Source organism: Camellia sinensis, chromosome 5 (genome assembly GCF_055761805.1).
Source record: "Camellia sinensis isolate YWXY chromosome 5, ASM5576180v1, whole genome shotgun sequence".
In the NCBI taxonomy this organism is placed as follows: Eukaryota; Viridiplantae; Streptophyta; class Magnoliopsida; order Ericales; family Theaceae; genus Camellia; species Camellia sinensis.
Genome location: NC_138965.1, coordinates 120177039 through 120249127, shown reverse-complemented (window position 1 = coordinate 120249127; position 72089 = coordinate 120177039). Strand labels below are relative to the sequence as shown.

Below are 72089 nucleotides of genomic sequence, written 5' to 3'. Positions count from 1 at the left end.
CTCCGCTCGAGCGCCAACTCCCCCGCTCGAGCGTCACACACAACACTCCCGCTCGAGCGATCAGTCCCACGCTCGAGCGTCCAACACTACACAGGAAATACTGGATTGGTGTATTCTCCGCTCGAGCGCCCAAACCCCCGCTCGAGCGGACAGGCCAAAATCTGGGCAACTAGTTTTGGTTTCTAAACTCAACCAACCTGAAACAAACCTGCCCAACACATCCTATAACTCACATACAAAGTAAGAACGGATGTAAACAAGATAATAAACAACTACCAACATCCACGGACACATGTCCGGATCATGGTATAACAAGGGTAAACCCGGGATCGCTATAACCTCCCCCCCTTAAAGAATTTCGTCCCCGAAATTAAGCACAAGTTTTCAAAACAAGTTTTTCCTCCGTTTTACATAATATTACACGTTAACATTCAACAATCCGACCCATTACCGGTCACCCCATCCCTTCAACAAGAGACATTTCACAATATGTAAACAACATATGTACTTTCAACATGCATCAGCATTATGCACTATCTTTCCAAGTTCAACAATATATTCAACATATACCATGTTACAATCAACTTCCATATGAGGCAAGTTCCCAAAATATACTTCCAATAACCCAAACATTTTCAATGTTTCACAACTTAAGACATATATAAAAGCTCTTAAGTTCAACAAAATGCAGAATTTAAACACAAGATCACATATCAACAAACAAGTCCGGATATTTCTCTCGGACTCCCAACTCACGTTCCCAAGTGGCTTCCTCCACTCCGTGATGTTTCCACAAGACTTTCACCAAAGGAATGGTCTTGCCACGCAGGACCTGATCCCGCCTATCCAAGACCCGTACCGGTCTCTCCTCATACGAGGCATCCTCATCTATCTCTAAATCAGTCCAATCCAGCACATGTGATGGATCTGGCTCATACTTCCGAAGCATACTCACATGAAACACGTCATGCACCCCGGACAATTGTGGCGGTAAGGCTAACCGATAAGCAACCTCACCAATCCTCTCAAGGATCTCAAAAGGACCAATAAACCGAGGGGATAACTTCCCACTCTTCCCAAACCTCATCAAGCCTCGCCTAGGTGATATCTTCAGAAAGACATGATCACCTACCTCAAACACTAAAGGCCTCCTCCTACGGTCAGCATAAGATTTCTGCCGACTCTGGGCTGTAACAAGCCTCCTACGGATAAGCTCAACTTTCTCCGTCGTCTCCCTAACCAACTCCGGACCCAACAAAGGTGCATCACCCACCTCGGCCCAACAAACTGGAGACCTACACGGTCGGCCATACAAGGCCTCAAACGGTGCCATACCGATGCTAGACTGAAAACTGTTGTTGTAGGCAAACTCTACCAATGGCAAGTGCCTCTCCCACGTCCCACTGAAATCCAGGACACAACCCCGAAGCATATCCTCGAGGATCTGAATAGTACGCTCGGACTGCCCGTCAGTCTGAGGATGATAAGCCGTACTAAAGGTCAACTTAGTGCCCAGTGCACTCTGCAAACTCTGCCACAACCTAGCAGTAAAACGAGGATCTCTATCTGAGACGATCGTCACTGGGACCCCGTGCAATCTCACTACGTCCCAAATATATAAATCGGCAAGATGATCTACCGAATCTCTCACGCGCATAGGAATAAAGTGCGCCGACTTAGTCAACCGGTCTACAACCACCCAAATAGCATCACTACCCCGCTGAGTCCTCGGAAGACCTACAACGAAGTCCATAGTGACATGCTCCCACTTCCACTCGGCAATAGGCAAGGGTTGCAACAAACCCGCTGGCCTCTGATGCTCGGCCTTCATTTGCTGGCAAGTAAGGCACTTCGATACGAAAACAGCCACATCTCTTTTCATACCCCGCCACCAAAATTGGCGACCCAAATCCTGATACATCTTAGTACCTCCCGGATGCACCGCAAGGCGCGAATGGTGAAATTCTCGGAGTACTTCCTCACGGCAAGCCTCCGGTACAAACAAACGGTCTCGGTATCTCACACTCAGGTCGGGATACACCGTCAAACCCTTCTCAACTTTCCCACTGGAGATCTTCTCTCGGAGGGATTCTACCTCAAGGTCACCTCTCTGTGCCTCTAACACTTTAGTCACAAGTGTAGGCTGCACCACAACAGAAAACAAGGCCGCAGCCTCAACAGATTCGCCCAGTAGCAAATCAAACTCGCCAAGTGCTCCCAACATCACCCATTCCCGGATGGCTATACAAGCTACATCACTAATGGTTTTCCTACTAAGGGCATCGGCCACAATATTGGCCTTTCCCGGATGATAATGCAACTCAAAATCATAATCCTCGATGAACTCCATCCATCTCCTCTGCCTCAGATTCAAGTCTCTCTGTGTAAACAGATACTTCAAACTCTTATGATCCGAGAATACCTCGAACCTCTCACCATAAAGGTAGTGCCTCCAGATTTTCAAGGCAAAGATCACAACTGCTAACTCTAGGTCGTGTGTGGGGTAATTCTTCTCGTGTATTTTCAACTGACGTGAGCCATAAGCTATCACTTTCCCCTCTTGCATCAACACACAACCCAAACCCTCTCGTGAGGCATCACAATAAACTGCGTAACCCAACCCTCTCTCCGGAATAATCAATACCGGAGCGGTGGTCAATCTAACTTTCAGCTCTTGGAACGACTTTTCACAAGTCTCACTCCACACAAACTTGACTCCCTTCCTAGTCAGTCTAGTCAACGGTGACGCTAACCTGGAGAAATCTTTCACAAACCGACGGTAATACCCAGCTAATCCCAGAAAACTGCGGATCTCGAACACACTCTTAGGCTGTGCCCAATCTTGCACTGCCTCAACCTTGGATGTATCAACAGACACCCCTTCCCCGGATACCACGTGGCCTAAGAATTTGACTTCCCTCAGCCAGAACTCACACTTCCCAAACTTGGCATACAGCCTATGGGCTCTAAGTAACTCAAGCACCACTCTCAAGTGTGCCTCGTGCTCCTCCTCAGAAGGCGAATAGATAAGGATGTCGTCCACAAAGACGACCACAAATCGATCTAAGAACTCCCGAAAAATCCGGTTCATCAAGTCCATAAAGACTGCCGGTGCATTGGTAAGCCCGAATGGCATCACCAGAAACTCATAATGGCCATACCGCGTACGGAATGCCGTCTTCGGAATATCCTCTTCCCTGACCCTCAACTGGTGGTAACCCGATCTCAAATCTATCTTAGAGAAACAACGGGAACCCTTCAACTGGTCAAACAAATCATCTATACGGGGCATAGGGTACTTATTCTTAACCGTAGCCCGATTCAACTTCCGGTAGTCTATACACAATCTCAAGGCACCATCTTTCTTTTTAACAAAGAGTGCCGGTGCTCCCCACGGTGAAACACTAGGGCGAACAAAACCCTTATCGAGTAATTCCTGGAGCTGAACTTTCAACTCAACCAACTCTGCTGGAGCAAAACGGTAAGGTGCCATAGAAATCGGCGCCGTGCCGGGCACTAAATCAATAGAGAACTCTATCTCTCGGTGAGGTGGCAAACTAACAAGATCTTCGGGAAAGACATCCGAATACTCACAAACCACCCTCGGTAATACATACTGGGTATCATCACGCTCACCACTCTCAAAGCTAGCAAGTAGACTACTAAGCTCACTTCGCCCTCGCGAATCATACCCCGGTGGCAAAACACTACCAGCCCGGTCTCCCAAGAAATGGAACCACTCCCCGCTCAAGGTACACAATGTAACCCTCTGGCGGTAGCAATCAATAACAGCCCGGTATGACGATAACCAGTCCATACCCAAAATAACATCAAAACCCTTCATGGGCATGACAACAAACGGAAAAGGAAGCCTATAGTCGGCGACCTCTATATCACATCCTCTAACACCCTGTTTCAGAATCAACTCACCACCCAAAGGCGATACCACACAAATAGGAGATGCTAACTGTGCTAACTCCAATTCCAAAACAGATGCAAATGCAGCAGATACAAAAGAATGAGATGCACCCGTGTCTATCAACACATTAGCAACTGAGTTGCAAAACAGAAAAGTACCTCTCACTACTGATGGAGCCGGTACTAAATCCTGCGCGGTAACAGCATACACGCGCCCCGTAGGCCCCTGGTCTACCTGCTCACCTCTCGGAGCAAAAGACTGCTGCACAGACTGGGATGACGAAGCTCCCGGATTGGCCCTCGAGGCCTGCACAGACTGAGCTGGCTGAAAACCCTGCGTCTGCCTAGAACCAGACGCTCCCGAAGTGGCACTCAACTGTGGGCAAAACCTCTTCATGTGCCCAGGTTGTCCACACTGATAACAAGTCAAGAGCTGCCCCCTGCCCAAACTCTGACTCTGCGGTCTAGCTGAAGAAGAAGCCGCTTTCTGACCCCCACCCTTCTGCGGGCAAACAGATACCTTGTGACCCAACTGGCCACACTTGTAACAGATGAAATCCCCCTGACCACCTCTCCCGGAGCCTGCACTCGGCACTGGAAAGGTCGATCTAGAGACTGCACCCTGAGACTGCTGAGGGTTATAACCCTTCTGTCTCCTGCCATCACCCTGACTATCCTGGCTCCTCTTGGAGCCTCTCTGACCCTCATCCTCCTCCTGCATCATAAGCTCCATATGAGCTGCAGCGTCCACTAGGTGTCTATACTCTCGAATATAAGACCCACCAATTCTCAACTTGAGGCCCCGCCTCAACTTCCGCTCAAACTCATAGCAACGGCGTTCCTCAGACGCCACCAGTTCAGGTGCAAACCTAGACAGACTGGTAAAAGTGGCCTCAAACTCGGCCACTGACAAGCCCTGCTGATTAAGCCGGCTAAACTGATCCCTCAGCTTCTCCCTAGCTGCTGCTGATAAAAACCTCTCCTGAAAAGCATTCACAAACGCCTCCCAAGTACCACCAACACGAGCTTTCTCGTACTTCCACCATTGACCCGCATCTCCCTTCAGCTGGAAGGATGCCAAGGTCACTTTCAGTGCTCCGTCCTCAATGCCAAGCATCTCAAACGTCTTCGTTGTCTGTTCGAGCCATTCATCTGCCTTAAGCGGCTCTTTAGGATCCCCGATAAACTCGTCCGGATTACACCGGAAGAACTCCCTCTTCAAGAAGGAAGGTCCTGTCTCAGCTGCCTGATTCCCAGCTCTAAGAATACCCAAAGCTCCTGCTATCTCTCTGGCCAAGGCACCCATAGCCTGCTGACCCACTGGCTCGGCCACATTGGCCTGCCCAACTCCCTCCTGCACTGCCGGAATCTCACCCGGTAACGGTACTTCCTGCCTCGCAGGTCTACCACGCCTAGCACCTCTTCCTCGTCCTGACATCCTAATAAAGGCACACAGAACGTTAGCACATTCATAGGTGTGCCGAAACTAAACACTCACGTCCTAATGCATGGACAAGTGTAATTCACTCCACATAAGCACATAAACACATAAGCACTTACGAATTTCATTTCCGGATAATGATAGTCCCAAGGCGTTACTAGAGTTCCGGTTAGAAACAGCATTGATCAAGTGCTTTTCCAACAAGACTCCCAGAAACTCAAGGATCCGATCAACATCCAAGAAATTAAATCCCATACCCACATAGTCACATAAGCATGTTATCACTTAAGCACATAACATATAATACCACATTTACGTCTCTATCAAGCGAGACAAACCCATTGTGATCCTAATCACTTCCCACGTACCCAAAGTATTCGAACCCGGTACGCTCTGATACCAAGTTGTAACGCCCTCAAAATAATAACAATAAACCCATCAGATAAGACATGCATTTACATTTAAACTAACCGCATCCCTTTCATTCATTAGAATTCCAAGACATAAGTATTACATGTTAACCTCATAACAAAATGCCCTACGGGCTTACAGCTTTCCAAGTTAACACTTGGTTACAACAAAGAGTTCTAACTCGTTTACACATTAAGCCCTTGGCTTGAAATTACATGTAATACATCAAAAGTAAAACGACAAAACTATGCCCGCCACTAGCCTCCCAGCTATGTCCTTGGAGGTGGCATGCTTCCTGTACCTGAAAATGATATTCCCATATAGGGTGAGCCACAGCCCAGTAGAAATACACTAAACCAACCATGGACAATGACTAAAACATTAGCAATTGATAGTTGGTCAACACTGATACAATCACATAAATTACATATTTATGTCAACGACTTACAAGTCCCAATTACTTTTCATTTTCCCTTTTTCAACAGATAAACATGCTAGCTCTATCATCATTTCCACAGATATGTATAAAAACTATATCTCACATTCAGATAAGCATAAAAGCTATATCTACATTCTCAACAGATATGTATATCAACAATATCCACAGATAAGCATATAAGCTGTATCCACATTCTACAACAGATATGTATATCAACAATATCCACAGATAAGCATATAAGCTGTATCCACACTTCACAAAGATAAGCATATGAGCTCTATCTTCACTTCTCTAGACAAGCATATGAGCTCTGTCTACGGAGTTCATCCCCTATCTCCTCCCAATACCTATCCGGTTTAGAGGTACATCCCCTATCTTCCCCTAAACCGCGGAGTACATCCCCTATCTCCTCCTCTACACATAACGTATATAAACACATTGGTTCTATATACAATCACAGAATACACACAATTAATGTATTCTATCAACCGTCAAGTTCCATGACACGTTCCATTGATTAGTTTCCGTTTACCTAATCATCATGCATTGTCTACAACAATCTCGACTATCCTTCACCGATAGCCCAAAGCAGTTATTTCTAAAACAGAAAATAAATGCACAAATGGATATTCAATCAACATTTCATTTCCTCATTTCTCATCAATTAATTATCCCAATTAATTAAACAATGTAATTAGGCCATTTTCCATAATTACCATTTCAACCCTTAGGTCCCATTTTCATCAATAATTCAACAATCATTCTATTTTTCTATGCCAAACATGCATCTAGGTTTATTATGAATAAAACCCCAACTTTTGTAAAATTACACAAAAGCCCCAAACTTTCACAAATTTACCAAACCAAGCCCAACATCTCAAAATACCAAAATTTAAAGACAAAACCCATAGAGAGGAGTAGGTTATCCCTACCTCAAACCCGGAGCCTCAAAGGAGATGAAGACCAAAACCAAAATGCTCCAAATCTAGAAATTTTCAGATCAAAAGGAAGCTCTCGACGATCAACACAACTTTTGTGAGGACAAAAGGTGAGTAAACGATCCTTACTAGATCAAATCTAAGAGAGAAGGGCCGGTTTAGAGTGAGAAGCTCTGAAAATGGCTTTTTGGAAAAGTAAGAGAGAGAAAAGATCTTGAAAAAGTGATCCAAAAGTCGGATCTCGAATTTATATAAAAGTCTCTCCGCTCGAGCGTCAAAACCCCCGCTCGAGCGTCACTCACAGACTTCCGCTCGAGCGACCAAACTCCAGCTCGAGCGCCGGATACACACTCCCAGCACTTTTACAGAATCAGGTCTCCGCTCGAGCGCCAACTCCCCCGCTCGAGCGTCACACACAACACTCCCGCTCGAGCGATCAGTCCCACGCTCGAGCGTCCAACACTACACAGGAAATACTGGATTGGTGTATTCTCCGCTCGAGCGCCCAAACCCCCGCTCGAGCGGACAGGCCAAAATCTGGGCAACTAGTTTTGGTTTCTAAACTCAACCAACCTGAAACAAACCTGCCCAACACATCCTATAACTCACATACAAAGTAAGAACGGATGTAAACAAGATAATAAACAACTACCAACATCCACGGACACATGTCCGGATCATGGTATAACAAGGGTAAACCCGAGATCGCTATATTTACACTCCTACGTACGGAATGTGATTGAAAGTGAAAATTACAATGTGACTCAAAAACAAAAACAATATGAAGAAAAACAATTATGTAGATTGGTTTTTGAGCTTTGTATCACTCTAATTTTTAATATATAGAAAAATATTTCGATTTGATCCCCATCCTATTTACATTTGTAGATGTTATAAAATAAAAAAAGGTATATATAAAAATTCAATTAAAAAGGTACTCTTCTTGTCTCCTAAGTATGAGATTTGTATCATTTCAATTTTTAATATTTAGATTATATCAATTTAGTTCTCAAAATATAAAAAGTGTTAAAATTTGGTCTTCGAGCCTATTTTTGTCTCTCTTCATCTAAATCAAAGTAAACATGGAAATAAAAAAAAATAAAAATAAAAAAATAGAAAAAGCCACACACACAAAAAAAAAAAAAATTCATTTTTGTGAAGTATTCCTAGTCATCCAAAATGTATATACATGTTACTTTTATTTTATTTACATATATACATAAATATTAGGTGATGTACTACATGACAAAACACTTTTGTAATGAAAAATTGTCACAAAAAAATTGTTGACGAAAAATATTGGGGATGGAATTTATTCATTGCAGAAAGTAAACTTTGGGAAACAATTTACTTTTTCCACATTGTGAGAAATATATTTTTTTTGTAATGGCAAAAATATTTTCCTCTAAAAATATTGCCCTACATTAATGTGGTGTTTATAAAAAGAAATTAAATGTGTATCTAAATGCTCCAACGATGGTGATTTATATAGTTCTATGAAATTTTTTCCCACCAACATTTACTAATAAATGAAACTCATTGGCCATTACAATGATATGTTAATTATTTTGGCATTTTCTTTCCTTTATTGACAATTCAATGGAGTGTTATTCATATGACTCATAAAGAAAATATGATCTAGATTTACACTCAATTATTTTTCTTTTTCCTTTTCATTGTAGAATTCTGCAATATGAACAACTTAAAGGAGCTGGATTTGAGTGAAAATTCAATAGAAGATATAAAAGGTATACAATCGTGATTAAAAAAAAAAAAGTATTTAGAGGTTGTACTCCCATTTTCCTAGCAAAAGATTTATAGACAATATTGTTCACTTATAATATTATTTTACACAACAGGTTACGTACAAAAATAATGTTTGTATATCATTATTATCCCAAACTCAAATGAAACTCTCCAAGTTTCTTAGTAAACAATCTAACTATTCTTTATATTTATATATATATATATATATATATAAAGGACTTCATAACAATTTTATGTTTCCTTTTAGTTTGTACGGATGGTGGTGACTTGAAAAGAAAATTGATTTTTACAGGTTTTGAACGACTATCTGTGTTAGGCAAGCTGGAGCTACTTAGATTGGATTGGAATTCATTCAATAATAACATCTTATCATCTCTTGGTGTACTCTCATCACTCAAAACTTTATCCCTATCTACAAACCACTTGACTGGATCAATTGATATAGGAGGTAAGTCCAATATTAAAACTCTTCACATATTCACAACCAAAGGCAATCTTTCAAACTTCAAAATTGAATCGGTAACCACATGATCAAGTGCACAATATTCATGTGTTCTACATTTACTGAGACTGGTAGACAATTCCTTAGAAGATTCCCTATGTTGTTTATATATGTTTTTTATCGTTTGTTTGTTATGATCAATATTAAGAAAATTTCTTAAATCCATTGTTTATGTGGTATTTTTAACAAATAAAAACTCACAATACACGCAAAACAAATCATTCTTTATCTTTCAATTACTTAAGAAAAGTTAGTCAACATGTTCAACTTGTAAAATTTGTTGCTACATAATTGGTTTGAAACACCATTTAAGCAATGCTGCATATCTTACACCAAATTTGTGAGGGAATTAAATAGTAAATTGGTGATAAATCCAAGTTAAGAAAGATATAAGGCATTAGATCCAATAAATATTTTTTTGTTGGTGAGAGATCTAGGTGAAAAGTCTTTTCGTTTATTTTGCAGGACATTTTGTTTTTAATTTTATCCTTTAATTTATCTGTTGACTTTTTTTTATCCGTTGACTTTCATTGACTATCTGTTCAAAAAAAATTCCATTCTGTTCAAAATTTTTCTGTGTTCAATTTTTTTCTTATCTGCTCAAAATTTTCCCTATCTATTCAATTTTACCCTATCTATTTGATTTTTTAATCTTTTCAATTCAAATTTCTCTTATCTGTTCAAAAATTTCTCTTATCTATCCAAATAAAATTATATCTGTCCAAATTTATTATATGTTCAAATCCTATCTGTTTAATTTTTTATCTTTATTTGTTCATCAACAACAACAATCGTCAAAAAAAAATTCAATCTCTTTAACAAAAATAAATGATCTGTTGAATTTAACAGATCTAGATCAGAGACCCATGGAAGAGGGGGATGAGCAAGATCTAAGCCTTTTTGAATAGATTTGTTCTATCTTCATCTTTACTAGCAGAAACCTAGAATCCCCTATCTCCGTCGTTCAACAGATGAACAAATCTGTCTGTGATGCCTCTTCACAGCCACTGTCTCTCCTCCAGCCATAACATTTTTCGAACAAACACAATCTGTAATCTCAAAAATCTAAAAATTTCCCTACTTCTTAAAAGAACTACCAGAGTATTTTTTACTTCATTCCATTTCAAGAAAAAATTCCAATAAATCAACTGACTTACACTTCTAGTTGTAATCGTACCAAAAAAATCTATTGACAGATACCTTCTAACTATTTTCATCAACAAAAGCCTTTATACCACACCAAGCTTCCAAAATTTTATCCCATTCAGCTTGTAATCATATATTCACTTAATATTAAGTGTAATTAAAAGCTTATTTGAACTTTAAACTTAAAAAATGATTTCATTGGCTATCAATTGGCAACTGAATGAGTACTTTAAATGCGTATCAAATGCAATTCCCAACCTTTAACGCGTAAATCTTCCAATTGAAGAAAGAAAAGTACATTTACCTCAAATGAGAGTGAGGTTCACTTCACGAACAGGAATCTAGATAACAGTATGGAATCGGCCCCGAGAGTGAGGATCGAAGAGCCGACATGGTGGTTGAAGGAGAGGAGGCGAGGCGAGATTCGAAGGGAACACTAGCGAGATCGTACTGAATGAGGCGGTAGACATAAGAGTGCAAGACGAGGAAGCCATGCGAAATGACCTCTGTTTTTCAATCTGAGCCTGATCTGAGGCTTTCGAACAGATCTAAGCCTACTTGGCCCTAAGATCTGATGGGTCATATACTCTACGAGGTCGCGAGTTGTCGACGACAGTAACTACGACGGTGACATAGAAGGGTGGTGCGGCGGGGGCTTTGGTTTAGGAACAAAACTGAGAGAGAGAGAGAGAGAGAGAGAGAGAGAGAGAGAGAGGGAATGAGGATGAGGAGATGAGGGTTTCTTAACCAAACACAGTCGATGGCGGCAGACGGGAGTCGAGGCGGCGGCGCGTGAGCTCGATCTAGGGTCCAACGGCGGATGGAGGAATAGCGTTCAAGACTAATTTATTGTTTACAGTTCCATAAAAATTGGAATCAAACCAAACCATTAAAATCATGGAACCAATCTGAATCAAATAATTTAAACAAGATTTGATTCAATTTGGAACCACGGTTCCATATAATCTGTTCACAAGAAAAATCATATAACATTTTCAAAAAAATTCAACTTGTCTTAATTTTTAAAAATAATAATAACATGCCCATTAAACAAGAAAATGGGATCATCGCTGTGCTAAAGGCACAACAATGACTGTTGTACCTCAATTTGATGTGTATTATGAGTTTATTTTTATGATCTGAATCGTTCATTTTATAGGGTTTGTTGAATACTTCATGCCTACTGAAATCATATTAATCGGATATCAATAACTATATGATCGATAACTAAAAAAATAAACAATAAATTTTTCTTTTGAGAAATAGCATAAAAAAATATGCAATTCGATCATATAGTTATTGATATTCGATTAAGATAATATTTGGTAGACATGAAGTACTCAACAAATCCTAAAAAATGAACGATTCGGATAATAAAAATAAGCCCAAAATACACCTCAAATTAAGGCACAATAGCAGTGACCCCATTTCCATACTCTGATAATATTTACCAAGAAACCAAAACATAACATTAAGCAAACATTGTTCAATGTTACTCTGTCATGATTTTTCGGAACATAAGCTTTCAAAACATAAAATGTATATTATTCCACCATAACTTAAACAAACATAATATCTAGCAAAAATAAACATATTATGTAGTTCGGTCCGGTTCAAATATAGAATCAGGAACCTAAATCTGGGATCAATCCGCAGAGACCGATTCCCCAATTTTCTAAATCAGGACTGAACCGAAAATTAAAAAAATCAAATCAAACCTACCGAATTAGTTTGGATCAGTTCTGTCTGTGAGTTTTTTTGATTTCTTTGCTCAACCCTACAATCAAGAAAATCCTAAAGTCATTTTGGTTATCTATTGAAATTGAATGTATTTAGTTCCCAATGTATAAAAATTATTTTGGTTTGGTCCCCCAACTGAATTCCATTTGTAGACTAGATCCCATTAAAGTTAAGGGTAAATATAGAAATTTAATTAAAATTGGCTCTTTTGGTCCCTAAAGTAAGAAATTTGTGTCATTGTGTGCCCTAATATTTAAATTATATCCATTTAATGCCCAAAGTATAAAAAGTGTTTTAATTTAGTGGGCTATGAAACATCCCAATTCATACCCAAATGGTAATACAATAGTCATGGATCCTTAAAGTAAAACTGATAATAAATCCTTATACTTGCATTACATGATGTAAATAGTCTTCATGAGATAATACAATTAGTCCAACAACAATTAATTAAACAGCAAATACTTCCAAGGGTTTACAAGTTTCCAAGGCCTGAGCCTGGTTACACAAAACGGTTGTTCAAACCCACACACACAAAGCCCTTGGCTTACAATCAGAGTCACAACAAATGAGCACATGATGCTCTTTGCACACACTTCCACGCCTTCAGTTAGGCCACATCTTTTCCTGCACAAAAATCTCGTAGGGTGAGCATAAAGCCCAGTAGAGAATTCTTAACAAAGTATATACATTTTGTACAAGTCTCAAGAGATGAATGCATATGCCATGCCATGCTCTTTTGAAAATAAAAACACATTTTCATTTATTCAAAAACCATCATGCTCGATGATGCCATGCAATTTCAACTGTTCCACATTTATTAATTTTGTTCAAGGGGCAGTAAATACAACTCCGTAAATCCCTAGGTCGGTGTCTGCAAGTAGACTATACAAGTACTACCAATTTATCATTTTTACCGGTATTAACCGGAAGGCTCGACACCTCTAATCTGTCATTTTTACCAGTATTAACTGGAAGGCTCGACACCTCTAGTTTGTCATTTTTACCAGTGTTAGATGGAAGGCTCGACACCTATAATCTACACCACCTTTCAAGACTTATCGTCGTATTTACCCCAAAACCATTTCATGAAAACTTGTTTCTTAGCATTCTTTTCTCAATGCAAAGTTTTCAAATCAAATTTTAAAGCTCTTCATTATCAATGAATTGATATGCCAATGTATCAATTGATGCTATGCAACATTTTATCCATTTTCCATTCTTCCACACAATATTTCCATTGTGACCAAAATTTCCATCTCTCATTTCAATACAATTTCACAAGATGAATAAATACATTTATTTCAATTCATCCAAGGGATAACATAACTCCCACATTTCAAGCCATCTCAACAATTTCCCATATTCCATGAAAATATCATTTATAAAAATATAAATAAGACATTCTCCAACATCCATTTATTTTGACATACAAAATAAATACAACACATCATCCATGATTTCTCAACATCTATTTAAAACTCCTATTTTCTAGGTTTTCTTACCAAAACAATTCATCTCCAAAAAATTTGAAGAAATCTCACCAAAATCATCTTCCTTTAATCAACATAGTTCAAAACCCCCAATTTCTATCTCAAAGGATCAAATAGTAAACCCACTTTCAAAATCACTCTTTTTCTTGAATCAACAATTAATTTTCAAAACTAATCAAAGGATGATTTCGAAAATCATCTTGATCTTGCAAAAACATATATATAACTCAAAGAAAATCCCTACCTCAAGTGTAGAAAACCCAAGCAACAAGGTGGAACTTCAAAGATGACGAAACCAATTTCTTCTTAGGTCAAAACGAAGCTCCTGAAGCCCTTTACCTTATTCTCAAAGACACTAGGGTCAAGAACACAACGGATCTAGATGAAATCTTAGAGAGAAGGTCTATTCTAGAGAAAGAGTATGAAGACCTGCGTTTTTGGAGAGTTTTAGAGAGAGAGTGAGCTGCAAAAGTGTCCTGAAATGTCTCATTCACGATCTGATATGAACAGGCTCGCTTGAGCAAAGGAGTTATTGTTCGAGTGACCAGACACAACAAGTCGCCTTGCTTGAGCGCAAGAAGCGTCGTTCGAGCGTAGAATGCAAAGCTTCAGGTCTGTCACCAATGCAGATGCATGCTCGAGTGCAAGAAGTCAAGCTCGAGCGAAGAACAATTTCACAAGGCTCGCTCGAGCGCAAGAAGCATTGCTGGAGCGAAAAAGCCAAAATCTGGGCAATAACATTCTAAACCAACTAACAACCAACCTTGTCACGACCCCAAACCGCCCCTAGTAGTTTGGTGCCGTGATGGCCAGTAATCCGAGGTTACTGAAGGCCAACCTTACAAAAGTCACACACATACAGAGTATAGATACATGGGGCTCTCAAGTGCGGAAGCAAAGTTTAGAATACAAGTGGTCCATAAGAGCTGTGCATAAGTCAAATGAGGCAGTAACCATTTACACATGGGTTATAACTTAATTACAAACAAGCAAAGTGCAGGTTACATTTTGTATTAGCAAAGGGCTCCACAAGCCGACATAAGCAAATTGTACGAATTACAGGTCTAAGTACACAGTCTGCCAGGTTGCCGACATCTTATTTGCCGACATAACAATTATACAAAACATACATCTTGATCAAAAGGCTTCTCAGCCGACGTGTTCGAAATACAAACATTACAGGTCGAGAAGCATGATTTTCAAGACTGCCGACATAAATGCAGGTTAAGCCGACATAAACAAGACCCAAAACAAGCTCCAGAAACCACATCTAGGCGTCACCGCCTTCTTGTTCATCACCTGCATATATATAGAGAGAGTGAGCTTGGATACTCAGTGAATGGCATAAATAATAAAGGGGTTTGCATGAATAATAGCCGAAATCCTTTCAAAACAATACAAGACAAAACTCTATATATATATATAACAAGGAATGGACCTCGTCCATCTAACAAATCTGTAAAGTCTCAAGGCTACGTACTAGCATCACATATTACAAATAATAACATTTCGGTAAACATATCCACGTAGTATCCGTCCGTGGCAAAACAAGACAAAGCAAGATAGGCATCTCAAACAAGGGTGCTACGAACGTTTAGAGTCCTCTAGCACAAGGGACTTTCAAGACAAGATGTGCTGCGAAAGTTTAGAGTCCTCCAGCACGAGGGACTTTCAAGACAAGATGTGCTGCGAAAGTTTAGAGTCCTCCAGCACGAGGGACCTATGTTATGAAAGCCCGTAGCCCTTTAACACTAGAGTACAAATCAAGGGTACTGCGAAAGTTTAGAGTCCTCCAGCACGAGGGACTTTCAAACGAGATGTGCTGCAAAAGTTTAGAGTCCTCCAGCACGAGAGACTTTCAAATGAGATGTGCTGCGAAAGTTTAGAGTCCTTCAGCACGAGGGACTTTCCAAAAAGGTCATCAAGACGAACTCATATTTGATATACAAAACAGGGAGAATTATTCATGCTTTAATAACACTTTCAAACCAGACAAAGCAAAGTCTTTATCGAAACGTATAACATAGCTTTATTAAAAATACCACTCACCTTGTTCTGCAAACATCGGGGTCAGGGCAAGTCCAAGTCCTAACAAACACATGGCAAGGTCTATTGAATGCACTACTCAAAACAAATCTAGCACACATGCAAATGACCTCGGCATTCTTCAAAAACTAAGTCAAATCGAATCAAAACACAGTTTCTCATTCTGGAAAACACGCTGGGCAATTACCAGGTCTAGGCCGAGGTCCCATACCTCCTTGCCGAGGTGTAGCCTCGATGGCCACATTCAAAAGTGAAGTCGGGAAAAATCTGGGTTTCCCTCTTGATAGGCATGAAGAACATGAGCATGAAGAACTTGAAGAACATGAACATGAGGAAGATGAATGCAAAGATCAAAACTTGCTATACAAAAGCTGAGATTTCATGCTATAACTACAAAAACGTGGACCTGGGTACCCACACTCAAGGATCTTATCAAAACAAACACAAATGCATGAGCTTCGATGCAAACTTTCGGATCAAACGAGGCTTTTCTTCAAAAACACATGAAAACCGTTTTCTCTTTCTAAAACTAACTTTAAATCGATGAATGGTGTGTAGAATAGGTTTGATCGTGCAATGCAGCTAGATGACGAATAAGAACAACAAGAACAGGTTAAGATTCTAACCTCAAAACTCGAATCTAACGGCTCAAGCTCTAACGATCAAGCTTGGAAGTCGCCTTCTCTAGCTCAAACTTCTCCTCCTTCTAACTAGAGCTTCTCTCTCTAAAAAGGCAAGATTGATACAAATGATATGCCTCACATGACAATCACTGACTTAATCCCTTTACCGGGACACGTGGCATCGACTGATTCGTTCAACTCAAAAAGGTGACTGACTTGACAAGACAAGACCAAGACAAAGTGTACTCAACAAGCTAGGCGGCACGAACACTCCGGCAAGTAACGACATCGGCTAACAATAAGACTCCGGAAATCAAAGGGCAAGGACATCAGCTTGGAAGGACAACACTTGACTAAACTGTGCCACACCTTGGCCTAGATGTGCCACACCTCGGTCTAGGTCATGCCATTCCAGGAACAAAATCACTCACGTGAGGATCAAGGATCTAGAACGCCTAGATATAACATCTCGGCCCAGATGATGCACATCTCGGCCTAGGCGACGCGTACCTCGGCCTGGATGGTGACATCTCGGCCAATATGCCAGGGTGAAAATGGAAGTCAACCAAAGGGGTTCCAAGATAGTTCTAAGTGATAAAGGTTTCAAAGGTGACTAGGCTTAAGACGACCTCGGCAACACACCAGGCAAGAACAAAGTATGCAAACAATCATTCAAGCAAAACAAGACAAGATTTGCAAATGTACATATTAACACAAGATCGTCCTTAAATGTATGCCAGTATGGCCAAGTCAAAATGAGGGTTGTTACAAACCTGTTCCAAACACGCCCAACATAATCCAAAACTCAAATACAAAGAGTTAAAGGAAGGAAACAAGACATAGACAACAATATACAATCACGGAATCCGAGTCCAGAACACAACGAAAGTCGGGGTAAAAACATGGGTCGCTATAGGCTAACCTAATTCTGTCTTTCTTTATTTGACCGAAGGGCAAAACATGAAAATCATAAATATACATCAACAAAAAGCCAAGAAAAAAAGACCAAAAAAATCATTAATGAGATATTCATAAAACTATAAAGACTAAAGTGAGATTTTAGTAAAAGTTTAAGAGTGTTAACGAGACCAAAAAAAATGTCACATAGGTTTCAAGTGACAAGTTCTATAAACTTTGTTAATGATAAATAGATAGAAAGGTAATATTACAACTTGATAAAAAATATAGGGTTTGACTATTATCAAGGGTGACGCTAGCTTGGGGATCCCCCATCAACCTATCAAAAACTCTTAATAAAACAACTACTTATATTATTAATATTTTATTTAATTTGATTTAATCTTATTAAAATTAAGGGACTTCATTCTATAGTTTGATATCAATGAATGTGTACGGGAAAGAAATACGCCTTCTCGTATAATCCTGTTGACCAAGTCCACGCTCCTCCGTATGACGTCGCTTTGTCACCTGAAAACACAAACGTGAGCTAGCCGGCGGGTGTGTGCCGGAAACCTCTCCGATGCCTAAGTCAGTGGGCTTGACAAATAGCCAAAGCTCTATGTTCTCAGAAAGCAAAATTGTGTTGTGTTCAATTACCTCCTCCAAGATGATGTTTGTGAGCTTTTATAAGTTTCCTGTGGCACAATCCTAGTAGGACTTTTATTCCTCCATGCAGAGTCCTCCTAGGATTCATACTCCTAAGGATAATGCTTATCCTTTTACACCCCCCTCCCACTGCTTAAACCAAGTGGGATGGTTTTTACTTTGGCCGAACTGCTATATGACCGAAATAAGCTTGGCTATGCAGAGCCACTGAGTAAATCGAACTATTCCTAGTTCGGTTCCACCTTTAACTCTATCCTTATCTCGGTTTTCTCATGTACAACCAATGGTACGGTCTTAGACCGAACCAATGACTTTCGGCCGGTATGACTCCAAGACCGGCATAACTCTAAATCGTTCCTGGACCGAAGTATCTTTATAATTCCTGAGCCGAAGTAATTTTACCTCCCTGGCCGGAGTAACTTTGTTTCTCCTGGGCCGGAGTAACCTTGCCTCTCCTGGGCCGGAGTAACCTTTTGCATTTTTATTGGGCCAGAGTAATCATTACGGCCTTTTTACTTAGTCCTTCACACTTTGGGCCACAAAGCCCAATCTCGCAGCTCGGCCCAAGTTTTCCCAAAAATTACCCTCTCAATTGCCCCTTAATTCCATCTGCGCAACATGATTGGGATTACCAGTCTACTGGCCGAGCTAGAGTTTATTAAGCCTTTCCAGCCGAGCTAAAAACCCTTTAGCCTCTCCAGCCGAGCCAAAAACTCTTGGGCCCTTAAGCCGAGCTAATTTTACTTCGGGCTTTACTTTGTCCGGTTAAAACGTGTCTTCAATCACGACTGTAACGCTTCCCTTTCCGTATACACGTGGCACGCTCCCATTCGTAGAAGGCAGCTGTCAACGCCGTCTTCGTGTTTCGTAATTTTTGAACAGTTCCCGCCCTCTCTCTCTTTCCACAAAACAATCATCCTGCCTTTGAACCATTCACCTTTACTATTCTTCATCTTCTCTCTCTGTGCTCTTGCTGTTCTTCCGTTGCTTCCGAAGACTGATTTTGCTGCCACTTTCCCATCTTCAGCCTCCTCTTCTTCAATCTAGTAAGCCAGCCTATCCTTCTTGCTTTGTTTTGCTTTCGCATCTGTATATCTTGTTTTGTATGTTTTTTGCAAAACACATTCGTATAGTTTTGTTTTGCAACTGTACTTTCATGGGAAAACCAACAGTATCGTATGAGTATATGCTATATATCTCATAAAAAACTTGATTTTGATCCAAAATTATGTTCCAACCGAACTAGGGAACTGTTTGCCCCATATAGGTAGATCACTTTAGATAATAACCGAACTAGCACTTGTAGTAGGAATAACAGTAGTTTCAGAAAGTTACCAACTCCTGATTTCCTCTAGCCGGAATAACATCACCGAACGAAGTTTGCACTTATTACACTAGGAACCCCGTCTTTCAACCGAGCTAAACCTTGGGGCTAAGCCAGCTTTCTTAGTTTCTGAACCAAACTCAGGAAGCTGCCCCTAGGGGCTCAACCGAAGTGACAAAACTTCATAGTTCAAACCGAGACAACTAACCTCATAAATAGACCCGATCTTGCAAGCCTTAAGCTCAAACCGAGCTATCCAGCATTTTGCTGAACCGAGATAGAACCCGTCCGTTGAGCCGAAGTAGGGTTCAATCATCCTGCCTTTGAACCATTCATCTTTACTATTCTTCATCTTCTCTCTCTGTGCTCTTGCTGTTCTTCCGTTGCTTCCGAAGACTGATTTTGCTGCCACTTTCCCATCTTCAGCCTCCTCTTCTTCAATCTAGTAAGCCAGCCTATCCTTCTTGCTTTGTTTTGCTTTCGCATCTGTATATCTTGTTTTGTATGTTTTTTGCAAAACACATTCGTATAGTTTTGTTTTGCAACTGTACTTTCATGGGAAAACCAACAGTATCGTATGAGTATATGCTATATATCTCATAAAAAACTTGATTTTGATCCAAAATTATGTTCCAACCGAACTAGGGAACTGTTTGCCCCATATAGGTAGATCACTTTAGATAATAACCGAACTAGCACTTGTAGTAGGAATAACAGTAGTTTCAGAAAGTTACCAACTCCTGATTTCCTCTAGCCGGAATAACATCACCGAACGAAGTTTGCACTTATTACACTAGGAACCCCGTCTTTCAACCGAGCTAAACCTTGGGGCTAAGCCAGCTTTCTTAGTTTCTGAACCAAACTCAGGAAGCTGCCCCTAGGGGCTCAACCGAAGTGACAAAACTTCATAGTTCAAACCGAGACAACTAACCTCATAAATAGACCCGATCTTGCAAGCCTTAAGCTCAAACCGAGCTATCCAGCATTTTGCTGAACCGAGATAGAACCCGTCCGTTGAGCCGAAGTAGGGTTCTTTACCTTTCTTTTAATTTGTAGCACGGTTCAACGATCTGTGCTTAACCCCTTTGTTTTCTACTTTGCAGAATTAGGTTGCCTAGGCACTCCTCCGTGCGCTCAACCGAGCTACTGAGCATAACTCTTGCACCGATCTAATTTATTCTTAATTTATACCACAAATGGGTAAGTATAGGTATTTAGTTGAGACCCCTGGTGGCATGACCGAATTCCGAAGGGATTATGGCATTCCAGACGATGTACACCTTACCCTGGCCAAGAAGGACATCATACCATGGGGCGAAACAGGCTTTGTACCTTTTACCCTACTTTCTATAATAGAGACCGGACTAAGGTTCCCAGTCCAACCTTTAATTTGTGAATTCCTTAGGCAAACCAGACTATGCCCAACCCAGCTATCCACCAATACATACCGGATAATAATGGGTATAGCCGAGCTAAACCGCCAAGCAGGCCTGAACCTCGGTTTAGCCGAAATCTTCCACCAGTACTCCATAGGATCCAAGGATGATGGCTGGGTTTATTACCTTAGGATACGTCAACGTAGAGAAAAGATAATAAAAGATACACCGGACAAAGACGTTAATGATGATGACTTCTTCTGGGTATCGGGCAATTTTGAAGATCAGCAAGCCCTAATCCCAGGCCGAAGTATAAACTGGAAGAAAGGAGAACCTGCTAGAGTTACTTCGGTTTCATACATGTTTTTCTGTTACTTCGGTTTCAGATTTCACAACCGGTCTGACAGTTTGAATCTTTTTTGCAGACTCAGCTCATCTTGCTTCCCATTATAGTTATCCAAATCTGAACACATTTCGAGCCGCACTACGGATTAAAGAAAGAAGTTGGTCAAAGCTTCTAAACTTCGAGCCGACCTATAGATATAGCGGTCGTCGAAAAGCCCGAGTGACCGATTTCCTTCTTGAAGAAGCACCTGAACCGGACCCAACCTTGCCCGAAATACGACTTGTCCCACTAACCGTTGAAGAAGAAATGGCAAAGAAAAGCAGAGTTGGGGCCCTTCTGACCGCCACAACCAGGGCCGAAGTAGAACCATCCGTGCAAACGTAGCCTGCCGTTGTGGCCCTCCCTTCTCAGCAGCCTTCTTTATCTCGCCCTTCTAAACGCGCCCGATCTGCATCGACCGAACAGCAACTTGTTGATGAGGTTTGAATCCATCCCCCAAAGTCCTCAACTTACTCTTCAACCGGAGCAAACTGACCGAGCAGAATCTGTAAAATGGGCTTCGAAGCTAACCTTCAACGATCGAGACATCAAAGCTTCTGATTCGGTTGTTGCTGAAAAGGATCATCAATTGGCCTTTAATCTGGCCAAAAGTGTGTGCCTCCCCAAGGACATGGAGCACCACCTAAAGCAATTAAACACCGAAATGAAGTCAATCCGGTCTACATCGAAGTCCATGATTTTGGTAAGTAGCTCTGTCCGCTTTTTCTGTCTGATTTTTCCAAACTTTTACTTCGGCTCAAGAGATGTCTTTGTTTTGTCAGGCCTTACAAAAAAATAACATTACGTACAAAAAAGTCCAAGAGCTTAGAAAAACCACAAGGCAGGCAATGGCGGAAGCCGAGGCAAAGGTGGCCGAGCTAGAAGAAGTTGAAAAGAAAATGGCCGAGATGCAAGCAGAGAACGGCCGACTTGCCGTTCTGGTTAATTCGGCTGAAGCGGAGAAGCAGAAAGCCGCCATCGCTATGAAAGACAAGTATCTGTGGGAGTTGGTGAAGCTTGAGAAGAGAAAAGACACCGAAATAACTCAACTAAAAAAGAGCACGGAGGGAGCCGAAAAGCAGGTTTACAAGCAGGGTTACAAGAAGGCAGAAGACGCCTATGTCAAACAGTGCGACGCTGCCAAGGAGCTGTTCTTCAAGTGCGGCTGGAGGGCGGCTGTTGAGAAGCTCGGTCATGATCAACAGACCGAGGTCTTCAACCCTCCAGCTTACTTTATACCGAAGTCCCTTGCGGAGTATGCGGATGCCTTGCAACAAGAGTTTCTGGAAGACTCAGATTCTGATGACTCCTCCGCTTCTGAAGATACTCCGGCTATTACTGTGGACCAGCCAGTTCGGTCGGAGCACACTGTGGAAGACCTAACTGTTGATCTTCCTAGTGAAACCGTGGTTCCAGCCGAAGTGACTCTCCCAATCGTGAGTGAGCTCCCTTCTGAAGCCGGTCTTCCTGCAGATGCTGATGCAACTTTTGATGCCGAAATTGAAGAACTTTTCTCTTGATTATGTATTTTTTCCTTTTGTTACATTTTTTCCTTTGTAACCGGGCTATGCCCCTCTGTAATGGTTTTTCAATGAATGAAAAATTTGTTTGAACTCTTATTCCGGTTCTGATATGTATGCCTGTACTTTGTGATGCCCTCCATTTTTTTCAACTGCTATTTCGGTTTTAGGTGGTTAAACTATGCTTATCAGCCAACCACTCCTTAGCCGACATAATTACTGCGGCTGAGGAGTACACAGAGCTTGGTTAATCCAGCCAACCACTTCTTCAGCCATACCCTTACTTCGGCTGAAGAGTAATAAGAGTTGGTTTTATTCCAGCCAACCATTCTTCAGCTGTACCCTTACTTCGGCTGAAGAGTAAAAAGAGTTTGTTTATTCCAGCCAACCATTCTTCAGCCATTCCCTTACTTCGGCTGAAGAGTAACAAGTGTTGGTTTATTCCAGCCAACCACTCTTCAGCCATACCCTTATTTCGGCTGGAGAGTAAAAAGAGTTGGTTTATTCCAGCCAACCATTCTTCAGCCATTCCCTTACTTCGGCTGAAGAGTAACAAGTGTTGGTTTATTCAGCCAACCACTCTTCAGCCATTCCCTTACTTCGGCTGAAGAGTAACAAGAGTTGGTTTATTCCAGCCAACCTCTAAGTTAGTTTTTCCAGCTAACTTAGAACAATGTTTGGTTATTCCGACCAAAACGTCCTGCAGCCTGGATCCTTATCCTGGGCTTAGGAAGGGTGTTGGTTTAATTCAGCCAACCTCTAAGTTAGTTTTTCCAGCTAACTTAGAATAGAATGCTTGCAATATACCTAATTTTAACTAAGGCTAACTTTTACAAAGAACAACTTGTGCTGAAAAGAATTGCTAGTTTTATTGAAAAAAGAAAAAATTAGGTATGTTTGAAAAACAAGAAAAGCTAAAAGTAAAATAACTTGAGATTGGCCGTGTTCCATGGCCTAGGGATTGCTTTGCCATCCTCATCTTCTAGGTGGTATGCCCCTTTGCCTGCTAACCCAACCACCTTGTAAGGACCTTCCCAGTTTGGCCCCAACTTTCCATCTCCTGGGGTCGAGGTGTTTCCCATTACTTTGCACAGTACCCAATCGCCTATCTTGAATTGTCTTGGATGCACCTTTTTGTTGTATTTTCTGATTAACTCTCGTTGGTATGCGGCGATGTGAACTAGTGCTCTTTCTCTTCTTTCTTCTGCAAGGTCAAGTTCCAATGTTATGGCTTCTCCATTCAGGTCTGGATCAAAATTTTCGCTTCGAATTGTGGGGAGGCCAACTTCCAGTGGGATTACTGCTTCCATTCCGTAGGCTAAGGAGAATGGTGTTTCTCCTATTGATCGCCGAGGTGTGGTGCGGTAAGCCCATAAAACATGGGGAAGTTCATCCGCCCATTTGCCTTTTGCCTTCTCTAGCCTTTTCTTTAGTCCATCCAAGACGAATTTATTTGATGCTTCTGCTTGCCCATTCGCTTGAGGATATGCTGGTGTAGAATTGTAGAACTCTATCTTGTATTCTTCACAAAAGCTTCTGAAAATTCTTCCGTCGAATTGAGTGCCATTGTCTGAGATTAGGGCCTTTGGTATGCCAAATCGAGTGATGATGTTTTGCCATACGAACTTCTTCACATCTTTTTCCTTGATTGATGCCAATGCTTCTGCTTCAACCCACTTTGTGAAGTAGTCTGTTGCCGCGAGAAAGAACTTCCTACTGCCGGGTGCTGTTGGAAGTGGTCCTACTATGTCCAAGCCCCACATTGCGAAAGGCCATGGGCTAGTCAATGGTAGCAGTTCTCTAGCTGGTTGATGTATTTGGTGCGCGAATTTTTGGCATTTCTCACATTTCTTCACATATTTTTCTGAGTCTGCCTGCATATATGGCCACCAATATCCTTGCGAAATGGCCCTGTAAGCTAACGATCTTCCCCCTTGATGGCTTCCACATACCCCTTCGTGTATTTCAAACAAGAATGCTTCCACTTTGCTGGGATGGACGCACTTTAGGTAGGGCCCTGAGAATGACTTCTTGTATAGTGCCAAAGATGGAGATAGCCAAAATCGCTGTGACTTTGCTCTTATTTTGTTGGCTTCTTTTTTCTCTTCTGGCAGGACGCCGTCTTTTAGGAACAGGATGATGGGATCCATCCAAGAGGGGCCTAATTCTGCGCAACATACCTCTCCTGCTTCGGGGTCTTCTATGCTTGGTCTTGGTAAGTAGTCGATGAGCAATGGATGAGGGATGGATGCATCTGCCATTGAGGCAAAGCCTGCTAGTTCGTCCGCTCTGCTGTTTTCCTCCCTGCCAATTTGTTCTATCCTTACTACATCAAACTTCTTGATCTCTGTTCTGACCAGTTCTTGGTACTTGGCCATTCTGTCATCCTTTGCTTCGTAATCGCCAGAAATTTGGTTTACCACCAGTAGAGAGTCGCTGTATACCATTAGTTCGGTGGCCTTCATGTAGTATGCTGATTTGAGTCCTACCAGAAGCGCTTCATACTCTGCTTCGTTGTTGGATGCTGGGAAGCCAAGGTTGATTGCTTGCTCTACAACCAGGCCGTCTGGAGAGACGAGGACTATGCCTAGTCCTGCACCATGCCGGTTGGATGCTCCGTCCAGAAAGAGTTTCCACATTTCTCCAACGAACAACTTCCAGCAAGCGGAAGGATCAGATGATGTCGTGGGGTCAAGAGTGGTGTTTTCTTCAATGTCCATGCTTGCAGTCTGCCCTTCGCCATCTGATGGGACTGTTGGTGAGTCTTGGTTTGCTTGGTTTGCCTCTTCCTTGCTGTTTTTAGTTTGGTCTGCCTTGGAATCTGACTGAGTGCTTTCTGCTAGGGGTTGCGCTATTCCGGCGTCAACTTCCATCCCTAGTTCGGTTGTGTCAGTTAGGTCGACTGGGCAGATATGATGACTTCCAGGAGTAAACTCTGCGACGAAGTCTGCCAAAGATTGGGCTTTTATTGCGGTCTTGGGTTGGAACTTGATGTCGAATTGTCCCAACTCTACTGCCCACTTCAAGATTCGCCCAGAAAATTTCGCCCTCTCAAACAAAGCTTTTAGTGGAAAAGCTGTGAGGACAACTATGGTGTGGGCATGAAAGTAGTGTGCCAATTTCCTTGAGGCCATCATTAAGGCTAATGCTAGCTTCTCTAGTGGCAAATACCTTGTTTCGGCTCCCAGCAATGTCTTGCTGACATAATAGATGGGCAGGTGTTGGATTCCTTCCGCACGAACCAACACTGCGCTAACTGCGTGCTGAGAGACTGCCAGGTATAAGAAGAGTTCTTCACCAGCTATTGGGGTGACAAGCAGTGGTGGGGAAGAAATATATTCCTTTAGGCTCTCCAGAGCTTGGTCGCATTCTTCATCCCACTCAAACTTGGTCTTTAAATCTTGAAAGAATGGTCGTAGTCTGTCTGACGACCTGCTTATGAACCGGTTGAGTGCAGCCGCCATGCCGGTGAGATGTTGCACTTCTTTGACTGAGTTTGGTCTCTCTAACTCCTGGATTGCTTTGATCTGAGAAGGGTCTGCTTCTATACCTCGGTTGGTTACCAGGAAGCCCAAGAATTTGCCAGATCCCACGCCGAAGGTGCACTTGGACGCATTGAGGCGCAACTTGTGCTTCTTTAAGACTTCAAACATTCCTCCCAAATCCTTGAGATGGTCATTTTCATCCTTACTTTTGACCACCATGTCGTCGATGTAAGCCTCCATTGTTATGCCTAACAATGGTTCAAACATCTTGGTGACCATCCGTTGGAATGTTGCTCCAGCGTTCTTCAGGCCAAAGGGCATGACCTTGTAGCAATATAGCCCCCTTGGTGTTGTAAAGGATGTGACCTCCTGGTCTGGTTCATACATGGCGATTTGGTGGTAGCCTCTGTATGCATCCAGAAAGCTAAGTCGATTGTGTCCCGCCGTTAGGTCCACCAGTTGACCTATCCTTGGTAGAGGAAAGCTATCTTTTGGGCACGCCTTGTTGACTGTTTTGTAGTCGACGCAGACACGCCATTTGCCATTCTTCTTTGGCACTACTACTGTGTTGGAGATCCATCTTGGGTAGTGCACTTCTCTTATTGCTCCTGCCTCCAGCAGGTTACCTACCTCTTCTGCCACTATTTCGGCGTGGTGGAGTGCCGATCTGCGTGTGCGTTGAATGACTGGTCTGGCGGATGGGTGGACATTGAGTTAGTGACTGATGAAGTTTGGATCAATACCTGGCATGTCGTAGGGCGTCCAGGCAAACACTTCGATGTTAGAGGTCAAGAATTCCAAGACCTCTAATCTCTCAGCGCTGGACAACGATGAGCCAAGCAAGAAGAACTTATCCGGGTTCTTCTCATCTATTTTTACCTCCACCAAGTCCTCTACCGCTTTCTGATCAGCCTCTTTACCGACGTCTGCGAATAGTTCATTACTTTCTGGTTCTTCTACCGAATGAACATATCCTTTGGCAGCGCGGCTGCCATTCACCGTGGCGAAACATTGCTTTGGCATGATCTGATCTCCATAGACTTCTTGAATTATACCGGTGTCGTTGGGGAACCGCATTACCTGATGGTATGATGATGCTACCAAACGCATGGCATGCAGCCATGTTCTACCCAAGATGATGTTGTAAGTGGAGGGGACCTTCAATACCCAGAACTCCACTTGTTTTGTCACGCTTCCTGCTCTGACTGGAAGAATTATCTTGCCGACGGGCCATTCTGGCATGGAGTTGAATCCAATCAGGGGAGATACAGCAGGCGCCAAGTCTTTGTCTTGCAGCTTCAACTGTTTGAATATTTCGTAGTACATGATCTCACATGAACTACCCTGGTCAATCAGAATCCGCTTGACGTCGAAATCCTTGACTCGGAGAGTGACGACCAAGGCATCATTGTGGGGGCAGTATATTCGATCTAAGTCTTTGTCTGAAAAGGACATGACGTTTGTTGCCTCTGTTTTCCCCTTCTTTGTGGCAGGTTGGGCATTTTGTATTTCTCTAAAGTGCTCAGCCTTTTTGATTGATCCCTTGAGCTCGTATACACGCTCAGGTTCAAAGACTCTATGTATGACATTGATAATACCTTGAGGTGGTGCGTCGATTGGCATTCCGTTGGGATGGTTATTATGATCTTAGGGGGCTGGTTACGTCCCTCCTTCAATATATTTGTCCAAGTGGCCTGCTGCCACCAACTCTTCCAAGTGTTGTCTGAGTGGCGTGCAATTCTCAGTTCGGTGCCCCTTTTCTTTGTGGAAGGTGCACCGTGATCTGTCATCGTAGTCTTTCTGAGCTTCTCCTAGCTTGGCTGGCCACTTGACGAAAGGCTCATCTTTTATTTCGCTCAGAATCCGATATATCGGTTTTTTGAACACCGTTGTTATGGCAGTGCGGATTCTTATCCATCTTTTGTCTGGGTCTTCTCTGTTATCTCGTCTGCCACGCCCGTTTCTATTTTGACGATCCACTGTATTGACATTTGCTGAGGTTTTCTTTTCTGGTACTGCGGTCGCACTAGATTTTGCTTTGGCACATGCACCATCCTCTTCTACCCTGATGTGCTGATGCACTCTCTCCATCAGGGCTTCCATGGTAAGGGGTGGCGTCATGGTGATGGAGTCTCTTAGTCTGTTCCCGACTGGAAGGCCTCTTTTATACTGGGCAATGGCAAGATTGGTGGGGCAGTCCCCAATCTGATTGAATGTTTCCCAGTAGCGACTGTTGTAGGATCTAAGGGTCTCTTTATCCCCCATGTCGATGGAGAGTAACTGGTCGATCTCCACCGGTGTTTTTGTGTTTGTTCGGAACCTTGTTACGAACGCTTCTACCAGTTGAGCCCAGGAGGCTATGCTGCCCTCTGGAAGTTTTTCGAACCAAGTCAAGCCTAGGTCGCCAAGGCTTGATGGGAAGAGTATACACATTAAGGCCTCGTTTCGCCTGTACACAGCCATGACTTGGCGAAAGTGGCTCAAGTGTGAATACGGGTCCGTCTTCCCTTCATACGTAGTGAATTTCGGTTGAAGGAAGCCTGATGGTAGGGGCGCGTTTTCAATTGCTGGAACAAACGGCGAAGTCTGTAGTCTTGCTAAGGCTTTGTCCGTTGGTTCGTATGCTGGGCGCGGTATTGGCATTCCAACCTCAACGCTTCCATGCGCCCGAGGAGCCAACCGCTGTAAGGCAGAAACTCTGTGTGGATCTCGCGCCCTGGCATCCTCCTTGCATTGTGCTTTTTCTTCGAGAACAGTTCGTAAGTCGGATGACCTGGGCAGCTCTGTCTGTCTAGATCTGGTTTGGTGTGAGTGCGAAGGCCAATACGTGCTTCCTTCAGTGTATGATCTTTCTGATCTCGTCCTCTCAGACCTGGAGTGACGAGTCCTGGAAGATAAGGAATGAGTGTCGCCTGTCCTGAGGTTTCTGCTCCCTCCTTGGAAGGGTGTAGTATTCCTACTACGATTCTCTGAGTGGCGAGGGGGCGTCTTGTGTTTGTGCCCCTCTCCTGTCGCCACATCTTTAGTCTTCATCTGGCGTTTCAAAGCTTCCATGTCCGTCGCCATCTTCCGAATTAGTTCATCTTGCTCCTTTACGCAATCTTCCAGGGCTTGAGGATCAATCCTCTTCGTTTGCCTGTCAGGACTTTGAGAGTGACGAGGGCTGTTATTCCTCCTTCCCCTGCCACCCCGTCTGGAGCTATGTTGTTGGGGCTCCAAGTCCGCCATGGGAGGGACAGAGGGCAATCCTTCACGCCTTGCGCCTCCATCTGGAGTTAGTCCGTCGACGGCGGACTGCGGTAGTTCCTCAATGTGTGCCATTGATTGAGAAAAGGAGAAGCTTAGTCAAGAGGTTTTTGTTCTTGTCTGTTCTTCCCACAGACGGCGCCAATTGTACAGGAAAGAAATACGCCTTCTCGTATAATCCTGTTGACCAAGTCCACGCTCCTCCGTATGACGTCGCTTTGTCACCTGAAAACACAAACGTGAGCTAGCTGGCGGGTGTGTGCCGGAAACCTCTCCGATGCCTAAGTCAGTGGGCTTGACAAATAGCCAAAGCTCTATGTTCTCAGAAAGCAAAATTGTGTTGTGTTCAATTACCTCCTCCAAGGTGATGTTTGTGAGCTTTTATAAGTTTCCTGTGGCACAATCCTAGTAGGACTTTTATTCCTCCATGCAGAGTCCTCCTAGGATTCATACTCCTAAGGATATGCTTATCCTTTTACACCCCCTCCACTACTTAAACCAAGTGGGATGGTTTTTACTTTGGCCGAACTGCTATATGACCGAAATAAGCTTGGCTATGCAGAGCCACTGAGTAAACCGAACTATTCCTAGTTCGGTTCCACCTTTAACTCTATCCTTATCTCGGTTTTCTCATGTACAACCAATGGTACGGTCTTAGACCGAACCAATGACTTTCGGCCGGTATGACTCCAAGACCGGCATAACTCTAAATCGTTCCTGGACCGAAGTATCTTTATAATTCCTGAGCCGAAGTAATTTTACCTCCCTGGCCGGAGTAACTTTGCCTCTCCTGGGCCGGAGTAACCTTGCCTCTCCTGGGCCGGAGTATTCTTGCCTCTCCTGGGCCAGAGTAACCTTTTGCATTTTTATTGGGCCAGAGTAATCATTACGGCCTTTTTACTTAGTCCTTCACACTTTGGGCCACAAAGCCCAATCTCGCAGCTCGGCCCAATTTTTCCCAAAAATTACCCTCTCAGAATGAATAATTTTTTAATTACATATATACAAAAAAAAAAATGTGTTTGACATTATTAACAATGAAATTACTATGCAACAATTCTAAAAAATAAAACCTCTTCAGATGCAAGTGTAAAAGTTTATATTATTTGTTATTCAGACCAATAAGACAATATTTTTGCAGTTTATTCTACTTAAAATTTGAGAAGTTTAGTTATAAAAAGTAAATAAATAAAAGGTTTGAAAAGTTTAGGGCAATGTTTGGGGTTTGGCTTTTTTAGTAATTTTTAAATTTTTTGATTGTTTTATAATGTGAAAAAAAAGTCAAATGGATTTGATAATGCCTTTTTTTTAAGTTGAATGAAAAAATGTGTTGATTGGTATTTATGACTTGCCTTTGTAGCAACTTTTAACTTTTTGTTTTTGTACTTTAAAAAAAATAAATAAATAACTTTTGACTTTTTTTTAACTTAAAAGCCAAGTTTTCAAACAAGGCTTAAATGTTGTTTAGTTTAAAAGTTTTTTCTAGATTCTAAAATTTGTTGAACTTGAACATGCAAGGTGATCCCATCTTTACAAATTTTTGGAGACGCCACTTAATATTACAATTGAAAGTAAATGAATTAAAGTGAGATTTTGGTGAAAATTCATGGATGCTAAATGTAATTTAACCCATGTTCTTTTAAAATATCAATTTTGTACCTAATCTATTTGATTTTGGATAAATTTCACCCCGCTGTCAATTGTTGTCTATAATCAAATGGAAGTTATTGACGTAACACCAAAACTTCATTTGAAATTTCATTTTTTCCCCAAATGAAGTTTAATATGACTCATACAACACATATGATTAGATTTACACTCAATTCTTTTTCTTTTTTTCTTTTTCATTGCAGAATTTCGCAATATGAACAACTTAGAGGAGCTGGATTTGAGTCACAATTTAATAGAAGATATAAAAGGTATATAATAGTGATTTCCCAAAAGTTTTTAGAGGTTTTACTCTCATTTTCCTAGCTGAAAAAGATTTAAAGGCAATATTGTTTACTTATAATATTATTTCACACAATAGGTTTTGTACAAAAATAATGTTTGTATATCATTATCCCAAATGAAGCTCTCCAAGTTTCTTAGTAAATAAACTAACTATTCCCTTTTCTTTCTCTTTTTTTTCTTTTTTCTTTTTTAATAAATAAGATGGATTTCATACCAATTTTGTGTTTCCTTTTAGTTTGTGAGGATGGTGGTGACTTGAAATGGAAATTGATTTTTGCAGGTTTTGAAAGACAATATGTGTTAGGCAAGCTGGAGCTACTTGATTTGAGCTACAATTCATTCAATGGCATCATACCATCTCTTGGTTTTCTCTCATCACTCAAGACTTTAAACCTACAGGGCATCAATTTGAATGGATCAATTGATATAGGAGGTAAGTCTAATAATAAAACACTTCAGATATTCACAACAAGACAATCTTTCTAGCATCAAAATGAGTCGATAACCACATGAACAAGTGCACAATATCCATGTGTTCCACCACCTACTGAGACTAGTAGACAATCCCTTTGAAGATCCCCTATGTTCTTCATCGTTGTTTGTTATGATCAATGTTTGGAAAAATTATTAAATATTCTCAGAGGTATTGTTTACATGGTATTTTTGATAAATGAAAAATCACAATACATTCAAAATGAGTCATTCTTTATCTTTCAACTACCTAACAAAGATTAGTCAACTTATTTTACTTGTAAAATTTTTTGCTACGTGATTGGTTTGAAACACCATATAAACAATGCTACTTGTCTTAGACCAAATTTGTGGGAAAACAAATTATTAAGTAGTGTCGGAGTACCATGTGACATTTTCTATATGGTGCTCCTGACAATGTGAAATCACAAAATACACTAGATGAGCCATTCCTTATCTCCCAATTACTTAACAAATATATCTCAACATTGTCTCATTTGTAAAATGTTTAGTTACATCATTAGTTAGAAACACCACATACACAAATGTCACATGATATTCCTAAAGTATCGAATAATTACCCAATTTCATAATAGTCAAACTCGACAAAACCCCATAATAGGACCAAAAGAGTGAGGCTTGATTGAGATTGAATCTATTACATAAAGGTATATCTTGCTGAATTTATAAACCAATAGGGCTTTAGATTTACTCAATTTTTGTTTCTTTTTTAATATTTTTCTTTTCATTTTAGAATTCCATAATATGAGCAGCTTAGAGGAGATGGACTTGAGTGACAATCACATCGACAACATAAAAGGTAACGATGAAGGTGCCAGGGTTGTATTCCTTTTTTCCAAGTTGAAAAAAGATTTAGGGCAAAATTTATTTTACCTTCTTATAATTTAAGTTCGGAATAGTTTATCCCTTTATAATTTAAATATAGGCAGAGAGTTCTCTTGTAGTTTTGTACTAAACTGTACTATTAACTTTGTTAATAGAAAAATAAGAAAAATACACTATACCCCCGTCCTTGTCTTCTTCATCTATCTCTGTTAATTGATAATAAATAACTATCACCATTGCATTTAACCTAACCACCTCTATTAATTTTTAATAAATAAAAAATATGGATAATTACTATTCAATGTAAACTTTTATAAATAATATTAACTTAGTGGTAAAATTTATGTACATTAATAATTAAAGTGTTAAATTTTTTTTATGAATTTGTAATTATTTTGTAAAATTTTAAATTTTTCCTAAAAAATATACACAGACTAATCTCATTTAAAAAAAAAAAACCCCTAGAAATATATTACAAAAACTATACACATATAACACCAATGATAATATATATCCAGTAATTGAAACTCTACATATAACTAACCCCAATATATAAAATTAGCAAATTGAACCAGTATAAAATGTGGTTGTATGTGCGACTGTGTGAAATGTGGCTGTGTGCGAAGCATGGAACATGGCTGTGTGTGCAAACTATGGTTGTCTACACAATTGTGTTGGAAGTGCGAATCATAGATATGGCTGTGATTCTGTGAGAACTAGGGGAGGGGTGAGGTGGTAATTGGAGAGGTCGGGAAGAGATAGAGAGGGGGTTACGGCAGTTGTTGATGAAGGGAGATGTGGTGGCAGGTGGTTGGGAAGGAGAGAAAGGCAACGACCGGTGTCGGAGATAGGGTGGCAAGGTGGTTGGGGGTTGGAGTGGAGAGTTTTTTAAGTTTGAAGGTAGATGATGAAGATGAAAGGATGAATTGAGAAGTTAGGTAAAAATGACCTTTTGCATTTTGATTGAACTTTAGTTTCAAAAAATAAATATATCCACTCTCAAAGTTGGCAAGTGCATTACACCTTTTGTCAAGTTTGACGAAAAAAGTAACCATTGCAATTTACTCCAAAATTACAAGAGAGTTCTCTGTCTGTATTTGAACTATAGGAGGTAAAGTATTCCGAGTTCACACAACAAGATCATGTATTTACAATATTGTTTTTTTTCACACAACAGGTTTGAAGAGTTTAAGCAAGCTAAAGATGTTGAACCTTAGATGGAATGAATTGAAAGGACTGGTTACTAGTAATGGTGAGAACTCAAGCTTACTTTGAATTGACATTAATTCACTTGAGTCCACAATGCTTATAAAATGAGCTGACAATGCTTTTTTAAGGTAACGACAAATGGTCATAGATTTTGTATAGAGTAGTATTATAGAAAGAAAAAAAAAATTATAAACATTTTATTCAAATTGATGTGGCTCCTATCAGGTTAATTTCTGGATCCCATTTTAAATTCTCAAGTTCTATATTGCATGCCACGTTAGTAGGTATAGCGTTTTCTTTATATAATAACAGGAAGCTCTATTAGATCTGTTATGTTAGGGAAAGGCTATAGTACAACTATTTTGTAACAAAACCACAAAGATTCATAATTTTTCTTACCATAATAGTTCATAATTTCTTCATGTATATAACATAACCACATTAGGTCGTAATGTAACAAAAATAATTCGTAATTAAGACTTTTATTACAGTGCACCCCTTGCTAACATAACCACAATAGTTTTTAACTAGGGTAAATTACAACGGTAGTCCTTGTACTTTGGTTCTTATGTCATTTTGGTTCATGTAATTTCAATTAACTCGATTTTGATCCTAAATTTATAATTTTATCTCAATTTGGTCCAATTGATTACAACCTTTAACATTTTTTTATGTACAATACGTACATAAGTGGCATGCGTCATAATTTTAAGGACAAAAATATAAACTTAATTAACTCAGTGAGTTAATCTCAACCAATTCAGTGATAATTTTTTGTCAAAAACACGACCAGTATTATCAATTAGACCAAATTGACACAAAATCTAAAATTAAGAGTCAAATTTGTGCCAATTGAAATTGTAGGGACCAAAATGATACAAGGGACAAAATGTATGGACCATTGATGTAATTTATCCTTGTAACTAATACTGTAAAATTTCAATTTTTTTTCTTATCATAAGAAATGTGTACCATATCCTTTTTTGTTGTCTTTTGGTACATGGTTGAGGTATTGGGCCATGTGGTATTGGGCCATGATACATCACCTTATCACAATGATTTGATATTTGCAGATTCTTTGTGACTTTCACGTAAGGTATCACCATATTTTCATGGTACATAATTTTTAGTGAATAATTCTTTAGCTACATCTTTCAGGGTTTGATGGATTGAAACATTTACAAGAGTTGTATTTGGATTATTCATCCATTGACAAGATCTTTCTTCATAATGTTGGAGTAATGTCCTCCCTAAGGGTGTTGACATTGCGGAATATTAGCCTTAATGGAAGCCTACCTAACCAAGGTATTCACAGTTTGATCATATTCCTTGGATTAATTGTGTTATGATTTGAATGTGCCTCCATGCAGATAAAATGTCTGAGCTAAGCATCACTTCTTTTATTTCACAGGTTGGTGTGAACTTTCTAACCTCCAAGAGTTAGATCTCAGTGAGAATGGTTTTACTGGAATGCTTCCCTCATGTTTGGGAGACTTAACATCAATTCGAATATTGGACCTCTCTTTCAATCAGTTCACTGGAAATTTTAATTCATCTCCCCTTAGTAATCTCACAACACTTGAATATCTTATCCTTTCTTACAACCATTTCGAAATCCCAATCTCCTTTATTTTGCAACCATTCAAAGCTTAAAGTATTTTTAGGTGACAACAACAAATTGAGTGATCAAATTGAGTTTCAAACATGGATTCCTAAGTTCCAACTGAAGGTTTTCAGTTTATCAAACTGTGGATCAAGCAATCTTGGTATGAAATTTCCACATTTTCTTTTTTACCAATATGACCTTAGAATAGTTGATCTATCACACAACTCGGTCAGAACATTCCCAGTTTGGTTGTTAGAAAACAATACACGATTGGAAGTTTTTCATCTAATAAATTGCTCCCTTATGGGGCCTTTCCTACTGCCATCATATCCTAATCCCCATGCCATTTCAATTGATATTTCTGACAATCATCTTGAAGGCCCAATTCCAACAAATATAGGTTCGATCTTTTCAAATTTGTTGAATTTAAAAACATCTAGAAACCTTATTCAAGGTCACATTCCTACTTCTTTAGGTGATATGCACTCTTTGGAGTTTTTAGACTTATCCAACAATAATTTGTCTGGACAGATACCAAAGCATTTGACAATTGGTTGCCCCTTTTTATCCTGCTTCATACTATCAAACAATAATTTGTCTGGCCAAATATCTCTTTCGTTTGTAAATTTAACCAGATTGGCATGCTTATATTTGGACAATAATCATTTCACAGGCAAATTTCCAGATAGCATATCTATTCCTCCTTCTTTGGAAGCACTTGGTATTAGCAACAACCACATGTCTGGAAAGCTTCCAAGATGGATGGGGAACATGTCCAATCTGATGGGAATTGCTATGTTCTCAAATCATTTTGAAGGTCCTATTCCAGTAGAGTTTTGCAATCTTGGTAATCTTGAGTTTTTAGACCTTTCGGAGAATAACCTGTCTGGTTCTATACCGTCTTGCTTCAACCAATTGAGAGTAAAACATGTCCACTTGAACCGAAACCAGTTAAGCGGTCCAATGACACGTGCATTTTACAAAAGTTCTTCTTTGGTGACATTAGATCTTAGCGATAACCACCTAAATGGAACCATTCCTAGATGGATTGGAAGCCTTCATGTGTTGAGCATTCTTCTCCTAAAGTTTAATATTTTTGAAGGTGAAATTCCAATTCAGTTATGCTAATTGAAACAATTAAGCATATTGGATCTTTCTGAAAATAACTTTTTTGGTTCCATACCTCCTTGTTTTCGTGAAATACCTTTTGAGACAACCCATGAAAAATCTTCTCTAGAAACTGGATATCAGATGGGTGGTATTTCAACATTTTCATTGTGGAGCTTTGTCGAGGGGTCAAAGTCACTAGGAGAACATTATATGATGGATGTTGGATATGGAACTATTATCTTCCACTCTTTGGATGTCCAACAAAAAGTGGAGTTGACCACAAAGCATGGATCCTATGCATATAAAGGCAATATTTTGGACTACATGTCTGGAGTTGATCTGTCTTGCAACCAGTTAACAGGGGAAATCCCATTGGAAATGGGAAACTTGAGCAACATCCGTGTTCTAAACTTGTCTCATAACAATTTATTCGGATCAATCCCATCAACATTCTCACAACTAAAGCAGATAGAAAGTTTGGATCTCTCTTACAATAGATTGAATGGAAAGATACCTTCTCAACTGATTGAATTGGACAAGTTGGAAGTCTTTAGTGTGGCATACAACAACTTATCAGGTGCGACCCCAGATTGAAAAGCTCAGTTCGCAAAGCTCAGTTCGCAACTTTTGAAGAAAGTAGCTATGAGGGAAATCTCTTTCTCTGTGGACTTCCCTTGCGAACCAACTGCAATAAAACTGTACCAACATCAACAATGTCAAAAGGCCTAGAAAGAAAGATTGAAGATGGTGGTTTCATAGATATGGAGGTTTTCTATGTCAGCTTTCTAGTCTCATATATTATTGCGTTGTTGGGGATTGTTGCAATTTTGTTCATAAATCCTCATTGGCGACAAGCTTGGTTTCACCTCGTTGAAGTGTGCATGACCTCTTGGTACTACTTCTTTTTGGACAATTTTATTAAGTTTTTTTGCAACAAAAGTATGTAATCTCCTTCACTAAGATGCAAGTTCTTGAATTTGAATCTGAGAAAATGAAATATATATTAGCTTTCTCGTCTAACTTATGTTACTAAAATTTTTTCTAGAAAAGTTTGTTGAAATAAGTTGCCTATAAGTGTCGGTTTTAACATGATGTCTATAAACATAGATGTTGTAGTATTGTCATGCAATGACACAAATTGGTGTGCCTGATTAAAAATACCCATTATAAAGTCGACTAGAATTTCAGGCAGAATGTTAACACTTTTACCAATAGAATTAAGATATATGAACGGCTCTTGACAAAGGCTTTCTTTAATCTCATTTCATGTATTTTGTTGCCACAAAACTGTTTTAATTCTCTCTAGAGCTTGTCACGTATTAACATTCTTGTATTCTATGTTGTTATTTATTTTATTTTATTTTATTTTAGCGATTCTTGCATAGTATGTTGACAAGGCTTTCTTTCTTAATTCTTACTTTCAAAATGTTAGTCTACAAGCAGTTACCTTTGTAAACTTATCCCAAAAGAGTAGTGTATGATGTACATTTAAATTATTTTTTTTATCGACGAAATTTAACAATTAATTGTTAGATTAGCATATAAGAGGAGTTTAACTTATACCTTGTGATAACCCAACCTGTGATATACTTAATTATGCATGTGATTATGTGTTTGATATGAATTTGTTTGTTTAATTATGTGAGTTATTATGTCATTTATGTGATTATGAATTTATATCTGTTGAGTGTAGAAAAATCTGTTGCAATTGGAACCTTGAGCTAAAAATTTATAACCTTAGGGACACCAGAAACCAAAACCGATTTCATATTTGTGTTTAACATGATTTTTAGAGTCTACGGTGAAATTTGGAAAAATTATGATTCGTAATGAATTAATTGAGCTTAATTAGCATAAACCTTAAATTAAGCCAACCTCATCATGTATGAGATTTTATGTTTACTGGAGTAAGGAGATTTGGATTCTAATTGGTGATTACTCTAATGTAATTTGGGATTTTTAGAATTTTGGAGTCTAATTTGCATTTGATTTTAATAACAATTTATTTTGGAATTAGAAATTAAGGTCCAAATGGCTTAAAGTAGTGAAATTAATTAGTTTAATTTTAAATACAGACCCATTTGGGAGTTTAATTAATACTCGATTCAGTTTAGTAAAACTGAGATTTTATTAATTGGGTCTGAATTGGAGTCGATTAAGTTATGAAGATTTGGAATCAAGATTATTATGAATTAAGTTTATTTATGAGGTGTTCAATTGAATATGAAATTTATTGACGGAGATTTTGAGTTTGACTTGAAATTGAAGACCTTAATAGCTTGGGAAACCAAGATTGATGTTTTTGGGAAACTTATTGAAAACATAATTCAGTTGATAAATTTAATTATACTTAATTGGGCCTTAATGGAAGTCAAATTAAACTAATTAAATTATGTGGAATTTATGACTAGTTGTAATTAATTAAATTATGTGTTAATTAAGATTTATGAAGACTACGTGTTATTTAATTAAGCTAATCTTAATCATAAATTAAATTAAGGAAGAATCTAGAATTGTGAGTGTGTGTGGGTGTGCAGAGAAACCTATGTTGGTGTGCATAGAAATCATATATGTGTGTATAGGTGTTGTGCTGGCAGCTTGGATCAATGTGCACGTGTGTAGTGTGGATGCATCAAGAGAAGTTGTGTGTGTGTGTTTGTGATATATATGCTGGAAATTTGATTAAAAAACGTAGAGAAGAGAAAAGAGAGAACTGAGGGACTGAGAGAAAGAGAGAGGCCAAAAGTGGAAGAGAGAGAGAGGGAACTCAAGAATGAATGAGATTCAAAAAGTGGAGATACAAGGCTGCTACAAGCAGCCAAAAGAAAAAGAGAGTTCAACCCAAGGAAGAAGAATAAAAGAAGAGGGTTCTGTGGGATATCAAAATTCAAACTAAAAATTATGGAAAATTCATGATAAGGGTCAACTACAAGGGTGAACCAGGCATCTGAACATTGTGAGTACTATCTTAGTAAAGATATTTTCAAGTATGCTATTTTCCAAATGCTTCTTCTGTATAAGCTTCATGGAATTGTTGATTTGAATTACGAATGAGTATTCTATATGCCTATTTTTTGTATAAGACTCTATGAAGAAATTGATTTGGGCCCAAGGCCGTTTGATATGTGATAAGAGTATGAATTGGGCCTGAGGCCGTTTGATACGTTTGATATGTCCAAATTGGGCCTAAGGCAATTTTCCATTTGATAAATGGGCCAAAGGCCGTTTGAATATTATATGGGCCAAAGGTCGTTTGAATAATATGTGATGGGCCCAAGGCCGTCTGAATACGAATGCAATGGGCCAAAGGCCGTTTGAATATTATGATGGGCCCAAGGCCGTTTAACTAATATCTGATGGGCCCAAGGCCGTCTGAATACGAATGGAATGGGCCAAAGGCCTGTAGCTCGACTTTTCGTGCTCCTTTCAGATACGATTAGCACCCATAGTTCAAACTCTACCTGTGGTTTTGAATCTGATTTCACAAGTGCAATGTGAAATAGATAAATACCAAAGAGTCCAAATCCGGCAAATCTTTTGGAAAATCGATGTTTGAATCCAATGCCAAAAATGGACTGCTTTATCAGATTTCAGAATCGCCACCTAAATATTTTTGAAAAATTTAGGAAACCCAAAACTCGTGCCAAAGGCCATTAGTCCGTCATCATCAAAGTGTCTTGGCTCAAAAAGTTAGGTACGAGAGGGAATGTCATGAATTATGCACCCCACTCGTCCAATCAAAGATCGGCCTCTACTAATCGTGATGTGATTTTTATTTACATTATATGCTCTTGTTCCGATTTATTAAGTTAACTTACTATGTGATGCACACAAGGTATAGACTAACTTGTGAGAATTGAGACATTTGATTTTACGTTTTGTTTGAAAATGGTTTTGAATTTGCCACTTGAAAAAAGTGGGCTTGAAAAGAGTTTGTAAATTTGCCACTCGAAAAAGCGGGCTTAAAATGAACATTAATCAAACTATCCCAATTCAAGCAACTAACCTTCATCCACAGGTATTCAAATAGTTATATCATCTAAGCAATTGGCCTTATGGAAGTATGCTTTGACATGGTAACACAAACATTCGATGCAAAATGCTAAAACATAAAATTACTCACCTAGTATTCCGAGCCAAAACAAAGAAAAATAATTAGAAAAATATGTATGTTCCTAATTAATGCAATATGACTAATGCAACGCACACATTATGTATTTTATAGGCTCGGCTATGAGCATAGCATATGATTTCATTCAAGACATGCGATAAGGCACGTATTCAAGTAATGAATTTGAACATTGATATTGGGTTAGTATGATGAGCCGAACCTTGGATGCATGTAAGACAATGGATGCGAAGCATAAGAATGCTAATTTTGAAAAAGAAAGTGATGCCCTATATTAACCATCATAAGCAAGTAAGTAAAAGGGAGAAAGACGTGGGGTTGGAAGACATACAACTTATTACATAGTTGCCTCGTGCAAGAGGGTGCGAATTAAAGTTCGAGAGTCCAAATTAAACTGATTGTTACAAAACTGAATGAATGGAATAAGCTAAGCTAAGCTACCTACTTTATTTCAACAAGGATAACCATGAGAAGAAAATTAATTATCTAAGTTAATTGGCTATAACAATTACATTTAAACAAGACTAATTAATAAATTACTTACAACAATGCACGGAGCAAGAATACACAAGGGTTGCATACATAACGTCCAAAAACAGTACTGTCAGCCTAGGCTTGCTCTGTTTCACCTTCAGCCACTGCCCTCTGTTTTCTGTAAAATACACTGTGTGGGCTCGTCTTTTTCTCGCGCCCACGCCTTTCGGAAAAGGGGTTTGAAAAGAAGGCCTCACAGTTCGAACTCTACCACAGTTTTGAATCTAGTCTCACAAGTGCAATGTGAAACTGATAATCACCAAAGAGTCCAATCCGGCGAATCATTTTGAAAAATTGATTTTGAATCAAATAATGCCAAAACTGGACTACTTTGCCAGATTACAGAGTCGCCATCTAAATATTTGTTTTGGAAAAATTTAGGAAACCCTGACTCGTGCCAAAGGCCACGTGTTCGTCATCACCAAAGTTGCCTCGGCTCGGGAGCTTGGATACGAGGGGGAAAGGTCATGAAATGAGCACCCCCGCTCGCCCGATCAAAGATCAGCCTCTACTATCATGATATGTTGTTTTATAAACGTCATGTGTTCTTATTCCGGTTATTAGCTAACTTTACTATGTGACGCACACAAGTAAGTATAGACTAAAATCGCAAGAATTGGAATATTTCAACTCATGTTTGTTTTCGAAAATGGTTTGAATTTGCCACCCTCAAGTGGGCTAAAACGCGGATTTGCCATCAAACATGATGGGCTTAAAACATGATTTTCCACTTTGCAAAGTGGGCTTAAAACATACATTCGTTGAACTGTTCCAATTCAAGCAACAAAGCCTTCATCCACAGGCATTCATGCAGTTTAGCAAATAAGCACATAGCCTCATGGCAAGCATGCGAATCATGGCAATATGGCAATCACACTCATGCAAGTATGCTAAAGCATAAAATTTACCGAGTACTCTAAGCCAAAACAAAAACTAGTTAGAAAAATGCATGATCCTAGCTATGTTAAATGACTAGTGCGACACATGCAAAAATGCAATTAATAGGCTCGGCTACTATATGGCATTTACAACACTTTGATAGCATGCTTTGAAACACTTATTCAAAGAAGAATTGAATTGACAATGCAGTTTGAATGATGCGCCGAGCCTCAGTGCATGCAAGACAAATGAATGGATGCAAACATGCAAGCATAAGGTATGCTAATCAAAACATGATCCCTAATCTAACCATCGAAAGTGATTAAATAAAAAGGAGAAAGACGTGGGGTTGGAGGACATACACACACCCACGCACACTTATTACAACATTACGCCATCGCGAAGGAGGGTCTGAATGAATAAGCTAACTAGCTACGCTAATTAAGCTAATTATTACAACACAAAACTGATTAACTATTCTAGTTAACTAATTATTACAAACCAAATTGAATAACTAGCTACACTAAGCTAATTAAATATTACAAATTGGAATTGATTAACTACTTACACTAACTAGTTAAGCAAAGCAAGTAAATGGCCTCGAGAGGCGAGGGATGCATGCATGCTTGGTTGGTTTCCTCTCGAAAACTCACCGCCTTGCCATCGGATGTCCCTGTTTGCACTTGTTTGAACACCAACAGTACTGCCAACTTCCAGAACATCTCTGCTCCAATTCAGGAACACACTTGTGCAAAATTTCATCATTGATGGCCGGTCGGCTACCAATGGTGGCCGGTCGGCTATTGCTAGTGGCCGGTCGGCCACCCCTTCCCTAAACTTCCTTTTTTTGCTGCAACAGAGGCAAAACAGTGTATTCTGAAGGAGTGTATGTACTGCTACTCTCCTTATCATCACACAAGTTCAAAGGAGTGTAGCTCTTGGCCCTCCAGCCATCAACCAAGCAATTTTCATGCATGATGGCCAAAGAACCAAGCTTGTACAAGCTTAATGAGTGCAAAACAAGACTCAACAAAACCACAAACCTATCATGCATGATCAAGGGTGATGGTGACCAAGAAAAGTGGCACGTTTCATCACTTTGATTATGAAATGTCCCATTTTTCTTGTGTTCGAATTAACGTCTGATCCGAACACATGCAATGCAACATGAAAGATGTTTATCTTGACTTTTTTACTTGTCATGTTTATTTACTCATTTTATATTACCAATCCATTCTTTATTTGATTAGTCCAAAAGGTAAGTGTCCTCTAATGGAAAGAGGGCTTAAACCACAAGTGCCTTGAGCATGAAAGAGACCTCATGCCGTTGGTTAGTAGAAACCCTCAAAAGAGGATTAAAACCATTAAGCACAAGTGTTTCAATTTCATACTTAAGCCAACAAGAGGTTCAAAGCCCCTTTCAAAATAAATGAAAGAGTAAAGAATAGAGGGAGATTGCAGAGATTTCAGTGCTGAAATGGAGTGCAAAATGACACTAAAACATGCAAGCAACTCATGCAATTCATGTTTAAAAGCCTAAAACATTAAGCTAGTGAAGGAGATTACACTACAAGCACACAATACAAGCCTCAAAGGACTAAACCAGCTCAAAATAGAGCTAAAACCAGTCAAAACAGTAGCAAAAACATGCTGAGATTGAGGTACAAAATGCTAGAAAATCATGCTCACATGTTAAGCTATCTAGGCTTGCAAACAAGGCACAAGGAGGGAAGGCTACCCCCTCCAATTTTGGACTTCAAAACCAAGTTTTTACCATTGAAATAACTATGAATTTCAGTGGTTTAAAGGGCCAAAAATTTTGATGTGAATAGGCTAAAAGATGGTATAAAAGCTTACACAATGAAGCAATAAGAAGGGTGGACTACCTCTTTACACAAAATGACCTCAAACCATCATGTTAAGGCTCAAAAATCAAAGTTTTTTATAGTTGAAAACCAGCTCAAAAATAGTATAAAAAATGACAAAACAAGTAGTCAAAACAAAGCCTACAAGGTAAGTCTTATACCTCTTGAAGCACAGCACAAAACAGCCACAATTTCAGGCTCAAACCTCCTTTCAAAAGCTCAAACTATGCTCCAAGGGAACTCAACTCCAAGGTGGTCAAGTTTGGTTAAGAGCAGTGTGCAAAGGTATAGAGAAAACTAACTACAAAGCACAAAACAAGAATAGAGAGAGAGAATTCTAGAGAGTGAGAATTTTGATCCAAAATGTCTAACCCTCCAAAATGGGGGAGGACACCCCCTATATATAGAAAATCAAGATTAAAGCTTGTATTCATCCCTCCATACACGTGTATGGAGATGCACTTCAGTGAACAACAGCTGGCACAGCTGGCAAACAAATATTTGAAAAAAGGAGAAAAATGGCCACCGACCGTCACTAGTGGCCGACCAGCCACTACTGATGGCTGGTAGGCACAAGCCATAGCCGATGGTTGTCAGCCATCCCTCTCCTCCAGACTTGAAACAACAAGTTGTTGGTCCACAACCAAGCACAAAACAGACAAGTTTAGAGGCTCAAAGGCAAGGCGCTCGGCCGAGAACTTTAGGCACTCAAAACGAACACGAGCATACAAAATCACCGAGTGTTCAAACAATGACGTCCAAGTCTTGAGGATGGTCAAAAATGGGGTGTCTACAATTGCCCCTCTTTGACAGAACTCGGAAGTCACGAAATGACGGGAGTGAATGTCAAAGCCTAGAGACGACCTATTTTTGACAAGGCCGAAGACTTGGACAAACAAGCAAGCAAAACAAAGAACAGTTGCGCTTGCAGGCTGCCTACATATCCCTTTGCAAGGAATCAAACCAGCGTAATTTTGGGGCAAGATACAAATGACATGCACGATACTACAACAGAACTTATGATCATGCAATGAGGGTTGTAATGAAACATCTAGATGCAAATGTTATGCAAAGAAACGCTACAGCAAACTCATACATAAGCGAGTAAACATGAACCAAACCATATTTCATGCAGAAAGGATGTAAGAAAATTATGCAATCTTAACTACGCATCACGCAGGAAATGCAAAGAACAACACAACCCTCGGGCGCACCTGAGGCGTGAAACAAGATCCTAATGCGTGGCACAGGCGAGGAGAGAGATGGTGTGAACCCAGGGACACACCCTAATATTCCGAACCAAAGAGAACAGTGATAAATAGTGGAACACGTCCAAATATTTGTAACCAAAACAAAGAGCGGTATAAGCACCAGAACCCATCTGAATGCTTTTAACCAAAGCATCCTAACACGCCGCACCTGAGAGGAGAAAAGGACGGTGTAAACACCGGGCGTACCCGAATGTTTCTAACCGAAAACATCCTAACGTGTCACACGCGAGAGGAGAAACGGAGTGGTGTAAACACCGAAAGGGTATAAACATCAGAACACATCCCAATGTTTCTAAACAAAACAAGGCGGTATAAGCACTGAAACACATTCGAAATGCTTCTAACCAGGCGGTGGTATAAACATCGGAACACGTTCCAATGTTTCTAAACAAAACAAGGTGGTATCAGCATCGGAACACGTTCCAAACGCTTCTAACCAGGGGGTAGTGTAAACATCGGAAAGACGTTCCATTGTTTCTAACCAAAACAAGGTGGTATAAGGATCGGAACACGTTCCAAACGCTTCTAACCAGGGGGTGGTATAAACATTGGAACACGTTCCAATGTTTCTAACCAAAGCAAGGCGTGGTGTAAACACCGGGCATACCCAAGTGTTTCTTACCAACAAGGGATGTGGTGTAAACACCGGGCGTACCCGAGTGTTTCTAACCAACAAGGGTTGTGGTGTAAACACTGGGCGTACCCAAGTGTTTCTAACCAACAAGGGGTTCAAGGGACAGGAATGATCTTACCTGGAGTTCCTCTAAATGAACCGTACATACAATATCGTCTGGTTGCACCAGCTTTGAATGAACCGTACATACAATATCGTCCCTGCATAAGAAAGAAACTTGACAGGTACAATACAATAAGAATGCATGTTCTACGCAAGACGAATAACCGTGACACAATGTTAGAGGTATGTTTCATGCACAATATGCAAGGAACAAAACAGAAGCATATTCTATGCGGCGTGAGCGAGAGCATGTTCTATGCAATAGACAGAGTAATGCATATTCTATGCGATAGTAGCAAACACATGGTCGATGCAACAGGTAGGAACATTTTCTATGCGAATGTAAGGGCATGTACAAGGCGATACAACGCAACATGCATATCCTGTGCGAACATGAGAGATGCATGTACAATGCAAAATAACAACAATACTCTATGCAAACATAGGGATGCACGTACAATGCAATACAACACAACATGCATATTCTATGCAAAATAACAACAATGCATATTCAATGCAACATGCATATTCTATGCAAACATGGGGATGCATATACAATGCAATATAACACAACATGCATATTCTATACAAACAACAAAAACATGCACGTTCTATGCAACGAAAGTCAACTTTCTTATTTTTCCTCAAGATGGCGGACGATATCCCACATGACGGAGCTTCTCCAGAAATGGAGGTGGATCCAGAGTTTGAGCCACTACCACTTAGCGATTGACCTTTTGACCCGGCGACGTACCATCCCGAGATACACGTGCTACCGCCCGATAGCATTCGTCAGTTCAGGGGGTTTGCACGAGGCGCACCGGAGGACCTCTTACTGTGTGAGTCGGAGTCACATTTATCTTATGGGGCCTCTGAGGTATACACTGCATTCTTGCATTTCCTCAATGTACTTTCCATTGCTTATCTAATCACACTTTTGCACTGTATTACTTACATTACATTTTATCTGCTTGTCCTGATCACAGGGGGATTCACGCGCTATCAGAGGATACGGGACCACCTCTGCGAGGGAGTGGTACATAAAGCTCCCTGACAACGTTTGCCACATCATTGACGAGGCCAGCTTGGGCTCATTCTACATAGGGCTCTCATGCCTCATAGAGAGCTAGCCTTTACTGGGTACCTTGGTAGAGAGGTGGGGGGATACTACCGATTCCTTTCACTTCTCTACCGCAGGGGAGATGACGATGACTCATTTCGACTTCTCTGTGCTCACCGGCATAGAGGTGGGGGGTCATCCAATTCCTTATGATACTGATATGGGCGAGTGGGATGCCGCTCAGATTTACCTGCTGGGGACTCGCCCACCTATCTCCCGATCAAGGATGGTTCGATATTCATGGTTTTTAGACCACTACAGAGGGACGGCACCAGCAACCCGAGAGGAGACCGAGCAATATGCCTGAGGTTTCTTAATGTTCCTCTTTAGCACTACCCTGTTCGCCGACGGGGCGAACATCGTCGGGTTATACCTCATGAGTGCCCTGGTGGATCTATCCCGTGTCTGACTCAACGATTGGGGCGGCGCTGGCTTAGCCACCTTATACGGGTACATGAGGTCGACCTCTCGCAGGAGCGGGCATCTGATAGGAGGCTACTGGAGGGCCTGGAAGGTATGTTTAACTTTTCTATTTTGTATTTCCTGTTGTGCTTTTTGCTTAGCATTCTCTATACACCGCACACACTGTATACTGTACACAGACAATCTACTTTCTGCTTTGCATACTCTATACACTGCACACATTGTATACTGTACACACACAATCTGCTTTCTGCTTCACGTACATTTATCTATTGTATATTCACTGTTGCCCTTTTGCTTTCTACAGCTATGGGTGTACGCCTACTTTCCGAGACTTGCCCCAGAGCCAGAGGTGGAGATGCCACCTGTCGTGCCATACTCTCACTGGTATGACGGGAGATGCCAGCGGAGGTCCCGGGAGTCCTTCCCTTTCTTCCATCGATACCTCAATACCATGACCGCGGCTGAGGTAACTCAAGCTTCTATGTTTATTTCTGTTTTTCTTCAATTTTGACTCATATTGAAATATCTGATGACAGCTAACAATCTACACATTCTCAATTTACTGATCACTTGGCAGCCTTGGGCGACGATGCCTGAGGGAGTCAGTGATTAGTTCGCTGGTGCTCGAAAGGATTCCCATTTCCGGCTCCTGCTCGAGGGCCCGGTTTATCGAGCATGGTTCTTAAGGGAGCAATTCTTATGCCAGACCATCGGTTTGCCCGAGCCGGTAGTTCTGATGCCGCCTCCGACATACATGAGAGCCACAGAGAAATACACTTTGCAGGAGATGATTGATTTCACTAGAGGTTGGGATGTCGACTTCTTCCGAATCGAGGGTGATTACACAGCCTTTGTCACGACCCCATTCCGTCCCTAGTAGAATGGTGTCGTGATGGCCGGTAATCCGAGATTACCGAAGGCCAACTTACAAAGATTCACACACAATCAGAGTATACATATGGGGCTTACATGTGCGAAAGCAATATATTTAAATCTAAGTAGTCCATAAGAGTCGTGCATAGATCAAATGAAATGGCATACATCTTAACATGGTTTTACAACTTGAATACAAAATAAAATGGAGTACATATTACATCTTGATCAAAAGGCTTCTCAAGCCGACATATACAAAAGACATGCAATACAAAGCCAAGAAGCATAATCTTCAAGATGCTAGCAAAAACATGAATCCAAAAACATCTTGCAAAACACATCTAGGCGTCACCGCCTTCTTGCTCCTTACCTACATATATATAAGGAGAGGGTAAGCTTGGATACTCAATGAATGATATTAGTAATAAAGGTTTAAATGAATGACATCCGAGATCTTTATCAAACAATACATAGCATATCTTGTACAAAATCAAGGGATGAACCAAGTTCGTCTGTCAAATCTTTCAAAGCTTCAAGGAGTGCTTATTAGCATCAATATAATACAAGGGATGACATTCCGGACAAACTCACGCGGTAAACCGTCGGTGGCAAGATAAGGGAGATATCTCAAACAATGGTGCTAGTTGCATTATAGTCCCCTAGCACTAAGGACTTTCAAAACAAGGGTACTAGTTGCATTATAGTCCCCTAGCACTAAGGACTTTCAAAGAATGTCATCAAAACAAATATAATACTTGATACAAAACTAGGGATAGTCATTCATGTTTGATCAAATACTTTTCCAAAGCAAAGAAAAGCTTTATCAAAACTTTATAACATAGTTTTATTAAAAATACCACTCACATAGCTCTTCGGGTGTGGGGATTACAAGCAAGGATCCAAGGCCTACAAGCACATAATAAATCCCATTGAATGCATTTCAAGAAGACAAGAAGAGATTCTCAAAGATGGATATGAAATGCATTCCTAAAACAAGCTTTGCATGAGTATAAATGATCTTGGCATTTCTTTCAAAACTAAGTCAAGGCAAAGCAAAACATGTGTTGGGAGTTAAAACACTGTTTCTCATCTCGAGAAAACATGCTGGGCACCAACCAGGTCTTGGCCGAAGTTCCACACCTCTTGGCCGAGGTGTGGTTCTGATGACCACATTCAGGGAAATGAAGTCGGGAAAATCTGGGTTTCCCTTCGAGGAACATGAAGAACAAAAAGAACATGAATGCTAAAATCTTAACTTGTTATTACAAAATCTGAGATTTCATGAGATGAGTTCGAAAACATGGACCTGGGTACCCATGCTTGAAGATCTTATGAAAACAAACACAAAAACATGGATCTTGATACAAGCTTTCGGATCAAAACATTGTTTTTCTTCAAGAACACAAGAACATCATTTTTCTTTCTAAAACAAACTTTAAATCAAGGCATGGCTCACGAATCATTCTAGATCATGCAATGTGATTGGATCAACATAAAGAATAACAAGAGTAGATCAAGAATCTAACCTCAAAACACGGATCTAACAGTTCAAGGTGTGAAGATCAAGCTTGGAAATCTACTTCTCTCTCAAAAACTCCTCTTCCTCACTTCTTAGAGCTTCTCTCTCTTCCTAGGACAAAGATATAACAAAATGATATAGGTTCTCTACTGCCAGCAGACTTAACCCTCTGTTGGGACACGTGGCAACGACTAGTTGGCTCTCCTCAAAAGGTGACTGACTGACAAGACAAGAGCATGACAAAGTGTATACAACAAGCAAGGTGACATGGGCACTCCGGGATGTAATGATCTCGGATTAGGACAAAGGCTTCGGCAAGTAAGGTCTCAATGATCTCGGCTAGGAAGGATAACACTTGGCCTAGCTGTGCCACACCTCGGTCTAGGTCATACCAGTCCAGGAACAAGATCACTAGGTGCAAGGATCAAGGATCTAGGACGCCTAGATGATAACATCTCGGCCTAGATGATACACATCTCGGCCTAGGCGATGCACACCTCGGTCTAGATGATGACATCTCGGCCAATATGCCAGGGTGAAGGTGGAGGTCAACCAGAGTGGTTCCAAGATGGTCCTTGGTGTAAGAAGTTCAAAGGTGACCTCGAATTAACACAAACTAAGCAAGGAACAAAGCATGCAAGCAACACTTAGACAAAACAAATCAAGGTCGGAAAAATGCAAGTTTAAGCAAGACAAAGATCATGCAAATGCACGTGAGTATGACTAAGACAAAGTGAGGGTTGTTACAACCTTTATCCAGACATACCTCATGCCATCTCGGACTGGTGCCCGTGGAGGTGATAGAGCAAGGGCTCCGGTTGCGAGAGAGAGAGGCAAAGGGGTCGGGGCGACCAGGACCCAAGGTAGGAGAGGCTCTGGGGCGAAACAGAGGACTGGGTGGCCAAAACTGCCTACCAGACTCACCTACTGGCGACATACTGGGGAGGCTTGCCAGATCCCCATTGAGCCCGCACCAGCCGGGCATGAGCTTGTCGGGGTTTGAGGCTCGACCCCAGTATGTACCATACTTTACATTTTGCATATTTACTTCATTTTAGTTATGCTTTATAGAACACTGATCCTCTCAATGCACTTGCAGGCACCCATAGAGTACACCGGGCAGGCCTTCGAGCTAGTGGCTTCCTTGATGGAGTTGGTGCAGAGGAGCATGAACCTGCTCAGCCTCTACAAGATTCCGGTAATTTCGTTCAATTCACACTTCATGCGATGAAACTTCCTGCCGATACATCAGCATTTCAAACATAATCCGTTCCACACTGCACTGTTCTAACACACTATACTCAAACACTGCATTTGATACTGCACTCAAACACCGCACTCGATATACACCACGATTGATATATTTGACAAACTGCCCTTTTCAGATCCCAACCACATTGGGCATTCCATATGGAGCTGTAGCAGAACCATTAGCGCCTCCTCCGTTAGTAGGGAGGGAGAGGCGAGAGGCTCCGGCTCGCAGCCGAGGTAGAGCTAGGGGCACCCTGACAAGAGTGGTCGTTCAGATCCCGTTCCTAACAATGATGATAATGAGACGAGTGAGGACGATGAGGCAGCGAGTCCACAGTCAGAGTCATCTGAGAACGGAGAGGGCGACGCTAGCTTAGATTTTGAGGGCAGAGATGATGTTAAGGCCGATTCAGCAGCTAGCTTAGACACGGGGGCCTCTGATAGCAGCGCCAATGGTGATAGCTCTGAGTCCATGCCCAGGAAGAGGACGAAGAGGGCCTCTCAATCCTAAGGTGAATGGCACCGATTTAGATGTTCTCTACTGAGTCTCTTTTTGTTTTTTTCTTTTAGCCGGTTGTGTTAGCACATTGTGCAGTTTTATTTTCTTAAAAACTTGTACTCTTTTGTAAAGAAAGAAACCATGATAGGAATGAAAAATCAGCCTTTTGATGAAATGTGTTGTGTTTTACATTCTGAGCATCGCATTGCACCATTTTACACAAAAATGGGATTTGATGGAATTTGAACATTGTACATTGTATTGGTAACTTCTTAATCAAGTAATGAACCAACCAACACATAACAAATAGAGAAAAACAACTCAATGAACAACTAATGCAACAACTCGATAAGCAACAACAAAATAACTCGATAAGCAGCAACAAAACAACTAGGTAAACAAAGCGAAACAACATAAAAAGCGACTCAACAAAACACTCAAAACAAGGTGGTAAGATGCACCAAGAATAGAACAAAACACAGGTTCTCAGCACTCCCAACACATATAGACAGAGGTTGTCCACCACGAAAAGTGGCTGTCGGCCACTAGCACTGGCCGGTCGGCTACAAAAGTGGTTGGTCGGCCACCAACATTGGCCGGTCGGCCACTAGTGCAGGGAACCTCCAGATTGCTGTCACCTGTCTTCCACTCAGCACCTTATCTTTTACAAAAGTTGGGACTTCATAGTTTCTTCTTTCCAGCTCTATTTTTGCCACAAATGGAGCCATTCTTTACTAAAAAGAACTCTCACTTTAGATTGCAACTCTAGATGGCTCGGAAAAAGTGAATTTCTGGTGTTCTAGAATAAACACACTATTCCTGCTAAGTCATACCCTGCTGTGTTTTCTGTTCCTTTATGCTGCGGCTAGATGTTGGAACACGGTTACACATGTTTTTAGCTTTGGAGGACAAGAGCTATGCCCTACGATTGAAGAATTCCAACTTTTGATGGAATCCCAGCGCGACGAGGAAATCCTATCCCAGTCCCGTTTTAGTCACATCCAGGCTTTAGGACAGATGTGTGGGCCCACTTTACACAATTCCCGATCTTTAGTTCATAACGGAGAACTAGACATTCCCAGTTTGATTCATCGGTTTTCTGATGTCGGCAACCGCGGCGACCGTCTTTGGCAAAGTTTTCGACAGCATGCCCTCTGTTTATGTATGTTGGCTCATTTTCTGCTTGCCCCGGGTTTCGGAGGGTCTGGTGTTCACTTGATCGAAGTAGCCACGATTTGTTGATCACTTTCTATTTATTGTAGGTTAGTGGTTTGTTGAATGATATAAATAGTGGATTTTAGTTATTTAAATTTAACCCTATTTTACCATTTTGAATAATCTTTTATTTTGATTTGTTAATTTATATATGATATTATAGTGAAACTAATGAATTTATTATCATAATAATAAAAATTAAATACGACATATAATTTATTCAAACATAGATAGAAAAATTCAAACAATTGAGCTTTAAATATTACGGCCAAACGAGCTAGCCATATTGTAGCACCTGTATCCTTCAAAGCTTATGGGAAAGTGTATTCGAACCCTTTATTTTTATTTTGGAAATCTTTGGTGTTGTTATGGGTTGGTTTTGGGGAGTATAACCCGATTTAAACTTGTTGGGTTTGGTTGTTCGCACTTATTCTTGTCAAAAGTTCCTTAGAGACTTAGAAATTCTATTCTGGGGTCGATACCAGCCTTCCTAAGGGTCGACCCTTACCTGTTGGTGAAGTTTCTGGAAGTGTTGCTGGAAAATAGGGTAGACACCAGATTGGGGAGGGTCGACCTTCTTATGTCTGTGTGTTAGTTGTTGGAAAAGAGGGTAGACACCAGACTGGAGAGGGTCGACCTTCTTATGTCTGTGTGTTAGTTGTTGGAAAATAGGGTAGACACCAGACTGGGGAGGGTCAACCCCCTTATGTCTGTGTATTAGTTGCTGGAAAATAGGGTCGACCCCCTCCTGTCTAAGGGTCGACCCCCCTTGCTTGCGCAGATTGTCTTTTCTACCTAAGGGTCGACCCCTGCGTGTTTTTTTCAGATTTTTGAGGTCCAAATGGACCCTATCTAAGGGGGTTTTGGGGCCTATTATTTTATTTGATCTTAGGGCTATTTCTTACTACTATAAATAGGCCCAAACCATTTTTCTTTCATGATTTTCCTCCCATTTTTCCTCTTAAACCGCGATTTCTCTCTTCTCTCTCTAAAACTCAAACTTTTTCACTTAAATCTCTAGATCTACTCACCTAGAATGATCTTTTCACCTTGTTCCTTTGGGATTAAGTCTAGAGCTTGTCAAGGGCTTCGTTTGGATCAGAGCAAAACGTGGTTTCGTCACCACCGACTTTTGAGCTTTCTCTCTTCTCTCTCACCTAAGCTTGAGGTAGGGATGTTCTACTCTTTAATATGGGTTTTAACCTAGATATGTGTCATTCTTGCATAAATGGTGGAGTTGGGAAGTTTGGATAAAGTTAGGGTTTGGGTTTGAATTTTTGAAAGAGGGGTTTTCTATTTGGGGCTCCATACGTGTATATGAGGTCTTGAAAATGGGGTTATTTGTCTATAAATGATGAAATTGAGTCTTGGGGGTTGATGTTTGAAAAGGGGGAGATTTGCCCTAATATGAGTTAAATAAATTATTGGTATAAATAATGAAATTGTTATGAGAAATATGAAATTGGAAGAATGCACGAGTGAGTTGTGTAGTTGGATTTGATAAATCACTCATCTATGGAAAATATGATAAATTATCTGTTTGTTAGATTTATTTATCTATTTAGAAATATTTGCTTTGGGCTATCGGTGGAGGATAGCTATGATTGTTGTAGAAACTGCATGAGGATTAGGTGAATTGAAACTAATCAATTGGATTATGTCATTGAATATGACGGTTGGATTAAACCATTGAATATGTGATTTGATTGGTCATTGTATATGACAACGTGTTTAAAGACATTGTATATTTATCTTTGTTTGGGAGGAGATAGGGGATGTACTCCATTGTTTGGGAGGAGATAGGGGATGGACTCCATTGATAATTAAGTTGGCCGGAGTGTCCAGGGTGAAAATCCCAAAATCTTATATATTTATAGGTGTCGGTTCCCTCGGACGTGATTCCGTAAAATGGCAAGAAATAGAAGTGTTGGATTTGATGAATGTATTGAATTGTGAACCATTGAGTTGTAGTCTCATATTGGTTGCTTGATAATAATGAATTTGGCTAATTGATTTACCCAAAATGGTAGAATGGAAATGAATTGAGATATTGGTTATCTATATTGAATGACCTTGAAAAGAATTTGTGTTGGTTAAGAGTGTTGCACATTTATCTGATGCTCATATTTTAATTAATTCTCATATATGATTTAGCATATCTCTACTGGACTTTGGCTCACCCTACTTGGGAAACCATTTTCAGGTACAAGTGATATGCCATCTCCAGGGACATAGCTTGGGAGGCTTAGGGGCTCAAGGCTCCACTTTTGTGATTTTGTTTTGAGTTTAATGTTTATTCAAGCCGAGGGCTTTAATTGTATAGAGACTAAACTCTTCTTTTGTTGTAACCAAGCGAAGTCTTGAAAAGATGTAAGCCCTTAGGGCATTTATTTTGTTGTTCTAAACTAGAGTTACATGCTATAGTTTCAAGTTGAACATTTATGAAAGTGTAATGCATGTGATATCTTTTGTAATATTAACTCTGATGAATGAAAATATAACATTTCTTTTATGTCTCTAGATCTTATGAATGGTTGATTTGTATAATATTTTGAGGGCATTACACATATTATGATGTTATGGGGTTTTTTTTTTTTTCTTTTTCTTTTTCTTGCGGCTGTAAATTGTATCAATCAGTAATGCTAATATAAAGGAAATTTTGATACCCAAATCCACACGGTATTACATATGAATAATAATTTTGTAGACTAATGTATGATAAGGAGATTGAAATTAGACTAGGTTTGAGGGTAGAAATGAGCTCTCCTCTATACTTTTATTTTTTTATACCCTTTTATATTTTTTTTGTGGGTCTCAATTCAGACTCGCATCAATAATCTAAATGGTCTATCTTGTAGGTCTCACAATAAAAGTCATCTATGCAAAAAATATTTCATCAAACAACTATAAATATAGAAATAAATCACATTTTGTTTTATAAATGAACGATAAATATGATTGTAAACTTAAACTATTCATTTTATAAAATAAAATATGATTTATTTATGTTATAATTGTTTGATAAAATTAATACTTTACATAAACAATATTTACTGCAAGACATACAAAATAGATGGTTTGAATTATCGATGCATGTCTATGTTAAGACCTCCTAGGAATATGAAAAGGTATGAAAAATATAAAAAGGAACTTAACGCTGAGAATGATCCTTTAATCAATTACGTCCAACAACTTCAATTATATGGAAGAGGTAGTTTGCTACGATTTTGTAGAAAAAAATATACGTGACATTGCCTCAAAGCCATCCAAATTATTTATTTGTGTAAATTCCACATGAGTTTCACACAAATAGATGATTTGGATGACTTTGTGGCATGGCCATGTCAATACCATGGGCGATTTTTTGTGTCGCCTTTAATGATGTGAACTCTTATGATTCAACATTAACTACTCATTATAAAAGAATTTTTTTTAAAAGTAGATATATAGATATAGAAATTAGGGAAATTTTGTGGTACATATTTTGTACCATCAACCACAAATTAGCATAATAAAATGCACCATATCATAAATTGGCATAATTTTATTAGAAAATTTTGTGACATTAACCATATATTAGCATAATAAAATGTTCAAAATTTTGTGATTCATGCAATAAAAGTTTGTAACTTGGTTACGATATTTTTTTTAATGCCAATTTGTGACAAGATTACGCATTTTGTACGTAGTTGATGTTATAAAATTTTATGATAAAATTATGCCAACTTATAATAAGGTGCATATGATACACACCTTTAATATCTCTGGAAATTAATGAAATTCCCTATAACTTTAACGGTAACATTTGAAAGGAAAAAATAAAAATAAATAAATAAGTACGGTGTGAGTTATAAATTTATGTGTAAAAATATATGGTCCACTTTTAGATTAATCTAATAGTATCTGTACAGGGAGGAAATATTCGTTGCTTTCCGTACTCCTCGTGTCCAAGCTTCGCTTCTTTCCGAATGACCTAAGAACGCAAAGACGGTGAGCTACCCGGCGGTGTGCAGCCGGAAAACCCCTCCAACGATGAAGTTAGCGCACTTAGAGAGGAAAAGAGAGAGAGAGGAGAGAAAGTGGTAGGTAGCTCTGATAACCAGAAGTTCCAGACCTATGCATGGAGGCGTAACACAGTTTATATAGTTTCTCTGCGCAACACTGCGCCCATCCTCCTTTAGACGCATGGACATGTTCCCCTCTTACTTTCTTCCACGTGTAGATATAAATACCGTCAAACACCAAATGACAAAACCGCCTAACGGTATTGACGCATGCGGATGATGGAATCTCCTTCATGCAATCCAAACACGCCATGTAGCACCCCTTACTAAGTTGTGCCAAGCACGGCGCCATAGTCTTCCCTCGAGAGCGTGCTAACTACCTAATCCCATTAGACAAACCTACGCATGGGCTCAATCGAGTTGTACAGTCCACAACGAGCTCTTGCTCGGTCGAACCTGGTCTTTTGGGGACAAATTCCGTCCAATCTTAGTGAAATGCACATCTCCAAACCGGGCTAGTACCTCCAGCTTCATCCCTCAGCTTGACTAGGCAAAGATTTCGGTCCAGCTCGGATCAAACATCTGACCGTGCCCAAACCTTGGTTGATCGTATGGCCTCATTTCATCTAAGCAAAGTCCTTGACTGAGGCCCAAACTAGCTCAGCCCATGTCCAGTCATAAATCTCCGTCTCAATATCCCAATAATTGAATCATCGAAATCAATAAATACATGGCCCTCCACTTAAATAATCGATGTGTTTGTTAAAAACCTCAAGGGAGGAGCGATCCATCTAATTAGTCCATGTTAATGTTTTTCTATCGAGCCATCATTACTTCTTGATGGTCCGTCTAATTAGTCCAGGTTGGTGTTTTTCTATAGAGCCAACTATACTCTTCAAGGAAATAAAAGCTTAAGTGAGAGGCAATTATCACTATAGAGCCAACATAAACGCGAGTTGACCAGGAAGTTCAATCCCCAACATAGTCAGCGAAGTGGCAAACATGAAAGAATTATCTTCTGAAACTTCTCTGTAAGGCACACTTCGGGTTAGATTCGCATCTAAATACTCATGGCTTCACTGAAATAAAAGAGCGAAAACAAGTACAACTGAAAGGAGTTTTGTCAAAAGGAATTGCCAAGAATAAAAACCTAACAAGATGTATAATGGAGAGTTTTTTTAGAGGTTGTACCCTCGTTTTGGAAGTTAAAAAAAAATTCGGTAAGATTTTTCATTTACAATATTGTTCCACACAACATGTTTGTATAAAAATAATGTTTGTAATCATTATCCCAAATGAAGATTTCAAAGTTTCTTAGTAAACAAACAAACTATTTTGTGATTTTTTTTTTTTTTAAAAATAAACAGAGTAGACCACACGTCAATTTTAAGTTTTGAACGAATTGGTGGTACTTGATTTGGAAGGCAATCCATTCAATTGATATTGATACAAGAGGTAAGTTCAGTAATAAAATACTTCATATGTTCACAACTAGACAATCTTTCTATCAACAATGTGAGTTCCATAGATTCTGTAGGCTGCTATAATACCTCTAAACATCACATGAATAATGTCACATAATATTATAAAATTATTAAATAATTATCAATTATCCAATTTCATGACAGTTGGACTTGACAAAAACCATAGCACGAAAAGAGTAAGTCCCTCATATTGAGATGGAATTTAATACATAAGATAGTCTGCCAAATTTATAAACAAGGGTTAGTTGCCTTTTTATTCTCTATAGTTTTGTTTGTTTGCACGTAAAATATTTTTTTACAAAATATTATCCTAAATTTTTGGTGTTTGGTTACGTATAATTGGGTAAAATATTTTTGGATAAATTATACCACTGGTCTTTTAATTTGAGTGAAGTATTACTTTAATTTTCATAGTTTTAATTTGAATAATTTGAATCCTACACTTTCAATTTTGTTTTACTAAAATTTACCCACTTGGCTTCCGTACGGATAGGGGTGTAAATCTGGCTCGGGCCATTTTTACACTCCTACGTACGGAATGTGATTGAAAGTGAAAATTACAATGTGACTCAAAAACAAAAACATTACGAAGAAAAACAATTATGTAGATTGGTTTTTGAGATTTGTATCAATTTAATTTTTAATATATAAAAAAATATTTCGATTTGATCCCTATCCTATTTACATTTGTAGATGTTATAAAAAAAAAAGGGTAAATATAAAAATTCAATTAAAAAGGTACTCTTCTTGTCTCCAAAGTATGAGATTTGTATCACTTCAATTTTTAATATTTAGATTATATCAATTTAGTTCTCAAAGTATAAAAAGTGTTAAAATTTGTACTTCAAGCCTATTTTTGTCTCTCTTCATCTGAATCAAAGTAAACATGGAAAAAAAATAAATAAACAGTAAAAGCCAAAAAAAAAAAATCATTTATGTGAAGTATTCCTGGTCATCCAAAATGTATGTATATGTTACTTTTATTTTATTTACATATATACATAAATATTGGGTGATGTACTACATGAAAAAACACTTTCGTAATGAAAAATTGTCACAAAAAAATTGTTGACGAAAAATATTAGGGATGGAATTTATTCATTGCAGAAAGTAAACTTTGGGAAACAATTTATTTTTTCCACATTGTGAGAAATATTTTTTTCTCTAATAACAAAAATATTTTCCTCTAAAAATATTTCCCTACATTAATGTGGTGATTATAAAAAGAAATTAAATGTGCATTTAAAAGCTCCAGCGATGGTGATATATATATTTCTATGAAATTTTTTCCCACCAACATTCACTAATAAATGAAACCCATTGGCCCTACAATGATATTATTTTCGCATTTTCTTTCCTTTATTGACAATTCAATGGAGTGTTATTCATATGACTCATAAAGAAAATACGATCAGATTTACACTCAATTATTTTTCTTTTTCCTTTTTCATTGTAGAATTTTGCAATATGAACAACTTAAAGGAGCTAGATTTGAGTGAAAATTCAATAGAAGATATAAAAGATATACAATCGTGATTTAAAAAAAAGAAGAAGGTATTTCGAGGTTGTACTCTCATTTTCCTACTTATAATATTATTTTACACAGCAGGTTACGTACAAAAATAATGTTTGTATATCATTATTATCCCAAACCCAAATGAAACTCTCCAAGTTTCTTAGTAAACAATCTAACTATTCTTTGTATATATATATATAAAGGACTTCATAACAATTTTACGTTTCCTTTTAGTTTGTACGGATGGTGGTGACTTGAAAAGAAAATTGATTTTTACAGGTTTTGAACGACTATCTATCTTAGGCAAGCTGGAGCTACTTAGATTGGATTGGAATTCATTCAATAATAACATATTATCATCTCTTGGTGTACTCTCATCACTCAAAACTTTATCCCTATCTACAAACCATTTGACTGGATCAATTGACATATGAGGTAAGTCCAATATAAAACTCTTCACATATTCACAACCAAAGGCAGTCTTTCAAACTTCAAAATTGAATCGGTAGCCACATGATCACAATTCCTTAGAAGATTCCCTATGTTGTTTATATATGTTCTTTATCGTTTGTTTCTTAAGATCAATGTTAAGAAAATTTCTTAAATCCATTGTTTATGTGGTATTTTTAATAAATAAAAACTCACAATACACGCAAAACAAATCATTCTTTATCTTTCAATTACTTAAGAAAAGTTAGTCAACATGTTCAACTTGTAAAATTTGCTGCTACATAATTGGTTTGAAACACCATTTAAGCAATGCTACATATCTTACGCCAAATTTGTGAGGGAATTAAATAGTAAATTGGTGATAAATCCAAGTTAAGGAAGATATAAGGCATTAGATCCAATAAATATTTTTTGTTGGCGAGAGATCCACCTTTTATGAAATAGTTTGGTGAAAAGTCTTTTCGTTTATTTTGCAGGACATTTTGTTTTTAATTTTATCCTTTAATTTATCTGTTGATTTTTTTTATCTGTTGACTTTCATTGACTACATGTTCAAAAAATTTTCCAATATGTTCAAGATTTTTCCGTGTTCAATTTTTTTCTTGTATGTTCAAAATTTTCCCTATCTATTCAATTTTACCCTATATGTTTAATTTTTTAATCTTTTCAATTCAAATTTCTCTTTTCTATTTAAATATTTGTCCAAATAAAATTATATCTGTCCAAATTTATTATATGTTCAAATCCTATCTATTTATTTTTTTATCTTTATTTGTTCATCAAGAACAACAATCATCCAAAAAAAAATTCAATCTGTTTAACAAAAATAAATGATCTATTGAATTCAACAGATCTAGATCAGAGACCCATGGAAGAGGGGGGTGAGCAAGATCTGAGCCTTTTTTAATACATTTGTTCTATCTTCATCTTTACTGGGAGAAACCTACATCCCATATCTCCGTCGTTCAACAGATGAACAAATCTGTCTGTGATGCCTCTTCACAGCCACTGTCCCTCCTCCAGCCACAACTTTTTTCAAACAAACACAATCCAAAAAATCTAAAAATTTCCCTACTTCTGAAAAGAATTACCAGAGTATTTTTTTACTTCATTCCATTTCAAGCAAAAATTCCAATAAATCAACTGACTTACGCCTCTATTGTAATCGTGCTAAAAAAATCTATTGACAGATACATTCCAACCATTTTCATCAACAAAAGCCTTTATACCACACCAAGCTTCCAAATTTTTATCCCATTCAGCTTGTAATCATATATTCGCCTAATATTAAGTGTAATCAAAAGCTTATTCAAACTTTAAACTTAAAAAACGATTTCATTAGCTATCAATTGGCAATTGAATGAGTACTTCAAATACGTATCAAACGCAATTCCCAACCTTTAACGCGTAAATCTTCGAATTGAAGAGAGAAAAGTATATATATAACTCAAATGAGGGTGAGGTTCACTTCATGAACAGGAATCAAGATAACGGTATGGGATTGGCCCCGGGAGTAAGGATTGAAGAGCCGGCGTGGTGGTTGAGGGAGGCGAGGCGAGATCCGAAGGGAAAACTAGTGAGATCGTACTGGATGAGGCGGTAGACGTGAGAGTGCAAGACGAGGAAGCCATGCAAAATGACTTATGTGTTTCAATCTGAGCCAGATCTAAAGCTTTCGAACAGATCTAAGCCTACTTGGCCCTAAGATCTGATGGGTCATATACTCTACGAAGAGGTCGCGAGTTGTCGACGACGGTAACTACGATGGTGACACAGAAGGGTGATGCGGCGGGGGCTATGGTTTAGGAACAAAACGGGGAGAGAGAGAGAGAGAGGAGGAGGAGGAGGAGGAGATGAGCGTTGTTTAACCAAACACAGTTGACGGCGACAGAAGGGAGTCGAGGTGGCGGCGCATGAGCTCGATCTAGGGTCCAACGACGGATGGAGGAATACCGATTAGGACTAATTTATTGTTTACACTTCCATAAAAATTGGAATCAAACCAAACCGTTAAAATCATGGAACCAATCTGAATCAAATAATTTAAACATGATTTGATTCAATTTGGAACCACGGTTCCACATAATCTGTTCACAAGAAAAATCATATAACATTTTCAAAAAAATTCAACTTGTCTTAATTTTTAAAAATAATAATATGTCCATTAAACAAGGAGATGGGGTCACTGTTGTGCTAAAAGCACAGTAGTGACTGTTGTACCTCAATTTGAGGTATATTATGAGTTTATTTTTATGATCCGAACCGTTCATTTTATAGGGTTTGTTGAGTACTTCATGCCCAAAAAAATAACATGAAGTACTCAACAAACCCTAAAAAATAACGATTCGGATCATAAAAATAAGCCCATAATACACCTCAAATTAAGGCACAATAACAGTGACCCCATTTCCATACTCTCATAATATTTACCAAGAAACAAAAACATAACATTAAGCAAACATTGTTCAATGTTAATCTGTCATGATTTTTCAGAACATAAGCTTTCAAAACATAACATGTATATTATTCCACCATTAACTAAAACAAACATAATATCTAGCAAAAATAAACATATTATGTAGTTCGGTTCGATTCAAATATAGAATCATGAACCTAAATCTGGGATCAATCCGCAGAGATCGATTCCCCAATTTTCCAAATCAGGACTAAACCGAAAATTAAAAAAATCAAATCAAACCTACCGAATTAGTCTGGATCAATTCTGTTTGTGAGTTTTTTTTTTATTTTTGTGCCCAACCCTACAATCAAGAAAATCCTAAAGTCAATTTGGTTATCTATTTAAATTGAATGTATTTAGTTCCCAATGTATAAAAATTATTTTGGTTTGGTCCCCCAACTGAATTCCATTTGTAGACTAGATCCCATTAAAGTTAAGGGTAAATATAGAAATTTAATTAAAATTGGCTCTTTTAGTCCCTAAAGTAAGAAATTTGTGTCATTGTGTGCCCTAATATTTAAATTATATCCATTTAATGTCCAAAGTATAAAAAGTGTTTTAATTTAGTGGGCTAACCTAATTCTGTCTTTCTTTATTTGACCGAAGGGCAAAACATGAAAATCGTAAATATACATCAACAAAAAGCCAAGAAAAAAAGACCAAAAAAATCATTAATGAGAATTTCATAAAACTATAAAGACTAAAGTGAGATTTTAGTAAAAGTCTAAGAGTGTTAACGAGACCAAAAAAATGTCACATAGGTTTCAAGTGGCAAGTTCTATAAACTTCGTTAATGACAAATAGATAGAAAGGTAATATTACAACTTGATAAAAAAAATATAGGGTATGACTATTACCAAGGGTGATGCTAGCTTAGGGATCACCCATCAACCTATCAAAAACTCTTAATAAAACAACTACTTATATTATTAATATTTTATTTAATTTGATTTAATTTTATTAAAATTAAGGGACCTCGTTGTATAGTTTGACATCAATGAATGAATAATTTTTTAATTATATATATACAAAAAAAATGTATTTGACATTATTAACAATGAAATTACTATGCAACAGTTCTAAAAAATAAAACCCCTTCAAATGCAAGTGTACAGGTTTATATTATTTGTTATTCAAACCAATAAGACAATATTTTTGCAGTTTATTCAACTTATTAAAATTTGAGAAGTTTAGTTATAAAATGTAAATAAATAAAAGGTTTGAAAAGTTTAGGGCAATGTTTGGGGTTTGACTTTTTTAGTAATTTTTAAATTTTTTGATTGTTTTATAATGTGAAAAAAAAGTCAAATGGATTTGATAATGTCTTTTTTTTTCGTTGAATGAAAAAACGTGTTGATTGGTATTTATGACTTGCTTTTGTAGCAGCTTTTAACTTTTTATTTTTGTACTTTAAAAAAAATAAAAAATAAAAAATAAAAACTTTTGACTTTTTTTTAACTTAAAAGACAAATTTTCAAACAAGGCCTAAATGTTGTTTAGTTTAAAAGTTTTTTCTAGTTTCTAAAATTTGTCGAGCTTGAACATGTAAGGTGATCCCATCTCTACAATTTTTTGGAGACGCCACTTAATATTATAATTGAAAGTAAATGAATTATAGTGAGATTTTGGTGAAAATTCAAGGATGCTAAATGTAATTTAACCCATGTTCTTTTAAAATATCAATTTTGTACCTAATCTATTTGATTTTGGATCAATTTCACCCCGCTGTCAGTTGTCGTCTATAATCAAATGGAAGTTACTAACGCAACACCAAAACTTCATTTGAAATTTCATTTTTCCCCCAAATGAAGTTTAATATGACTCATACAACAATTATGATCAGATTTACACTCATTCTTTTTCTTTTTTCTTTTTCATTGCTGAATTTCGCAATATGAACAACTTAGAGGAGTTGGATTTGAGTCACAATTTAATAGAAGATATAAAAGGTATATAATAGTGATTTCCCAAAAGATTTTAGAGGTTTTACTCTCAATTTCCTAGCTGAAAAAGATTTAAAGGCAATATTGTTCACTTATAATATTATTTCACACAATAGGTTTTGTACAAAAATAATATTTGTATATCATTATCCCAAATGAAGCTCTCCAAGTTTCTTAGTCAATAAACTAACTATTCCCTTTTCTTTTCTTTTTTTGTTTTTTAAAAAAAAAAGAAAGATGGATTTCATACCAATTTGTGTTTCCTTTTAGTTTGTGAGGATGGTTGTGACTTGAAATGGAAATTAATTTTTGCAGGTTTTGAAAGACAATCTATGTTAGGCAAGCTGGAGCTACTTGATTTGAGCTACAATTCATTCAATGGCATCATACCATCTCTTGGTTTTCTCTCATCACTCAAGACTTTAAACCTACAGGGCATCAATTTGAATGGATCAATTGATATAGGAGGTAAGTCTAATAATAAAACACTTCAGATATTCACAACAAGACAATCTTTCTAGCATCAAAATGAGTCGATAACCACATGAACAAGTGCACAATATCCATGTGTTCCACCACCTACTGAGACTAGTAGACAATCCCTTTGAAGATCCCCGATGTTCTTTATCGTTGTTTGTTATGATCAATGTTAGGAAAAATTATTAAATATTCTCAGAGGTATTGTTTACATGGTATTTTCGATAAATGAAAAATCACAATACATTCAAAATGAGTCTATAGCGATCCCGGTTGTCCCTTTACTGTTCTGTTGTATTCCAGACTCGGTTCCGTGGAGTTGGTAGTTGTATCTATCTTGTTGTCGTCCTGTAATTCCATTTGTTTGAGTTTTAGGATGTGTTGGGCATGTTTCGAACATGTGGGTTGAACCTTGGTCTAAAATCTTGTTGCCAGGTTTTTGGTCGTTCCGCTCGAGTGGGCCTTGTTGCGCTCGAGCGGAGATTGCACACTCCCAGTATTTCGTGTCCCTGCAAAACTTCTGCAGGTGTGATTTTTACGCTCGAGCGGGTTTCTTTACGCTCGAGCGGGTAGTACTTTTTGGTGTAAGTTCTGGGAGGGGGAAATCTACGCTCGAACGGACTGGTTTTCGCGCTCGAGCGGATGTACTTTATTCTTGTGTCTTGGCGCTCGAGCGGGCCTTCTTGCGCTCGAGCGTACCTAGTTTTTTGTTCTTGACGCTCGAGCGTTGTGTTCTCCGCTCGAGCGGGAATGTCGTATATCAGTTGGCAGCTGGGTATTTTAAAATCACTTTTTACATTCTCTCTCTCTCTCTCTCTTACTTTCTAAAAAGATATTTTGAGAGCTCCCCTCTCTAGAAACTCCCTTCTCTCTAGGGTTTGATCTAGTTAGAGTGTCTCCCTATCCTTCGGCCTTTGTAAAAAGTGTGTTGATCGTCGAGGACTCCATTTTGATCCGTAGATCTTTGAGTTTGGAGCATTTTGGTTTTCCTCAACTTCCCCGTTTGAGCTCTAACTTCGAGGTAGGGATATCCTACTCCTCTTTATGAGCTTTGTCTTTGAATTTTTGCATTTTGATATGTTGGGGGTTGTTGGGTAATTTTGAGAAAGTTTGGGCCTTTGTGTAATTTTACAAAAGATGGGGTTTTATTTATATTTAAACCTATATGCATGCTTGGCATAGAGAAATAATATAGATGATGAACTATGGATGAAAGTGGAACCTTGGGGTTGTTATGTTAATTATGGGAAAATGCCCTAATTAGTTGGATAAATTAATTTGTATAATTAATTTTGAGAAATGAGGAATTGAATTGAGAGTATTCAAATTGAAAAGATTATGGGATAAACGGGTGTAGTTGGATTCATTTATTCGCTCACCCAGATTGAATGTTGATAATATATCCATTTGGTGCACTTATTTCTTGTTTAGAAATAACTGCTTTGGGCTATCGGTGGAGGATAGTCTTGATTGTTGTAGATAATGCATGATGATTAGGCAAACTAAAACTAATCAATTGAGTATGCTGTTGAATATAGCGGTTGGAATAATACATCGACTTTATGTATTGATTGTTTGTGTATATGATCTATGTTTATATACATTGTGTGTGTGTGGGAGGAGATAGGGGATGTACTCCACAGTTTAGGGGAAGCTAGGGGATGGACCTCTAAGCCGGATTGTGTGTGACATTGATACAGCACTACCATGTGTATCAAGTGTTGATTATGGAAGTGTTTAAATTGATTTGATATAGCACTAAAATGTATATCGTTATCAATTGTGAGATATAGAAGTGTTTCTATGTTATGTTGATACAGCACCAAAATGTGTATCGTTCGTATAGTATGGAAGTGGCTTATGTGTTATTGATACAGCATCAAAATGTGTATCCACTATGAATTTCGAAAGTGTTTTAAGATGAGTCTTATTCTCATCAAGTTATTTGGCTAAGTTTTGAGCCTTGTTATCAAACTCAAAGTTGAAAAAGAAATGAAAAATGAAATGTAACATGGACTTAAATGTCATGAAACCAGGATGTGATATAAGTGAGTGTGTCAGTGTTGACCATCTATCAAATGCTAATCTTTTAGTCATTGTTCATAGCTGGTTTAGCGTATTCCTGCTGGGCAGTGGCTCACCCTTTATGGGACATCATTTTCAGGTACAGGTAGCATGCCACCTCCAAGGACATAGCTTGGGAGACTAGAGGCAGACAGACTGCTTTGTTATTTGCTTTCTTTTGATGTATTACATGTAAATTCAAGCCAAGGGCTTAATATGTATTGAGTTAGCACTCTTCTTTTTGTAACCAAGTGTTAACTTGGAAAGCTGTAAGCCCGTAGGGCATTTGCTTTTGTTGTTAACATGTAATACTTTTGTAAGAACTACTCAGATTAATGGAAAGATAGTTGGTTTCTTTGTATCAATGCATGTCTAAAGAGATGGGTTTTATGTATTTTTTTTGAGGGCGTTACAGAGTCATTCTTTATCTTTCAACACCTAACAAAGATTAGTCAACTTATTTTACTTGTAAAAATTTTGGCTACGTAATTAGTTTGAAACACCATATAAGCAATGCTACTTGTCTTAGACCAGATTTGTGGGAAAACAAACTATTAAGTAGTGTCGGAGTACCATGTGACATTTTCTATATGGTGCTCCTGACAATGTGAAATCACAAAATACACTAGATGAGCCATTCCTTATCTCCCAATTACTTAACAAATATATCTCAACATTGTCGCATTTGTAAAATGTTTAGTTACATCATTAGTTAGAAACACCACATACACAAATGTCACATGATATTCCTAAAGTATCGAATAATTACCCAATTTCATAATAGTCAAACTCGACAAAAACCCATAATAGGACCAAAAGAGTGAGTCTTGATTGAGATTGAATCTATTACATAAAGGTATATCTTGCTGAATTTATAAACCAATAGGGCTTTAGATTTACTCAATTTTCATTTCTTTTTTAATATTTTTCTTTTCGTTTTAGAATTTCATAATATGAGCAACTTAGAGGAGATGGACTTGAGTGAAAATCACATAGACAACATAAAAGCTAATGATGAAGGTGTCATGGTTGTATTCCTTTTTTCCAAGTTGAAAAAAGTTTTAGGGCAAAATTTATTTTACCTTCTTATAATTTAGGTTCGGAATACTTTATCCCTTTATAATTTAAATATAGGCAGAGAGTTGTCATGTAGTTTTGTACTAAACTGTACTATTAACTCTGTTAATAGAAAAATAAGAAAAAGACACTATACCCACGTCCTTGTCTTCTTCATCTTTCTCTGTTAATAGATAATAAATCACTATCACCATTGCATTTAACCCAACCACCTCTATTAATTTTTAATAAATAAAAAATAAGGATAATTACTGTTCAATGTAAACTTTTATAAATAATATTAACTTAGTGGTAAAATTTATGTACATTAATAATTAAAGTGTTAAATTTTTTTATAAATTTGTAATTATTTTGTAAAACGTTATAATTTTTCCTAAAAAATACGCACAGACTAATCTCATTTAAAAATAAAAATAAAAACCTAGAAGTATATTACAAAAACTATACACATATACACCAATCATAATATAATTCTAGTAATTGAAACTCTACATATAACTAATCCCAATATTTAAAATTAGCAAATTGAACCAGTATGAAATGTGGTTGTATGTGCGACTGTGTGAAATGTGGCTGTGTGTGAAGCATAGAACAAGATTGTGTGTGCAAACTATGGTTGTCTACACAATTGTGTTGAAAGTGCGAATCATAGATGTGGTTGTGATTCTGTGAGAACTAGGGGAGGGGTGAGGTGGTAATTGGAGAGGTCAGGAAGAGATAGAGAGGGGGTTACGGCAGTTGTTGATGAAGGGAGATGTGGTGGCAAGTGGTTGGGGAGGAGAGAAGGGGTAGCGGCCGATGTCAGAGATAGGGTGGCAAGGTGATTGGGGGTTGGAGTGGAGAGTTTTTTAAGTTTGAAGGTAGATGATGAAGATGAAAGGATGAATTGAGAAGTTGGGTGAAATGACCTTTTGCATTTTGATTTTACTTCAGTTTCAAAAAATAAATATATCCACTCTCAAAGTTGGCAAGTGCATTACAACTTTTGTCAATTTTGACCGAAAAAGTAACCATTGCAATTTAGTCCAAAATTACAAGAGAGTTCTCTGTCTGTATTTGAACTATAGGAGGTAAAGTATTTCGAGTTCACACAATAAGATCATGTATTTACAATATTGTTTTTTTCACACAACAGGTTTGAAGAGTTTAAGCAAGCTAAAGATGTTGAACCTTAGATGGAATGAAATGAAAGGACTGGTTACTAGTAATGGTGAGAACTCAAGCTTACTTTGAATTGGCATTAATTCACTTGAGTCCACAATGCTTTATAAAATGACCTGACAATGCTTTTTTAAGGTAACGACAAATGGTCATAGATTTTGTATAGAGTAGTATTATAGAAAGAAAAAAAAAATTATAAACATTTTATTCAAATTGATGTGGCTCCTATCATGTTAATTTACTGGATCCCATTTTAAATTCTCAAGTTCTATATTGCATGCCACGTTAGTAGGTGTATCGTTTTCTTTATATAATAACAGGAAGCTCTATTAGATCTGATATGTTAGGGGAAGGCTATAGTACAACTATTTTGTAACAAAACCACAAAGATTCATAATTTTTCTTACCATAATAGTTCATAATTTCTTCATGTATATAACATAACCACATTAGGTTGTAATGTAACAAAAATAATTCGTAATTAAGACTTTTATTACAGTGCACCCCTTTCTAACACAACCACAATAGTTTGTAACTAGGGTAAATTACAACGGTAGTCCTTGTACTTTGGTTCTTATGTCATTTTGGTTCATGTAATTTCAATTAACTCGATTTTGACCCTGAATTTATAATTTTATCTCAATTTGGTCCAATTGATTACAGCCTTTAACATTTTTTTATGTACAATACGTACATAAGTGGCATGCGTCATAATTTTAAGGACAAAAATATAAACTTAATTAACTCAGTGAGTTAATCTCAACCAATTCAGTGATAATTTTCAGTCAAAAACACGACCAGTAATATCAATTAGACCAAATTGACACAAAATCTAAAATTAAGTGTCAAATTTGAGCCAATTGAAATTGTAGGGACCAAAATGATACAAGGGACAAAATGTATGGACCATTGATGTAATTTATCCTTGTAACTAATATTGTAAAATTTCAATTTTTTTTCTTATCATAAGAAGTGTGTACTATATCCTTTTTTGTTGTCTTTTGTTACATGGTTGAGGTATTGGGCCATGTGGTATTGGGCCATGATACATCACCTTATCACAATGATTTGATATTTGCAGATTCTTTGTGACTTTCACGTAAGGTATCACCATATTTTCATGGCACATAATTTTTAGTGAAAAATTCTTTAGCTACATCTTTCAGGGTTGGATGGATTGAAACACTTATAAGAGTTGTATTTGGATTATTCATCCATTGACAAGATCTTTCTTCATAATGTTGGAGTAATGTCCTCCCTAAGGGTGTTGACATTGCGGAATATTAGCCTTAATGGAAGCCTACCTAACCAAGGTATTCACAGTTTGATCATATTCCTTGGATTAATTGTGTTATGATTTGAATGTGCCTCCATGCAGATAAAATGTCTGAGCTAAGCATCACTTCTTTTATTTCACAGGTTGGTGTGAACTTTCTACCCTCCAAGAGTTAGATCTCAGTGACAATGTTTTACTGGAATGCTTTCCTCATGTTTGGGAGACTTAACATCAATTCGAATATTGGACCTCTCTTTCAATTAGGAATGGCAACGGGGCGAGGCGGGGCGGGGCGGGGCCGGGGCCGGGGATCACCCTCCCCGTCCCCGATCCCCGATGGCTCAATTTTTCCCGGCCCCGGCCCCGACCCCGATCCCTGACGGGAAACTTATCACCGCCCCCACCCCCGCCCCCTAACGGGGATCGGGTTTCCCCGACCCCGAACATTCCCCGGCCAAAAAAAAAAAATTCAGAAAATACAACAATATTCATCATCATCATCAACAAACAACAACAACAACATCATCATCATCATCAAAACAAAAACAAAAAAATAAAATAAAAACAGATCTGAAAAAAAAAAAAAAAACAGATCTGTAGAGAAGGAGTGGATGAGAGACGAGAGGGAGTGGATGAGAGACGCGGTGGTGGTGGTGGTGTGAACTAGACAGCGGTGGTGGTCGGCGATGTCAAGAAGAAAGGGAGTGGATGAGAGACGCAGTGGTGGTGGTGGTGGTGCGAGCTGCACGGCGGTGGTGGTTGGCGACGTCGAGAAGAAAGGGAGTGGATGAGAGACGTGGTGGTGGTGGTGGTGGTGGTGCAAGCTGGACGGCGATGGTGGTGGATCTGAGAGAGAGAGAAGTTAGTGAGTGAGGTAGAGATGAAGGACGCGGCTGTGAGAGAGAAAAGAGAGAAAAGTAAGACACGGGCCGTGTGAGAGAGAAAAGTAAAACCCTCATTTGGTTTATATATATACATATATATGTATATAAGGGGTAAAATAGTAATGTCACATCGGGGATAAATCGGGCCGGGGAACGGGGCTGGGACACTTATCCCCGTCCTCGGCCCGAATATGTTCGGGGATTGATTTTTGAATACCATCCCGTCCTGCCGGGGGTATTTTTTGGGAAAAACCCGCTCAATTCAGGGTCGGGGATTGGGTCCCCGTCAGGCCGGGTTCAAATTGCCATCCCTACTTTCAATCAGTTCACTGGAAATCTTATTTCATCTCCCCTTAGTAATCTCACAACACTTGAATATCTTATCCTTTCTTACAACCATTTTGAAATCCCAGTCTC

At 38.8% G+C, this 72089-nt stretch overlaps 2 protein-coding genes and 1 pseudogene across 4 annotated transcripts in view; all 3 read left to right on the top strand.

Moving 5' to 3' along the window:
• LOC145790831 (cuscuta receptor 1-like) overlaps window positions 1-9535 on the top strand; it is a 26270-nt gene extending 16735 nt beyond the window's left edge. The window contains exons 5-6 of one of the 2 annotated variants that reach the window (XM_082869672.1): window positions 8830-8895; window positions 9207-9535. In XM_082869672.1, the coding sequence (XP_082725798.1) occupies window positions 8830-8895; window positions 9207-9445 (305 nt within the window). In that variant the 3' untranslated portion in view covers window positions 9446-9535. The remainder of the gene's footprint in view (window positions 1-8829; window positions 8896-9206) is intronic. The other variant, XM_082869673.1, reaches the window with a different exon arrangement.
• Window positions 9536-25347: 15812 nt separating this feature from the next.
• On the top strand, window positions 25348-33911 carry LOC114322181 (receptor-like protein 9a). Its single transcript, XM_082872040.1, has 5 exons — window positions 25348-25393; window positions 31220-31285; window positions 31555-31752; window positions 32545-32610; window positions 33814-33911. Exons 1-5 carry the CDS (start codon window positions 25348-25350, stop codon window positions 33909-33911), a joined length of 474 nt encoding a protein of 157 aa, XP_082728166.1.
• A 1095-nt stretch (window positions 33912-35006) lies between these two features.
• Window positions 35007-51675, top strand: LOC145791650 (cuscuta receptor 1-like; annotated as a pseudogene). The gene is made up of 6 exons (XR_014331170.1): window positions 35007-35150; window positions 35257-35474; window positions 35506-36553; window positions 36596-37500; window positions 51013-51111; window positions 51440-51675. The product of XR_014331170.1 is annotated as a cuscuta receptor 1-like (transcript).
• The last annotated feature ends 20414 nt before the right edge of the window (window positions 51676-72089 follow it).

Bases quoted from the DNA above. Each gene is read 5' to 3' on its own strand.
- LOC114322181 (XM_082872040.1), top strand. From the start codon at position 25,348: ATGTCCATGCTTGCAGTCTGCCCTTCGCCATCTGATGGGACTGTTG. The intron at 25,394-31,219 runs GTGAGTCTTGGT...TTTTCATTGCAG, and splicing joins GCCATCTGATGGGACTGTTG to AATTTCGCAATATGAACAAC. The intron at 32,611-33,813 runs GTAACGATGAAG...TTCACACAACAG, and splicing joins TCACATCGACAACATAAAAG to GTTTGAAGAGTTTAAGCAAG.